We start from the raw sequence: 62,529 nt of genomic DNA on the forward strand, positions 1-62,529 counted from the left end.
CGCGTACAAACTTGAACATACATTAGATTTTCCACTTCTGAAATGTAGAAAATTTTATGCATTTTCGTAATTTCAAAATCATTATTAGGGCATTGATTGAAACTATTCTTACTCCTATTGATCTTGTGATATATGCAATCATTAACCAAAGCTATCTCGAACTCAAATAAGATAATCACTTGGTGACTATTGTGATACCACTGACAAGATGTCTGCTTAAGCCGATAAATGGATTTCTTTAATTTGCAAACCATTGACTTTGTATCACTGAACACATTTTTCTGGTTGCACCATATAAATTGTCTCATGAATGTTACCATTGAAAACATAGTCTTGACATCCATCTAATGTAGTTCAAGGTCAAAATATGCCACTAAAATCATTATAACTCTTTCTCTAGTGGACCTTCTTAATAGTATTAGTTCTTGAGGTTGTAAAAATTGCTACTTGATTGTGAGATTCTACGGCATTGTCTAGATCCAAAGTTGTTGTTTGAACAATATCAAGCATAATAAATTGTTCCTGGCCTTTATCAATAACAATTAAAAGAATGTGTTGAGGAATATCAACATATTCTTCTTCAAAAACGACGGCATTAGTTCTTTCTCCGCCCCGCTCCCAACAAACTCAACATCCTCAAAGAATTGACATCATCCATCTTAAAAATAGCTTTAGTAGTGAGATCATAAATTTTGTAATCTTTATATCTTTTAGGGTATCCGAAAAACCAAAAGAATTAGGAATATCGTCGGGCACAAATCTCTCAATTCTCCTTTTGAAAATATAACCTAATCTTTTGTATCACAACAAAGTCGAATTCTTAGTGGTAAATTTATATCTCTTACCTATTATGGTAGTATGTAAGGATTCATTAAATTAAGCAATAGTACCAAATAAATATATATTATCATAACCTATTAAAGAACTGACACCAACCAATTTTGGATTATGAAAAAGAGTAAATTTTCCATTTCCAAACGAACAAGAATAACCAACTTTGTCCAATGTTGAAATTGAAATCAAGTTCTGCCAAAAAGACAGTGCAACAAAAGTCTCATTCAAATCCAAAGAAAGTTTTGTTTTTAACAATAATAATCTAAAGTCCCTATTGCTTCAAGTTCTATCGAATTATTGTAGCCTACATAGATGTATCTTTCACCATTATTAGACTTTCGGTAGTTCTGACAACCTTGTATAAACACACTAATGTGAGTTATTGTACCAAAATCTATCCACCAAGTGTGTCTAGGTACTGAAATCAAATTAGCCTAAGAACAAGCAAAAATAATAAGTATACATGTTGCACCACAAAAGAAACAACCATCCTTAGTTAATTCATTTTATTGTTTATTTTATAATGTCGTATATGCAACTCTTCTTTTTTATTTTTCTTTATATACTTCATTGAAATTAGATTTGTTAAGAACATACTAATTTCAACATTTTCATTGTTGGTAAACCTTTTTGCAGTGTTGACTATTAGTTCCTTAATCGTGGCACATGGTGTCCATGAATGTTTCAAAACATGCAATGATGTTGGAAAATATTGTAGTAGCTAAATCAATCAAAACAAGCTCACATAATATTTCAAATCTAAACCAAAATAATTTGAACAAGAGTTAGATATAAAATTAGTACCCGAACTTGTTCACTTCTCCCAAATTAGTATTCGAACTTTTTTCCGTCCACTAATTTGGTACCTGAGACTAAATAATTAGCACGCGATTGGTCAGTGCTGCCATATCAGAAAAAAAGTAACGGCGTTAATTTTAGGAATCAAATTAGTTGACGGAAAAAAAAATTTAAGTACCAAACTAGGACAAAAAAAACTATAGGTACTAATCTAGGAAAAATGAATAAGTTCGGGTACTAATTTTATATTTAATCCTGTGAATAAAAGTAAATCACATCTCAAGATATCGAACATTCCATTAATATTTCATCTTTAGATAAAAATATTAACTTGTAAGCGATTTTTTGTTGTAGTAATCTAACACTGACAATAAGAACATGTTGAATAATTAATATTCTTTTAGATCAATTTATTACTCACACGTAAAATCAAATAACTGTCATATATTTATTACCATAAATGCACATTTAATTTTGTTAAATATTAACCTTCCTTTAGGCCGATCAATATTAACATGACTTAAGTTACATGTAAAAAAAATTTTATATTTTAAAAATAAAATAACTCCCACATAAATCACTTTGATAACTTATTGTTTCAATTAAGTTATTTTAAAATATGTTAATATTCAAATTTAAAATTTTCATAGCGTAAAATGTCAAAAAAAAATTATATTATGTTAAAATTTTTGAAATAACTTAAAATAAGATAATTTAAATGAAACATCAAAAATTAAAAATCTTAATATTTAATTAATTTTTATGTATATCATAAAAATAAAATTCTGTGCTGTTAAAATTCTTTTACCAAAAATTAAAATCATTAAACTAAAAATCACAAAAATAAAAAGTATGCATATTCCAAAATTCTACTATAAACATATCATATGCAAACTTAAGAAACAATAAATAAATACATATTACTTAATCAACCTAAAAAGTATCACTGAAACCAAATATATACTCATTACCTGCATTTTGGATACAAAATTTAATAACTTCAAAATTTTTTATGAAAAATATATCTTTTGCGTATACAGAATTATAACTGACCCCATAATCCTAATATATCTCTTTTATATATCCTAATATCTATCTTTTGTATATGCACGATTTGAAAAGCATATCTTTTAGGGTCTAGTTCACCAGGACCAGAAAAATTAAAGAACCTGATGATTACAATACATGGTCAAATCAGCTGGCTGAGAAAATTTTATACGATGATTGGCACCTACGGTACCAGTGGCAGCGGTTGTTTTGAAGGAAATGCCTAAGCTTTTAAAAAGAAAATAAAAACGAAAACGATAAGTCGGATGGTGGAGAGGAGAGCGCACCACCAACGGGGACGACAGCACTGTGCATCTGGCCAGAGAAGAACCGGTGACAATGCCGAATACGGGGATCCTACAGATAAGTTTGGGTTTTTTAAAAGAAAAATTGTTTAATTTATGTGGAAAATAGGTAAAAAAAGATGCCGACATGACATGTCTAATCAACAAATTTTTCTAAAAGCAAAGATTAATTTGACAAAAAGAAATTAGAATAACAAAATAAAAACAAACAATCTTATTTTAGGTGACTAATGGTGCAATTTATCCAAAATGTCTATATAAAAATGCATAAAATATGCCACTAGTGAAATGTAGGAATTGAATAGCAAAATCGAATTAAGGGCAATCATTTTATGGGCATAAATTAAATATTACCATTCACAAGTGAGGTTTATGAGCTGAGCTCAAATGAATTTAGGCCTATATTCTTTAAAGAAAATTTAAAAACATAAATTTTAATAATATTTATATATTTTATTTGATTAAAGTTCTTATTAATGTTTACATTCAACTACTATATATTATTATAATATTTTCATGTGAGATGAATTAGATAACGTAACATACAAAGTTGAAATAATATATTGAAATACTAAAAATGTGCTAAACTAAATTGAGCATGAACCTGATGCAGCCCAAACAATACTTTCAATATACCTGATTCTCTTATCCTAACTTATTTTTCAAGCTAAGTTTTATCTAACCTCTCAAATGTCACATCAGACTAAAGATCAATACCTCATGAATAGTCATTTCATATTTCAAAAATATTTCAAAAAAATAATCTCAAAATAGGTAATTTTGGGGGAAAATATTAAAAAAATGAAAAATGTCTAAATAAAATTATACACTGTTAAAGCCAATAGAAAAAAAAAATAATTCCAAGAAACATTTACCTACACAATTACAAACATTGAGTTTTTTGAATTGAAGTATATTATCTTTTAAATTTTAAAAAAATTTCATATTCCCTAACCAACCAACCTCTTATCAAATCAAAAACAAAGATAGTTAAAATCAAGGTCAGAGAAACAATATAAAAAACCTTTGATGGCAATGCTTCTAATTTTGTTTTCTGGTGTGTAACCCAAAAAACTATCTGGCTTCATCTGCATAAGAAATTAGAAGAGCTTTGTTGCAGATACATGCACCAACACAAGGTCGCAACGAAAATCCGATAGTTACTACTAGCGATTCGATACGATGCGAATTCAACATGTAACTCAAGCTTCTACAATATGCAGGGAGCGATGACTAAGTAGATCAACTGATTCAAGTGGTGCACTAAGATGCATTAAAATGGCCAAAGGATTGGATGCTCTGCCCTTACTTCCAAATCTCACACCTCAACACAAAACATATAAAATCCTTCAGATAAATAAACTTACAATAGCTAAGTAACTGAGCTAAATTTTAAACATAACAGTTAACAATATAATAAGTAGATAACCATATAAAGTAAGAAACAGGACCTCCGAGTTTTATACGCTGAGGACAGTAAGCAAGCTACCGCAGAAGGGGGTCCAAGGAACCCTAACACTTTGCAGAGTGGAAGCCGTGCAAAACCACAAGCTCTAACAACCTAACCGTCACAAACCGAACAAGTAACCTAAATCCTTTTTTGCTTACTGAACCTATTTGAAACTATAGTATTTGAATATTTGTTTGCCATAGATGCTGTCATTTCAGATTTTGCTTCAGTTCCCACTTTAATCTCTGCAAAGGAATTTAAGCAAAAGCATATCAGACTGGATAAACACTGAAAGTATCATAAATGAGATTCCTGACTGTTCAAGTAATTAAGTTCACATGACTTTACCCATTTGCATAAGGTGAATCACGACGAGAATAACGATATGGAGGCGACCTGCTGTAACTCCGACCACGACGAGGTGATATGCTGCGGCGCCGAGGAGATCTTCCTGGACTATAGCTCCTACCACAAGATTAAAAGAATTTATGTGACATAAAATAGCAAGTAATTTTTTCTGAGTAGCCTGCATATTCTTGTTGAGAGGACCAATCAGTAGAAGCCAAATCAAGTTTAATTAAAATAAAAAGCCTTCATCAAATCCATTCAAATAAAAAGATATATGCTTCTTGTAAGTATAATAAAAAACCAGTTGGACATATAGGTAAACACAGTCTTAAATTGACAGACATTGTTTTTGCATAAATATCAATTCTAGCCACTAAGTTTCAAAAAGGGGCAAAGGGATTTTTGAATAGCATAGGAAAAGGCATGATATATAATGTACCATCACTTTGTATAGGCTCCTTTACAAAAAAGATCACAGTAGGAGCTACCCTCCTCTACACACTCCAATAAAGAGAGAGAAAGAAAAGGAATCCTTAACCCCACCTGCGCCCATGCCCATAACTTGGACTCCTACGGCGACGAGGACTGGGGCTTCGACGCCGGCCACTTCCCAGGCCTCGTGATCCATAACGCGAGCGGCATTCGCGAGCAAAGTGACCAGGCTCACCACACTCATAACACTTTAAATCCTCACCCCCACCACGGCGCCCACCACGGCCTCCACCACCTTTTGAATTATGAGAAAGTTCCACACGCCAACCATTTTTTCCTTAAGTGAGAAAAAGGATATAGTTAGAAAATTCTAGAAATGGTCAATAAAGCAACATAGATCAGAAATGTCATTTGAATCTAAGGAACCAAAAGAACTAAGAGCCAAATGCACAAACTTAGAATTATTTTTTTGGAATAAACAATCAGATTACACCAAACCACTAAAGCAACTGGCTGCAGACAACCAGAAAACAATAGCAACTTCTTGAAATATAAAAGAAAATCATTAAAATACTTAAACCGGTTAGGAGATCTCTCTAGCATTCAAATGAAAGCTCAACACTCACCAAATTAGAAGCATATGCAGCATATAAGTGAGGGCAACATAAATAATCAAGCAAAAACTAATGAATAGGGCAACTTATATAAGGGTATTCGAGTAGAGAACCACCATAATTCAAGCATGTAAGAGTAATACAACAAATGAAAGAAATAAACACTAGAAAAAAGAGTATACACACCATCCAGTTCACGAATTGCATCAATAGCATCCCTGCGATCATCAAACTCAATAAACGCATACCCAGGAGGCCTTCGAGCTACCCATACACTGGATTCATTTCATCAAAACATAAATCAATCAATAGCACAAACAGCATTTTATTATTTTTTTTATTTTTATTTTAAAGCTTCTTTCAAATGCAGGAAAGCAAGTTCATCTTGTATGATATTGACGAACAAACTAAATAATCAATTAAAGCTAGCAAAACCTGACAATCTTCAGAGTGGCAAATAAATTTAACCCAAAGAAAAACACCCAGGTCCCTATCAAAATACACTTTATCCCCTTCATTCACAAAATAAAAATAAAAATACCTGCGGAGAACGCCAAAAATCCTAAACTCGTCTTCGAGATCCCTCTCAGTGACCCGAGGATCCAAATTCCCAACATAGACCCGAGACATTCTCGTAAAATCACTGCACACCTTAAACAATAACAAATTAATTAGGAAAAGTGAATAAAATCACAAAAACGGAAAATCTAATGGTTTTGAATAGCCATCAAAGCTCGTTATAGATACATCATAGATAAATTAGGGGTTTTGCAAATTATCGAAGGAATCGAAATTATAGACGGAGGAGGAGATAGAGAGTAGGGGTTAGGTTACCTTGAGGAAATTTCTATAGGGTTTGCAGGATAGAAGAAAGAGAGATGAAACTTCGATTGATCAATTTGGTTCTGCGGTAGCCAATCCTATAACCCTCGAAGAATAAACAACCCTATAAAATGAAAAGGTTCCGCTTTGCTAATTAATATTGTACAAGGCCTTGGCCTTTCTATAGTATTGGGCCTCTCAACAAATCCAATGGAAAAGTACAAATCTTCATTTACATCAAGTTTTAGATTCTAAGTCATAAAAGAAAAACTTAGCAAGATTTAATATATCAAGTTTGGTGAGTTTTGTTTTGACTAAAGTCGAGTGTCTAAGTAATTAATCACTGCACCAATTTACCCTACCTTTAATTGGTATAATAATAAAATTAACCTTCAACATTTATAAATTTTATCATTTCGGTCATAATTTTAAGAATCCAATAAATTTACTCTCACCAAATCAAAAAAAATAGAATGAAGATCAACTTTATAAAATGTGTTCATGTTGATAGCTATATTTGTTTAATTTTTTAGAATTAGAAATTTTTTTGACAAAATGTGTAAACATTGATGACTATTATACCAATCAAAAATTGAATAAATTGATAAAAATGTGAGAATCATGATTAATTATCTTTAATTGCTCGTTTTTTAAAACTAAAAAGAACTAATTTTTTTCTATATTTTAAAAAAACTCAATTTACTCAATATTGATATTACTATTCAACCCTAAATATTATCCTTCAAACCATTTTACAATAACCATTTAAATTTTGAAATAAGAAGAAATTATTATGAATATCTTATTAAGCGGGTGTCCATCAAGATCAAGATAAGCTTTGATATACTTTAAATTCTAATAGTGATTAGAAATAGATCTCTACTTCATTTATACTTCTTATGCCTATAAATAAAGACTTTGGAGAAGCTTTGTAAATACCTCGATTGATCAATAAAAATACGCTCTCTCTTTGCTCTTCTATTCTCTTTGTTCTTTATTCTCTGTCTTTTATTTTATAACATGTTATCAATACGATTCTCTTCTAAATATCTTAATTGTGGATTAAATCAACGGCAACTTTGCGAACCATTAAGCCTCATCCAAAATACCAAAATTCAACCTCTAACCACTAAAATTACTTTTATTTTTCTGTTTCGTTGGCTCCTTTGCTTCTTCAAATGTCTATTTATTGTTGCCGATTGCTATTCAAATTGAGCGCTTACTTCCCTCATTCTCCATTACTTGTTGTCTTTAGCCTGTTGTTGTTTGCAACTCTTTGCAGGAAGTTTTCATCTATTTAGTGTTTTATATCTAGATTAATTTTCAATTAAATTAAATTAATTTGAGATTTTTTTAATTAACTTGTTTTACTTCTTATTAAAGTTGGTAAAATAATATTACTCCGAATGGAAGGTTTGAGTATACACTAAGAGGCTCAACACCAAGATGGACACTTTAGTCCGTTGCTTTGGATGGTGAAAAAAATTTTGATCTCAGCATGAATTTTAGATTTATAAAGCACAATTTAAATTGGTAAGGAGCTTCATTTTTTTGTTTTTTGAGGTATGATTATTTTTTTATTTTTTTAAGTCTGATCAAATTATTAACTTATATTAATATTGATGGGTTCATAAGGGTTACTAATAAAACTTTATAATATATTGTTTTTAAATGATTGTTTAAATATACTTTAATTGTCGATACAAAATATAAGTTTTTGTGATATTGGTCCCCTTTAAAGAGAATTTTTTTTTTTTGTTATTGATGAATGATTGGATTATATATTTTAGATTGAATTATAAAATACAAATAATTTATTAGAGCATCATAAGATTCTATAAGTTATATGTAGTATATTCTTATGAAAGCATAGTCATTTTAGTACTTGTAATAGTGCACGTGATAATAGCCAAAGTGACGACGATGGTGTTAAAGATCTTCAGTTATATTTTACTATGATTTATTTATTATAATTGGAGACTAGTCATGACGAACATGAATAGATAGATTTTGATTTGAAATCCATGTAGGTTCGCGATGGTGATTATGAAATAAAGAATCAATGGAGGTATTTAGAAGTCTGTCCTACTAGATTTGTTATATTCCTCGAAGTGAATGCAAATATAAATAAAATAAAAGAAATAATCATGGACCACTAAAAGCAGGAACATAGTTATAAATAAGAGAACAATGAGAGTTTTCAAAATAACTCTTCAAAGGGCAAAGATAACTTATGTTATCAATGTGATATGAAATATTATTGGTCACATATGTGGCATATGCCCAAATATTTTGTTTCTGTTAATATTATTTGAGGAAGGATTTGAGAATGTAGTAATGAATTCTATCATTCCAGATAGAAAATATTTATCTTATTTGGTACTGAAACAAACAAATATTATTCCAACATTTGATAGTACAAAATTAGTTGAAAGCACCAGAAGAGCTAATATATCAATATCTAAAAAGCACAAAATTTGTGATGGTTAATACATTAGTTCTAAAAGATATTCATTATAATGGAAATCATATTGAGATTGTGAATGAAAAAAAGATTATATTTCATATGAATCATTATTGCTACAAATATCTATTTTGAAATGATGAAAAAAGGGAGGATCAAGTTATTGATTAATCTTGTTATTAAATTGAATTAATTGTGACTATCTTTGTGATCTTTTGTCATCATCCCCGTTAAAGAGTTGAAAGCAAAATATTTAACTGTGAAAGATCTACTTATGAGCAATAGAATATGCTAATTCTATCTAAAGCTCGTTATGGTTAGATGCACCTAAAGTTGAAAGTTTTTTTAAAAAAAATTGTTTGTATAAATCTACAGTATTCAGAATAAGTTCTCAATTAAAGTTACATGGAAAAATATTACTGATGAGAACTTGCAATACAGAAAACTTATGTATGAAAAGTCATTGGTTATGTACCTATTGTACACCTGGAAAAAAAGATTCACTCTCAAAGTTTGCTATTAATAGATTTTGACTGGATTCAAAGTCTACTACTGGAGTTTAATTTTTTTACTTCTTGATAAAATCGTCAAGACTCAACGTAGAAAAAAAAGGTACATCTTTAAATATTAAATCAGCTTGATATATGGTTTTAAATATTTGAGATGGTCATATTTTTAAGTTTTGATTACATAAGTTACATATTGTTTTAAGCAGCTCATTTGTTCATAAAAATGAATATTAACTGATTTATTTATGTCGCTATAGTAGTGTAAACACTAAATTTTGTCCAGCTTTAAAATTTTAAAAAAAATACAAAAAATAAAAAATTACATTTTAACCCATAAAATTTTTAAAAATTACATTTTGACCCCTAATTTTTTCTAAATTTACATCTCGGCCCCTAATATTTTCATAAATTACATTTGGGCCCCTAAACTTTCTCGAAATTATATTTTAGCCTCATATTTTCCTAAAATTGCATTTTTGCCCCAGAAACTTTACACCCGTTACAATTTGGTCCTTCTGGCATGACAAGACTGCCCCCAACCAGCATACGGGCGTGCACCGCACTGACACCGCCAATCAGCCATGCTCCACCACCTCCATTGCCACCTGAAAACAAAAAGAAAGAGGACAAAGTAGGAGGTTTTTAAAAGAAAAAATTGAAGAGAAAAAGGGGGTTCTAAAAATTTCAAAAACAAAAAAGAAAAAAGAGCAGAGAAAGTTCAAAAAAAAATAAAAATAGCAGCAAGCCAAGGGGCCCTCACCACCGCCACATCAGTGCCACCGTACCCTCCGCCGTAGCACCGTCGTCGTCAACATCTACAAAGCAAAGCAATGAAAAAATAACAGCAAGAAGTAAAAAAACAACAACCAATAACAAAAAGAAGCAGCAAAGAAGAAAAAAAGAGAGAAAGGAGGAGCGACCGCAGACCACCGCACCACTGAAGGGAGGAGGCGTCAACGGCGGCGTGGGGTTAGGGTTCGGCCCCGAAGAAGAAGAAGAAAAAGAAAGGAAAAAAAAAGAACAGAAAAAAGAGAGAAGAAAAAGAGAAAGAAAAAATATCTTACACTCGGGTCAAACCGACCCGACTGACCCGACCCGACCCGCAAAAGTGACCCAACCCAGCATCACCCAACAGGCCGTTCCAGACCCAAGCCCAAAGAGCAGCCCTAAAAAAAAGAAAAAAAAAACAAAGCAGCAAAAAGAGAGCAAAGCAGAAAAAAATAAAAGCAGGCCACAGCAGGCCTGTCCAGCAACCAGATCCAGCAGGCCCACTTTCTGCAGCCCAGTAGTGCAGCAGGCCACTGCCCAGCCCAACAGCAGCTGACCCAGCAGACCAGCAGCAGATTCGGCCCAGCTGACTGTCCAGCAAGCCTGGGCCCAACGACCAGCAGAAAAAAAAAAGAGAAAGGAAAAAAGGAAAAAAGAAAAGGGCCCACAAGTTTGGGCTTTTGGTAATTTCCTTAAATCTTTTTAATTTAGTCCATTTATTTAAATATTGTTTCATTTAAATTAAATTAGCATTTTTAAAATTGTTTTTTTAGAAATATTAGTATGATTTTATTTGCATGTTTAAAATAAAATAAAAACTATTTTAATGCATAAGGTAATGAACCGATTTAGCATCGAGCCGTTGATTTCATCGCTATGTTGGGTGAATATCGATGGCTCGTGTTAAATACGGGACGCCCTTCTAAAAATCGAAAATGTTCAAAATTTCTCGTGTTTTAATAAAAATTCTCGTGTTTGATTAAAATCCCGATTAAATATTAAATTGAATCGGTTTGACACTAATTCGTCGATTTCATCGCCATGTTGGGATGAACATCATCGATTCGTGTTAAATACGGTACGTCTTAAAAAGAAAAAAAAAGGAAAAATTTTGTGTTCCAAATTTTCGTATTTTCAAAAATTACTCGTATTTCAAAACTTTCGACTTTTCGCATTTTCAAAAGTTTTCATGTTCCAAAAAATAATAATAAAATTTCCTGTGTTTCAAAAAAAATATATTCGTGATTTAAAAATAATAATTTTCGTGTTTTCAAAAATTTCTCGTGTTTCAAAAAAATTTTGACTTTTCGCGTTTTAAAAAATTTCGTGTTTTCAAAAAATTCTCATGCTTCAAAAATCTTCGTGTTTTCAAAATTCTAGTGTTTCAAAAAATTTTCGTGTTTTCAAAATTTCTCGTGTTTTCTAAAATTCCCGTTTTTCGAAAATTTTCTTGTTTTCAAAAAATATTTCCGTGTTTCATAAATTTCCGTGTTTGAAAAAAAAATTCTCTTCTTTCAAAAAAATTTCTGTGTTTTCAAAAATTGACCGTGTTTCATAAATTTTCGTGTTTAAAAAAAAATCTTCGTGTTTCGTTTTTTATCAAAATGTTTATGTTTTCATAAACAAATTTTTTTAAAAAATTTTCGTGTTTCAAAAAGAAAATTCGTGTTTTCAAAAAAAATCTCGTGTTTTAGAATTTTTTGTGTTTTTTAAAAAAAATTCGTGTTTCTAAAATTCTTGTATTTTTAAAAAATTTCGTGTTTTCAAAAAAAGGAAAAGTTGTTGTGCTTTAAAATTCTCGTGTTTCAATCTGATCACGACTAATATTAAATTGAACTTGTATTTTTGAAAATGAAAACAACGCGTGTTTAACAAGATACCAATTTTGGGCGTCGCGAGGGTGCTAATACCTTCCTCGCGCGTAACCGACTCCCGAACCCTAATTTTCTCTGGATTTTGACGTGGACCTAAAATAGACTTTTTTAGAAAATTTGAAAAATAATTCTTCTTTTAAAAAAAGAGAATTTATTTGGTGTCCGATCACACCTAGAAAAAAGGATCGGTGGCGACTCCCTTTTCAAATAATTCGAGATTCTGTTTTCAAATTTTCAATAATTACTTCGACTAGCGCCCGTGCCCAAATTTTTAGGTCGCAACAGCTGGCGACTCCATTGGGGACATCCTTTGAGAGTCGAGTCTGATGTTAAACGCGTGTTGTCAAAAATTTTAAAATTTCTTGTTCAAATTAATTTTTAATTGTGATTTTTGAATTTTATTTTTTTAAAAAAGTCATGCATCTACATCCGGTTTTCAAATTAATATTTTTCTAACTCGTTTTATTTTTCTGTTTTTTTCTCAGCTTTAAGTTTTATAGTTTTATAGTTTGTTTTTTTAGTAAAAATAAAAAATAAAAGGTTTGTGAGTTTCTCCCCACACACCGTGCACTTGTATTCTTGCATAACATGAGCTCTCTGCCCGGGCCCCGTCCGTTTAAGTGAAAGTAAACGCTACGCCTTCGTGAGTTAACTCGTCCCTCCGCACAAGCTAGTGAATTACTTCCGGGTTACATATGACTTATGCTTTCGTGAGTTAACTTGTCCCTCCGCATAGGCATAAGTAAATGAAATCCCTTGAATTGAACTCACAAGCCCATGACGGGCGATAACCGAGGCTTCGTACTAGCCTTAGTAGGTGACAGTATGGACAATTCGTTAAATTTTCCATAGTCTTTATTTTTCTTCTTTCTTCTGTTTATATCTATTGTGATCTCTAACCAGGGTTATTTGTTCTTCATCTTATTTTTCATCATGCATCGTAGACATCTCATTAGGAAGGTGTTGATTAGAGATTGGTTGCCAAAAACGGGTTTCTGATGGAGGAGTCAATTACACAAGTTATCGAAAAGAATGCTGTAGTCCGAGATTGGTCTTTGAGGACTCAAAAAGTGAAAGGGGACAGTTTAAAGGAATGATACACCTCTAATCTTCCCAAGCGTGTGACTTCTAATGCTCGTCAGAACGATCTCGAAGACTTGAATAGGATTTGGAAACAGTGGGACTCAGATACTATAGGTAGTTTCACTGAAAAGTATGGGGATATAGCTCACTTGATAGTAATCAATGTGAACGAGCAGCTGATCCAAGCCATGGTTCGATTCTAGGACCCAGCCTATCAGTGTTTCACTTTCAATCAGGAAGATATGACTCCGACCATAGAAGAGTATGCCACCTTGCTTCGCATCGATAATGTGCAACTCAACAAGATATACGTGAAGGAGCCTAAACCAATGACCTTCAAGAAAAAGCTAATAAAGTTGACGGGGATGACTGATACATGAGCTGAAAAACACATAAAAAAGAAGAATGAAGGCAGTTGTGCTCCGTGGTTTTCTCTTCGGGAGTTAGTTCAGAATCATCCAGATGTTTTGAAAAGAGTAGATTTGTTTGCCTTGGCCGTTTACGGACTGGTCGTCTTCCCGAAGGTTCTTGGGCATATTGAAGTTGCGGTTGTGGATTTCTTCAAAAAGTTGAGGCAAAGAATCAACCCGGTCCCAACCATCTTGGCTGACTTTTAGATCTCTAAATGCTTGTAGGAGAAAAGGGGACGGACGTTTTATCGGATGCGCTCAGTTACTGAATGTTTGGATCTTTAACCATTTTTGGAAGGTGGAGCGCATGCTTTTCCACATGTTTTCAAAGACATTCGCCCCGTTGGAAGCATACCTTGAAAAAGATTGGCCGAAGGATGTCACTGAACAACACTGGGTCTCGGTTTTTCAGAACCTTCGTGCCGAAGATATAACTTGGAGAGCACCTTGGATTCGTCCCTCTGTCTTGTTATACAAGTGTGGAAACCAAGACTGGGTGCCTTTACTAGGATTATGGGGAGGAGTTGGATATGCTCCATTGTTGGTTCAAAGATAGTTCGCTTCGCGACAGTTTGTACCAATTACCGATGGATTGGCACAATCGGAGTTTGCCTTTATGGGTGAGGGTTACATGAGAAAGGTTCGAGATACTGCGAATCCTTAGAGGTAAATCTACCTAATGGAATTGGCTCTCTATGCTGATACTATCACTATAGACTATGACATATGGAGGCAACGACGAGTGAAGAGTCAAAAAACCCCACCGATTGATGAAGCTTGCCGGAATCCGTTCTCAGAGGAAATCCCATCCGAGATAGAAATTGCAAGACATGAATTTGAACGTGAAAAAGCCAAAATGTTACGATATATTAGTTCTCTCCAGGAGGAGAACTACCAGCTGAAGATTGATGTCGAAATTAAAAAATCCAGAACCGAAAAAGTCCAAAAAGAAGTTTAAGTTACGAGAAAGGATTTAAGGGACCTTCATTTGGAAAACAAAAAATTAAGAGGCACTATAAGAAATAGTGGATTGGGCAAAGCATCAGCAGAATGGAAGGAGGAACTAAGTAATATCAAAGGTGAATGGAATTTTAGAAAGCCAAAGCGAAGAAGGAAGAGGAAAGAGCTGCACGTGCTATGATAGAGTTGAGGAAGAAGAATGTTGAATACAGAACTGTGACTGCAGAACTAACAGCTAGTCAGTCTGAGCATCAAGAGCTAAAAGGAAAAATCCAAAATCTAGAAAGTTCACTGCAAGCTCATCAACAACATTTGGATGACCTCTTGAGAGCTTTAGAAGAGAAGAATGGTTAGCATGACAGAGACATTCGCACCTATGAAAGAGACATCCAAGAAAAGGATATGCATCTCGGCAGTTTGATCAATAAAATTTGTAAGGCGGCTGCGCATGTAATACAATTATCAGATGAAGCGGAAGTTCTCAGTTGCCAATACCCTCCTAGCCAAAGATCAAGCATATCGGAGTTCCTAAAACGTATAAAGAAACAAGGCGATATGGCTAAGAAGTTTGTGTAACTGTTAAAACTAATATGGCAAAACTTTTTCTAACGGACTCTTTTGATAAATGAAACGCCCAAGTATGGGGCCATTTTGGAATCAACACCTATTTTTGCATATTTACGCATGATTAACATTCAGTAGTTACTCATTCATTTATTCATTGCATGCTCATATCTCCCTAATCATTTGCTAAGGTTAAAACCATCTAATCCACAGTTACCACACTACGAGTCTGGAATCACGTCACTCTTATAGGACGCGCTCCTGCAACTAAACCTCTTGGCCAGTTACCATTCTATAAGAGTAAGGGCATTTGAGTTCGGCATTCTAAACCTCTTGGCCAGTTACCATTCTTGGCCAGTTGCTTCTGCAACTCTCTCTGGGTCCTTTCCATTCTTTCCATTCTAAACCTGAGGCCTTGCCATTCTATAGTAAGGGCATTTGATGGGACACGGCGAGATGTCATGGGAAAGATCGAAATTCCTTTAAAAGTGGGGCCTTGTGCATATGATATCGAGTTCCAGGTCATGGACATCACGCCTTCATACAATTGCCTCTTAGGAAGATCTTGGATCCATTCTGCTGGGGCAGTTCCTTCATCTCTCCATCAGAAAGTAAAATTCATCATGGATAGCCGCTTGATTGCTGTGGGTGGTGAGGAAGACATTGTCGCATCTATTTCTACTGATGCACCCTACATCGAAATAAGCGAAGATGCTGTAGAATATTCTTTCTGCTCCTTGGAATTTATCAATGCTGCATTTGTTGCTGAAGGGAATAAGATCCCCATTCCCAAACTGTCGAGGAATACCCAGATGGGAATTAAGCTGACTGTGGGAAAAGGAGCTCGAGCGAGGAAAGGCTTGGGAAAATATCAACAAGGGATGGTTAGAGCTTTGAAACCAATGCACCACAAGGGTCGATACGGTTTGGGGTTCAAGCCAGATATACATCAAAGAAGAAAACAATTGCAGAAAGATTGAGAAAGAAGAATCACGAGAGCTTCAGGCCAGGAATTAGAATGGGAGCCGTTGGCGTATCCCCCTTTGTCAAGAACATTTACATCAGCAGGAGTGATGTACTCAGGGCAGGAGAATTCGCAAGCCACATTATTGATTGAAAAGGGTCTTCAGAATGTCAACCTAAATGCTATTGACAATGAGAATGATGAAATCAAGAATGCTTCAATGATACGCCCTTGTCCTCCTGGATTTGCTTTGAACAACTGGACTGCTGTGGACCTCCTTGTAGTTTTTAAGTCCCCTTCAGAGTAATGCACAATGTTAACCCTTCATTTTGTGTGTCCTTAAACAGTAGGGTTCCTTTTGTAAGAGTTTATGTTTGCTCTTTATCATTTCAATGAACATTAATGAAGATGCATTTTGTTTTATACTGTCATGTTCCTTTCATTTCCATTAACTTCGTGACTACTCCTTCTATTCATTTCTTTTTTCGGCATATGTCTCATATTATCTCATATCATTGTGTGTTGATTCCAATACCTCAATGCCCTTCTATAGCTTTTTTCCATTCACCTTTCAGGTGCTCAGATATCAATGGCATGAATAATCCCGTTATGAATCCTGAAATCAATTTTGAGAAGGCTGTTTGTTTAGGAGAATTCGAAGCTGACGAAAATGCTGAAGATTGTGTCTCGTCTCCTAACTTACTGAGATTGGTAGAACAAGAAGAGAAACAGATCTTACCCCATCAAGAATCTGTTGAGGTAGTGAACTTGGGGAATGAAGAAAAGAAACAAGAAGTGAAGATTGAGACTTCCATTTCAGAAAACACAAGGCGGGATTTGATCGCCTTGCTCCATGAGTACTAGGATGTGTTTGACTGGTCTTATCAGGATATGCCAGGATTGAACACAGATATTGTGGTCCATAAGCTCCCACTAAAATCAGAATGCAAACCTGTTCAACAGAAGCTAAGAAGGATGAGACCCGAAATGTTGTTGAAGATAAAAGAAGAAGTTAAGAAACAATTTGACGCTGGCTTCCTACAAGTCTCCAAGTATCCAGAGTGGGTAGCTAACATAGTCCCGGTACCAAAGAAAGATGGCAAGGTGCAAATGTGTGTGGATTATCGTGATCTGAATCAAGCAAGCCATAAGGATAACTTTCCTTTACCACACATCGACACTTTGATGGATAATACGACAAAACATTCTTTATTTTCTTTCATGGATGGTTTCTCAGGATATAATCAGATAAAAATGGATCCCGAGGACATGGAAAAAACTACATTCATAACAATGTGGGGAACCTTTTGTTACAAGGTAATGCCGTTCGGATTAAAGAATGTTGGGGCAACATATTAGAGAGCCATGGTGACGTTATTTCATGATATGATGCACAAAGAAATAGAAGTTTATGTCGATGATATGATTGCCAAATCTCGGGAAGAAAGAGAGCATGTTGGGAGTCTCAGGAAGCTATTTGAAAGATTAAGAAAGTTCCAGTTGAAGCTTAACCCGGCCAAATGTACGTTTGGGGCTACCTCGGGAAAATTGCTAGGGTTCATTGTCAGTGAGAGAGGTATTGAGGTGAATCCAGATAAGATAAAAGCTATACAAGAACTGCCTCCCCCGCGCACACAAAAGAAAGTCAGAGGATTTTTAGGAAGGTTGAATTACATTTCTCGATTCATTGCCCAACTTACCAATCAGTGTGATCCAATTTTTTGACTTCTTCGAAAACATAATCCGAGAGAATGGAATGAGGAGTGCCAAATGGCCTTCAACAAGATAAAACAGTATCTGTCTAATCCTCCGATGCGGGTACCACCGACCCTGAAAAACCATTAATATTGTACCTGGTCGTGTTGGAGAACTCAATGGGTTGCGTATTGGGACAACATGATGAGTCAAGGAAAAGAGAAAAGGTAATTTACTACCTCAGCAAGAAGTTCACAGAGTATGAGGCAAAGTACCCTTCAATTGAAAAATTTTGTTGTGCGTTGATTTGGACGGTTCGAAGGCTCAAACAATACATGTTGTATCATACGACATGGTTAATTTCAAAACTAGACCCAATAAAGTACATGATGGAGTCACCTGCACTCTCAAGGAGAATGGCACGATGGCAGATCCTATTTACTGAGTATGACATTGTAAATGTGACCCAAAAGTCGATAAAGGGAAGCGCAATAGCTGACTTCTTGGCAAATCGAACAACAGAGGAATACGAGCCTTTGAGATTTGACTTCCCAAATGAAGATTAGATGTGCATTTCAGAAAAACATGGCGAGTTGTCAAAAGAAAAGTCATGGAAGATGAGCTTTGATGGTGTATCAAATGCATTGGGGCATGGGATAGAAGCAGTCTTAGTATCACTTGAAGGGGACCATTACCCACTCACTGCCAGATTGAATTTCTTCTATACCAATAATATAGCGGAGTACGAAGCTTGAATCATGGGACTTCGTGCAGCTATCAAGAGGAAAATCAAAATTTTAGAGGTACACGGGGACTCAGCATTAGTCATTTATCAAATTCGTGGAGATTAGGAAGTGAGAGATCCAAAATTAGTCAAATACTATGATCTCGTTGTGAAATTGGTCAAAGAATTCAAAGAAGTGACTTTTAACTACTTTTCATGAGATGAGAACCAACTGGCTGATGCCCTAGCCACCTTGGCTTCGATGTTCAAGGCAAACAGAGAAACTGAGATAATGCCCATCCAAATGAATATTTATGAGACCCCCGCACACTGTTTTAGTATTGAGGAGGAGTCAAATGGACGACAATGGTTCCATGATATCTTGGAGTATATCAAGAATCAAAGGTACCCCGAGCAAGCAAATGAGAATGACAAAAGAACAATCAGGAAATTGGCGATTGGATTTGTTCTTGACGGGGATATTCTATACAAAAGGGGAAAAGATCAAGTGCTCCTGAGGTGCGTGGACGCTGTTGAAGCTAGAAAGATACTTGAGGAGGTTCATGAAGGAATTTTTGGAATGCATGCTAGTGGTTTCACCATGGCCAGGCAGATTATGAGACTTGGTTATTATTGGCTAACGATGGAAAGGGATTGCATTGGCTACACACGAAAGTGCCACAAATGTCAAATTTATGGCGATAAAATTCATACAGCTCCATCGCCCCTTCATGTCATGACTTCTCCGTGGCCTTTTTCTATGTGGAGCATGGATGTTATAGGGCCAATTTCCCCGAAAGCTTCCAATGGACATCGATTCATCTTTGTGGTTATAGACTACTTCACAAAATGGGTAGAAGCCTCTTCGTTTGCTAATGTGACGAAGGCTGCAGTCTGTAGGTTCTTAAAAAAGGAGATCATATGTCGATACGGTCTGCCTGAAAGAATCATTTCAGATAATGCTTTAAATTTGAACAACAAGATGATGAAAGAAGTATGTGAGCAATTTCAGATAAAACATCATAATTCTTCACCCTATCGCCCAAAGATGAACGGAGCAGTAGAAGCGGCAATAAGAACATTAAGAGGATTATCGGGAAGATGATTGAGACATATAAAGACTGGCACGAGAAGCTACCATTTGCTTTGTATGCGTATCGCACCTCTGTGCGAACATCTATGGGGGCAACTCATTTTTCTCTAGTCTACGGAACGGAAGCTGTTCTGCCCATCGAAGTGGAGATCTCATCCCTACATGTCTTGATGGAATCAAGACTAGAAGAATCAAAATGGGTCCGAGCTAGATATGATCAGCTAAATCTTATCGAGGGAAAACGCTTGAAGGCAATTTGTCATTGACAGATGTATCAGAAAAGAATGATCACGGCCCATGATAAAAAAGGTGTGACCAAGAGAATTTCACGAAGGAGAGCTAGTACTAAGAAAGATCCTCCCGATACAAAAGGACTTTCGAGAGAAATGGTCGCCAAATTGGGAAGGGCCATACGTTGTAAAAAAGACATTCACAGGAGGGGCTATGGTTCTCACTGAGATGGATAGGAAAGAATTACATAATCCAGTGAACTCAGATGCTGTGAAGAAATATTATGCCTAAAAAAACAAAAAAATAGAAAAAAATAGAAAGAAACAAAAAAAACAAAAAAAAACAAAAAACAAACAAAAAAACAAAAATGGAAAAATCAAGATGAAAACCCGAAAATGGCGTTTTGATAAACAAAAAGAGATTAGGATGAAAACCCAAAAGGGCGTCCTAATGAAACGAGCTCGAACTTAAAGGAGAAGGACGACTTGAACGGGGAGTTGAATGACGAAGTCGCAATATTTGAAGCATTCTTAGAAGCTTGAAATCTTCTACACAAGAAGCCGTACTCGAAAGGATCCAAGACGAAGAAATGTGGAGAAGTTCATACATTGGATATCTAGAGCATTTCTGGCCATTGAATTCGCTTTTTTTTCTTTATGTCGATTTATTTGTTAAACTTTCCTTGTCAATTTCCTTTGTTTGTTTCTTTTTTTTTTAAATGAAATGAATGTGAGGTATTTCTTTCATGCCTACTTTGTCCTTTTTATGCATCCCGTGTTTGATTCATTTAAATTATAAATAGTAAGATGACATACTCTAAACAAAAGGAATGTTGAGCATTACCTAGATGAGAATTTAATAAGTATGAGGGCCCCAAAGCAAGAAAAAAGTTCAACAGAGGGGGCAAGAGAGTGATATATGAAGAAATGTGGATTATTCGCGAAATTGAAGATGAATACAAAACATGAGAAAAAAGTCAAGGATTGAAGCAATGAATGCAGTCCCTCACGAAAAGGGGGGCATGTGATAAACAACCCAGGTGCATGGCATGATCATGTAGACATAAAAGCATTTAGGGCAAACACGTGCATATCATGATAACATTGTACATGACATATGCAGGTATTTCAGTAGAGCAAGGAATATTGGGAGAAAGCTGCACAGAATTAATGAAGTAGAAGACTTTTAGTTTCACCTGTTGTTTTCTGAAACCCTGTTTTTCTCAAGAAATATTTTTTAATTTTTTTTTTTCAAAAATCAACTCATAATGCGAAAGATGAGTTGAGCCTCGGGTCACATGCCGAGGTATTTCTTTTAAATTTATTTTTTCAAAAATCAACTCATAATGCGAGAGGTGAGTTGAGCCTCGGGTCACATGCCGAGGTATTTCTTTTAAATTTCTTTTTTCAAAAAATCAACTCATAATGCGAGAGGTGAGTTGAGCCTCGGGTCACATGCCGAGGTATTTCTTTTAAATTTCTTTTTTCAAAAAAATCAACTCATAATGCGAGAGGTGGGTTGAGCCTCGGGTCACGCTGAGGTATTTTCAATTTCTATTTTTTCAAAAAAATCAAATCAACTCATAATACGAGAGGTGAGTTGACCCTCTGGTAACATGCCGAGGTATTTCTTTTAAATTTCTACTTTTCAAAAATCAACTCATATTGCGAAAAGTGAGTTGAGCCTCAGGTCACACACCGAGGTATCTTTAATTTATGTTTTTCAAAAATCAACTCATAATGCGAGAAGTGTGTTGAACCTTGGGCCGCACATTGAGGTATTTTTCAAATTTTGTTTTTTTCAAAGATCAACTCATAATGCGAGAGGTGAGTTGAGCCTCGGGTCACATGCCGAGGTATTTCTTTTAAATTTCTTTTTTCAAAAAAATCAACTCATAATGCGAGAGGTGGGTTGAGCCTCGGGTCACGCTGAGGTATTTTCAATTTCTATTTTTTCAAAAAAATCAAATCAACTCATAATACGAGAGGTGAGTTGACCCTCCGGTAACATGCCGAGGTATTTCTTTTAAATTTCTACTTTTCAAAAATCAACTCATATTGCGAAAAGTGAGTTGAGCCTCAGGTCACACACCGAGGTATCTTTAATTTATGTTTTTCAAAAATCAACTCATAATGCGAGAAGTGTGTTGAACCTTGGGCCGCACATTGAGGTATTTTTCAAATTTTGTTTTTTTCAAAGATCAACTCATAATCCGAGAGGTGAGTTGAGCCTCAGGCCACATGCCGAGCTATTTTTTATTTTTGTTTTTTTAATAAAAAATAAAGAATAAAAATAAGACAATCAAACAAAATTTAGTGTTTTTAAGTCTTTGCTCTATCCCTGTTTCACAACGATGAGCAAAGAGGGGCAGCTGTAAACATTAAATTTTGTCCAGCTTTAAACTTTTTTTAAAAAAATACAAAAAATAAAAAATTACATTTTAGTCCCTAAACTTTTTAAAAATTATATTTTGACCCTTAATTTTTTTTCTAAATTTACATCTTGGCCCATAATATTTTCATAAATTACATTTGGGCCCCTGAACTTTCTCGAAATTATATTTTAGCCTCATATTTTCCTAAAATTGCATTTTTGCCCCAGAAACTTTACACCCGTTACAATTTGGTCCTTCTGGGCATGACAAGACTGCCCCCAACCAGCATACGGGCGTGCACCGCACTCCACGCCTGACACCGCCAATCAGCCATGCTCCACCACCTCTATTGCCACCTGAAAACAAAAAGAAAGAGGACAAAGTAGGAGGTTTTTAAAAGAAAAAATTGAAGAGAAAAAGGGGGTTTTAAAAATTTCAAAAACAAAAAAGAAAAAAGAGCAGAGAAAGTTAAAAAAAATAAAAACAACAGCAAGCCAAGGGGCCCTCACCATCGCCACATCAGTGCCACCGTACCCTCCGCCGTAGCAACACCGTCGTCAGCACCTACAAAGCAAAGCAATGAAAAAATAACAGCAAGAAGTAAAAAAACAACAACCAAGAACAAAAAGAAGCAGCAAAGGAGAAAAAAAGGAGAGAAAGGAGGAGCGACCACCGAAGGGAGGAGGCGTCAACGGCGGCGTGGGGTTAGGGTTCGGCCCCGAAGAAGAAGAAAAAAAGGAAAAAAAAGAAAAGAAAAAAGAGAGAAGAAAAAGAGAAAGAAAAAGAAAGAAAAAATATCTTACACTCGGGTCAAACCGACCCGACTGACCCAACCCGACCCGCAAAAGTGACCCAACCCAGCATCACCCAACAGGCCGTTCCAGACCCAAGCCCAAAGAGCAGCCCCCAAAAAAAGAAAAAAAACAAAGCAGCAAAAATGGAGCAAAACAGAAAAAAATAGAAGCAGGCCACAGCAGGCCTGTCCAGCAACCAGATCTAGCAGGCCCACTTTCTGCAGCCCAGTAGTGCAGCAGGCCACTGCCCAGCCCAACAGCAGCTGACCCAGCAGACCAGAAGCAGATTCGGCCTAGCTGACTGTCCAGCAAGCCTGGGCCCAACGCCCAGCAGAAAAAAAAAAGAGAAAGGAAAAAGGAAAAATGAAAAGGGCCCACAAGTTTGGGCTTTTGGTAATTTCCTTAAATCTTTTTAATTTAGTCCATTTATTTAATTATTGTTTGATTTAAATTAAATTAGCATTTTTAAAATTGTTTTTTTAGAAATATTAGTATGATTTTATTTGCATGTTTAAAATAAAATAAAAACTATTTTAATGCATAAGGCAACGAACCGATTTAGCATCGTGCTGTTGATTTCATCGCTATGTCGGGTGAATATCGATGGCTCGTGTTAAATACGGGACGTCCTTCTAAAAATCGAAAATGTTCAAAATTCCTCGTGTTTTAATAAAAATTCTCGTGTTTTATTAAAATCCCGGTTAAATATTAAATTGAATCGGTTTGACACTAATTCGTCGATTTAATCGCCATGTTGGGATGAATATCATCGATTCGTGTTAAATACGGTACGTCTTAAAAAGAAAAAAAAAGGAAAAATTTTGTGTTTCAAATTTTTGTATTTTCAAAAATTACTCGTATTTCAAAACTTTCGACTTTTCGCATTTTCAAAAGTTTTCATGTTCCAAAAAATAATAATAAAATTTCCTGTGTTTCAAAAATTTATATTCGTGATTTAAAAAATAATAATTTTCGTGTTTCAAATTTTCGTGTTTTCAAAAATTTCTCGTGTTTCAAAAAAATATGTTCGAATTTTTGCGTTTTCAAAAAATTTCGTGTTTTCAAAAATTTCTCGTGTTTCAAAAAAATTTTGACTTTTCGTGTTTTCAAAAATTCTCATGCTTCAAAAATCTTCGTGTTTTCAAAATTCTAGTATTTCAAAAAATTTTCGTGTTTTCGAAAATTCCCGTTTTTCGAAAATTTTCTTGTTTTCAAAAAATATTTCCGTGTTTCATAAATTTCCGTGTTTGAAAAAAAAATTCTCGTCTTTCAAAAAAATTTTCGTGTTTTCAAAAATTGACAGTGTTTCATAAATTTTCGTGTTTCAAAAAAAAAATCTTCGTGTTTCGTTTTTTATCAAATTTTTTATATTTTCAAAAACAAATTTTTTTAAAAAATTTTCATGTTTCAAAAAGAAAATTTGTGTTTTCAAAAAAAATCTCGTGTTTCAGAATTTTCGTGTTTTTTTTTTAAAATTCGTGTTTCTAAAATTCTTGTATTTTTAAAAAAATTTCGTGTTTTCAAAAAAAGGAAAAGTTGTTGCGCTTTAAAATTCTCGTGTTTCAATCTGATCATGACTAATATTAAATTGAACTTGTATTTTTCAAAATGAAGACAACGCGCGTTTAACGAGATAACAATTTTGGGCGTCGCGAGGGTGCTAATACCTTCCTCGCGCGTAACCGACTCCCGAACCCTAATTTTCTCTGGATTTTGACGTGGACCTAAAATCGAATCTTTTTTAGAAAATTTGAAAAATAATTCTTCTTTTAAAAAAAGAGAATTTATTTGGTGTCCGATCACACCTAGAAAAAAGGATCGGTGGCGACTCCCTTTTCAAATAAATCGAGATTCTGTTTTCAAATTTTCAATAATTACTTCGACTAGCGCCCGTGCCTAAATTTTTAGGTCGCAACAAGTAGGTTTATAATTAAATAATATATTTGATTAAAATATATCTAGTATGCAAATTTGTGTTAATAAATGAATGAATTTTATGGTTATTCGAATTTGATTTAGTTCAAAGAATTGTTAAAAGTAGTAGTTCATACGTTTTATATTATTCCATTTGTTAATTATTTAGAGAAATGACATGAGCAATTGTAAATGAAAATTTATATAAGTATGAATGGTAGGGTTATGAATTAAATTTCATGCATGTTTATGATGATGGTTATGAAAAAAATTTGCTAGTTTTTCATTATGTCATATTTTTATGTTTGAGATGTGACTTTTATTAATATATTTAATATAGGCTTGTTTCTATACATGACCTAGGCAATTATTCTTGATAGTTAACTGGTTATGCAAAACTCTTACTAAAAGGGTTTTAAAAGTATTTTGAATCGAACTCGGGACCTCTCGCACCCGAAGTGAGAATCATACCACCAGACCAAATGCTTTGCATTAGAAGATTTTTATAACACCCCTAACCCGTATTTGTCGTTAGAACAGGGTTACAGAACATTATTGGAATTTAAAAATCAAATAAACAGATAAATTCATGCCTTATAGAATTCATATTAGAAATCAATCGTAATGTCCCTTATATGAGCCCTCGAGGCCCAAAATACACATTTGAATTAGATCGGAACTAAACTGGGTACTTAGAAAATTTTTCGAAATATATCAAAATTTTGCCTAGGTGCAAGGGACACACGCCGGTGTGGTTAGGCTGTGTGGCTCACACGGCCAAGGGACACGCCTGTATATCAAGCCATGTAACTCTCTGACTTGGGTACACGGCCAAATCACACGCCCGTGTGCTAGGCCGTGTATAGGTGTAGAGTTCACACGGCTAAGTCATATGCCCATGTGTCAGGCCGTGTGATCAATGTTGAGCATTTTGTTTCTCAATTTTTAAGATGCAGGGGACACACGACTAAATTACTCGCCCATATGCTAAGTCGTGTGTCACACACGGCTGTGACACATGCCCGTGTCTTTGCCCGTGTGGACGAAAATAGGCTATTTTCCAAGCCACATTTCTAACCCTATTTGTCTCTCACCTACACCAACATTTTTACATATTCACAATGCAATACAAACATTCAACCAATGTGCCTTTAGGCACCTCAAACGATAATTTATTATCATGTCAATCTTATATTCATACTTACCTAGATATCAAATTTACCTTTATGCATATTTTATCAAATATACTAGCTTAAATGAATCATTCCAAACACATACCAAACATAACATAATTTCTTATATAAATCAAAACATGTTCATCACAAGCCATACCAATGGCTAAATATAACCAAAATATATACATGTCATTATTGACCAATTAACCTATACATGCCATTATAACCATAATTGATTCACCATATATACCAAAATGGGCCGATGGATAGTGTGAGTGATCTCCACCAAACTTCCAATCCAACGAGCTTCTGAATTACTATAGGACAGGGGAAAATAAAACAGAATAAGCATGAAATGCTTAGTAAGTTCGTATAACATGGTAATTAACTTACCATTCATTCATGTTCAAGATAAACATGCAAGACACAATCAACCAATTTGGTCACAAGCCCTAACACATATCCTCATCATCCTTGTTAGTCATATATTTCATTTAAATATCAAGAAACATGTATGGGCTCAACAATAACCAAATTTTCATATACATATACTTTCCACATCATGAATTCATATAACATATACAAATCATATCCATGTATTTCAAGTACAATTTCATAATAATTCGTCTCAAGTTTAGATTATTTAATATCAGGTTTTTTCCCATTAAATCAATTGAAATATCGATGGAAACACGAGAAGTACACTCGAGGTGTACAAATCTATAATCATAGATGAACTATAACACCCCAAACCCGGTCTAAACAATATGACCGAATCTGGCGATGTCACATTGTAACACCCATTACCCGTATTCGACACCGGAATAGGGTACGAGGCATTATTAGAAGACATACATTTGCATACCTATTAAACCGAGTTAAAAAATTTCATCCGAATTAAAAATTTTAAATTATTAACGTTTTTTTATAATTCTTTACAACATATCCTCGAAATATTATGTTCATAACAAATAGGGCCTACGAGACCCGATATTTACATATGTAATTCAAAGCTTCATTTCCATTTCATTCAATTCACAATTTCTCATGTTCACAATTCAAATCAATTTCTCAATCCAATATATATATTTCAATCATCTAAGAATATAATTCAAGTTACACGAACTTACCAGGCTAAATTGTAGAAATACCAAAATTTAAGGATATTTTGGTAATTTTCTATTTTCCTCGAATTTCCACTCAAACTTGAAATAAATTAATATTTCATTCAATTTATTAATTTAAATAATAAAAAAATTCATTTCATACAATTTGGTCACTTTTTGACATTTTTACAAATGTACCCTTAAATTATTACTTTTATTCAATTTAGTCCCTGAACCTAAAACATGCAAATTAGCCATTTTTAATGAAAACTCATGCTAGTTGAATAATCATATATTTTCCTCCTCCTCCTTTCCATTCCACATCCCTAATGTATATAACATGCTTATATGTAACATTATCTATAATTTCACTATTTATTTATTTGTTCATTCAAACTTGTCCACTTGAGTTATTGTCACAAAATTATTTATATCTTGAGCTACAGAACTCCGAATTAAGATCCAAAAATTTTATCTGAAATTAGACTCACCTATCTTCTTACCGTAAAATTTTTAGAATTTTTGGTTTAGCCAATAAGTACAGTGTATTCTTTAAATTCATCCATATTCTGCTGTCTGACAGTTTTGACCCTTCTTCACTAAAAATTAATTATCTCCTCGTACAAGATTCGGATAATGTTCTTGTCTGTTTCTATTGAAGATAGACTCATTCAATATTTTAAACATATAAATTTAAGCCCCTAATCATTTTTCTCCAATGTTTTATGATTTTTCAAACTCAGAATAGGGGAACCCAAAATCATTCTGACCTTATCTCACAAAATTTATTATAACTCATGATTTACAATTCCATTGCTTACACCGTTTCTTCTATGAGAAACTAGTCTCAATAAGATTTAATTCCATATTTTTTTCATCCTCTAAATAAATTTTCACGATTTATGGTGATTTTTCAAATTTAGACTACTGATGTTGTCCAAAACTGTTATAGTGCAAAATGTTGATTACTAGGTGTATAACTCCCTTATTCCCTTTCTCTATAATATTTCCCATCACTTTCACTTATTTTTCTTCACTAATATATCAAGAACATAAGACCTTATATAATAAAACTCTGCTATAACATTATTTCCATGCTTTTTCAATAATATCAAACTTAAAAATATATTGAAATCTTGATGTTCTTACCTTGTGCTATTGATTTCAATCTTTAACTTGATTTTCTCTCTCCTCTGGCTTCTATTTCTTGAATCTAACTTGATATTCTGGCTCCCCATTATCTCCTTGTTATTTTTCTCTCTCGGAAGCTATGGAAATTCTTTTGATTAATTTCTAAGTGGAAATGGTAAATTTTTGGTGGAAGGACCAAATTGTAAAGAAAGCAAAACTTTCTTTCTTTTCCTCTCTTCTCACCTTGGTTGGATGGAAGAAGATGAAGATTCTTCATCTTTCCTTCCATATATATACTAAATAGAATAATAATAAAATAATAAAATATCATTTAAAAATCAAATTAAAATATTAATAAACTAATAATTAATTAATTAATTAATCTAAAATATCACCAACATCATCATTGCCTTCTAGATTTCTCTCTCTTCTAATTGACCATTTTGCCCTTCATAATCTTTAAAAATTCCATCCTTGAGTCATCACTTAATTTGGTAAAATTATGATTTAGTCCCTCAAAATTCTTCACATTTTCAATTTGGTCCTAATTCATCCATTTTACTTAGTTTCTAGATTATTCCACCCTTAAAATATTTACACTATTGGTCCTTCAAATTTTTCGTATTTACACTTTAACCCCTCAAATTTTGAGTATTTACTCTTGGGCAACAAAACTTTTCTCACTTTTGTGATTTAATCCTTTTTTGAATTAATATGTCATAATATAATTCTCAATGTTGCCATAACTCAAAATTTCCCTTTTTTTCACTTTATTTCCTTATTTTACTATCAAGGATACCTACTTTCTTACTGTAGTAATTTTCGGGGTATTACAGTAGTGATTTTCGGGATATTACATGAACATATTCATCAAATTCTATGTTCATATATCATCATCTCATACTTCCATATATCATTTATCATCATTTTCACGTATTTCAGGCAGATACGTGTAATAATTGATTTCGTACTCATATTTTCTCATGTCAGGATTTTTCTCGTTAAATTTATTTGAAATATTGATAGATACACATGTAGTACACTCGAGGTGTACAATTATAATCCGTCAATTCATATTCAGGAGTACTCATTAGAGCACATAATCAGAAAGCACTCTCTCGAGCCATATAATGGAAAGCTCATGTAAGCCATGTAACAGGAAGCATATACAGGCTATATAACGGGAAGCTCATAAGAGCCTAAATCAGGAAGCTTACAAAGAGCCTTTAACGAGAAGCTCTGAAGAGTCATTAATCAGAAGCTTCGGATAGCCATATATTGGGAAGTTCAAGCGAGCCATATCGGGAAGCTCCGGAGAGCCATAAAATAGGACGCTCACAAAGACTTGTGGTATGTCCACAACACATGTAGGATCACTATCGATCATATAACAAGATGCTCACAAAGAGCTACGATATGTCCGTAACACATGCAAGATCACTACCGATCGGGATGCTCACAGGAACCATATAACGAGAAGCTCAAGAGGGCTTACAACGGAATGCTCGTAAGAGCTATGGTGTGTCCGCAACATATGCAGGACTACAACCAAATAGGGAATCCTGTATCCATCGAATTTTCATTTATTCAAACAGGATTTAGCATTTATCAGGCACTGTCGGATATGTGATCAATTTCATGTATTCATAGCATTTATACAATTAAAAAATACACATTTAATTCAAATATATAAATATACACAATTTAGTTACATGAACTTACCTCGACAAATGTTCATGTACGTAAAATCTACAAATTTGATATTTTCTCTTTTCCTCGTTCTAACTCCAAATTTGGCCTATCTGGATCTATACGAGTGAATTTAACATCAATTTAATACAATTTATACTCAATTTAGTCCAATTCTCATCTTAGGAAAAATTATTGTTTTGCCCCTTTACTTTTAATTAATGACAATTTCGTCCCTAAGCTTAGAAAATGAAATTCATGCAATTTAATCCTTATTCTAAGCCTAGCCGAATTTTACATATAACGTTTACAACTCATTTATTTCATAAAATTCAGAATTTTTCCATAGATTTCACATCTTTTCAAATTAGTCCCTAAATCTTTATTTTTATAAAAATTCATTTTACAAAAGTTGTTTATCTATCAACAACCTTTCATTTTCTACCATAAAACTTCATAATTCATCTATGTTCATCCATGGCAAAACCTTAGCACCTTGATAACTTTGCAAATTAATCTCTGATATAGCTAGATTAAGCTATTACGATCTTGGAAATATAAAAATCATTAAAAACGAGGCAAGAATACTTACCTAATCAAGCAAAATAAGTTGGCTTGAGCTTAGATTTCCATGGCTAGGGTTTCCATGCTTTTAATTTGGGAAAGATGATATAAATGATTATATTTTCATTATTTTATCATTTATCATCTTTTATTATTTTACTTTCCAATTTAGTCATTTTCTTTATTTTATTTTCCATGGATGAATCATCATCCTTAATCACTAAGCATTTTTAATGGTCTATTTACCATATAAGGACCTCCAATTTACAGTTCTATAGCTATTTAATCTCGTTTAGCTTTTAGAACTCAACTTTTGCACTTTTTGCAATTTGGTACTTTATCAAATTAAACATGTAATCGGTAAAATTTTTTTACAAAATTTTCATATGGCATCATTATCATACTGTAGACCATAAAATAATATTAAAAAAATCTTTTTAGACTCAAATTTGTGGTCCCAAAATCACTATTCTGATTTTACCGAAAACGGGCTGTTACAATTTTGACATATTCCCTGAAGCAAATATTGCATATAATTATATGAAAATTATATTTATTGACTTAGTGGCATTATAGACTTCACATTGATTTAGACATTTCCAGTAGTAAATGTCACAATAGTACTTATATGTGAATACCAAGTAAAAGGAATGGTAGTAAAATTATCAATTTGTTACAAAATAGTACAATTGAAATGCATATTAAAGTAAATCAAAAGTTTACTGATAGAAATATATTTACTACTTGGCATGACCAATTAGACCATTTTGGATCATATATGATGCGGAAATTAACTGAGAATTCATATGGACATTCATTAAAGAACTAGAAGATTCTTTAATTTAAAGAATTCTCATTTGTTGCTTGTTCTTAATGAAAATTGGTTGTTAGAAACTCACTAGCTAAAGTTGAGATCTAATCTATTGCATTTCTGAAATGAATATCGGCTCATTCATCCACCATGTGGATGGTTTTGATATTATATGATTTTGGTAGATGCATCTACAAAATAATCACATATGTGTTATCAACTTCTAACCTGTCGTTTGTAAGATTACTTGTTTAAATAATTAATTTTAGATCATGCAATTAAGACAATTCATCTTGCTAATACTAGTGAGTTTATATCTCAGTCTTTTATTGATTGAGTTTGAACTTTTTTTTGTAAAAGTTTGTTATTTATGCGCATAATGGTTTAGAGAAATTATTGATTGAACGCCTCTTGTTAATGTCTAAACATTTACTTATGAGAACTAAACTTCTTATTTTAACATGATATTATGTTTATTTACGTGTTGTACGCATCAACCCAATAAGTTATAAATATTCCCCATCACAATTGATTTTGGTCAAGAGCTAAATATTTCTCATCTTTGAATTTTTATATGTGCGTATATGTTCCAATTGCTCCACCACAACAAAGATGAGTGAATACTCAAAGAAAGTTGGGAATATATATTAATTACGAGTCTCCTTGTATTATTATATGTTTTAAATGTATTGGAGATTCAATTATGATATGATTTGTGATTACTATTTTGATTTGATAGTTTTCTCGACATTAAGGGGAGAGAAATAATAACTTGTAATGAGTTAGGGGGTGAGTAACTTGAACTAGAAGTTCAACAACGATAACTCATTACAAGTTCCAAATATGAAAATTCTTATAAAAGAAAATAATAAATCTAGATGGTCATATAGTGAAGGCAGGACTGAAGATTAAAATAGTGAAAATAAGAGATCTCGATACATTATGTCAATTTAAGAAAATGCCGAGCCAATAATAAAAGTGGTCGACAATGGTTTTGCATGCAATATTATTGTTGAAATAATGAAATAAAAGGAGGATATTGAATAAATCTATTGAGAAATATAGATATGGAATAAATTGATCAAAATAAAAAGACGCAGCTCAAGTACAATTAAATTTGTGGAGTTTTTGGACCAGTAGTCCAAATATCTAAAAGTATAAAGCCAGTAAGGGTACAAATGAAATAGTTTTGCGAAATGAAATAAAATATGAAGTTTTTGATAAGTCTTGACATTGATTATGAAAAGACATAATATTATTTTGTGGTAGATGTAATAACATTTAGATATTTTATTAAACTAACATTTCATAACAGATTTAACTTACATTTAATGATTGTTGTTACAACCTTTTATGAATCACTATATAGTAAAGTTTATATTAAAATCATTGAAGGATTTAAAATGCCAGAAGCATATTGAAATTTTTGAGAAATTGTTCATTTATATAAATTGAAATAATTGAACATATGTGGTAAATTTGACTTAGTCAATAGTAGTTGAAAGAGGATTATAAAATGATCCAAAATACCTATTTGTATTTTTGTAGAGGGATCATGATTAAAGTTTGTTATGATTATCGTTGAAACTCTTGAAGAGATTAAAATATATTTCCTCAAAATTTTCCCTCACTCATGACTTTCAAAAGAAGGTATATATGCTTAGCAAATACATTAAAATGGTAATTTGAAAAGCTAGTATTCAAGATTCAATACATAGAATATTAGATATTTTTCAAAAGAATGTATATATGCTTAGCAAATACAATCAAATGGTCATTTGAAAAGCTAGTATTCAAGATTCAATACATAGAATATTAGATATTATGTGATGTTTTCATGAAAATGAGTAAATACGCGTTGTACTCTTTTTCCCTTAACCGAGGTTTTGTCCCATTGGATTTTCTTGGTAAGGTTTTTAATGAGGTAGCATATTATGCGTATTATAGATATGTGAACTCTTTTTCCTTTATTAGGAATTTTTTTCCCACAGAGTTTTTATCTTAGTAAGATTTTAACGAGACAAGTTATCTATCAATGGACATCAAAGGAGAGTGTTATGAATATCTTATTAAGTGGATGTCCATCAAGATCAATATAAATTTTGATCTACTTTAAATTTTAATAATCATTAGAAGTAGATCTTTACTTCATTTATACTTCTAATGCCTATAAATAGAGACTTTGGAAAAACTTTGTAAATATCATGATTGATCAATAAAAATACGCTCTGTCTTTGCTCTCCCATTCTCTTTATTCTTTATCTCTGTCTTTTATTTTATAACATGAATTTTTTATTACTTAATTTATAGGAAAATTTTTGAGGAAAAATGATAATCATGTTAAATAATTTTGTGACCGAATCCTAATGTTTATCTAATGGTCAGAAGATCAAAGACCTTACCAGCCTAGAGATTTCGGTCCTCCAGTCCAAAATTGATAAAATCAACCCCTACCAAGCATCAAGACACCCAACTTATACAACAAAACGCTTGCTAAAGAAAATTGCTCCCCAAACAAATCAAAGCATCTGTATATCTATTCTTTTCTTTGAATACGTACTTCATCACTTTCTGTCTACTAATTTGACTGATGAAATTTCTAGTTTTCCAGCATTGATGCTCTAAACTCATTGGCTGAGGTATGTGTCAATTAGAACTAATCATAGTTGGGTCAGGTCGATGCAAAATATTAAAGTTTTTTTTAGGTTCAGGTTTAGCTCGACTCAGAGAAATAAGCTTAAAATTCTGTTCAAGTTTGATTTTAAATTAAAAATGCTAAATTTCAATCTGACTCGATTTGTCCGTATTAAATTTTTTAGATTATTTTTATAAAAAAATAAATTAAAAAAAGTAATTCTACCTGAGCAACAAAACAACAGTAAAATAGTTGATTTGGGCTGGCTGGGTCGACTCAAGCTAAAAAATTCTACTCAAGTCCCAGCTCATTTAGAAAGAAGGTCTTATTATTTGTCCAATCCCATTTTTTGGACATATATTTTTGTTCAAACCCTTTCACTTTCCGAACAGACCTTTTAGCTTGGACGAATAGTCTAGTCCATTATAACTCTACTTTCAATGAACCGATGATCCATTCCCTTCTAGATTTCCGGTGAGACTTCCAGCTCCTATCTTGCTCATGTTGCTTATGGAAGATTCTTCCCAATTCAATTTTAACCAATCAAATGCAGGTGTTGTCCATGTAACTCCCACTATTGAAGGTGTTGGCACACTCATCAGCTTTTTCCATTGTTGTTTGGATTTCCTTAAATACCAGAGGATTTATTGTCAACCAAAATTCACGAAGCATGAAGGAGAAAACAAAGTTCCAAGGAGTGATGTGCTGCCGGAACCATATTTTCGAGTTGGCCTTCACGTCGAGCCATTCTTTCCGGTCCTGATTTGAATGAATAGCAATTTAATTGCATCCTTAACTTTTCCATGTCAGCAAGTTAATGATATTGTTAAACTTTCTTTTTTTGTCCATGACCAATTTGACGAACAACAATAATTCGAGAGCTTAATAAAGTGCAAAAGAAAAAAAAAAGGAAAAAGCTAAAAAAAAAGTTCAAGACCATATTTTCAACGTTTAAACTTAGCTCTATCTAAAATTTTACTTATTTACTTCAAAATAAATTTAATTTTACAGTAGAAAAACTAGTTTCCGCTTTAGCTTATACTATATAGATTCACAATTTAAAAAAAAATTATAGCATTTATAAGTAAATGTGTAATTTTAAATCAAAATAAATTATAGCATGAGTGAAATTTTTGAAAATTTATTTTTAAATCAAATTTAACGTGTAATTTTAAGATTTATCTTTAATTTATATTTTTTATTTTATAATTATTTTTAGGATAAATTATTTAATTAATCATTCAATTTTTTAGAATATTTTCATTTTAATTATTTAAATAAAAAAATTACAATTGAATACCGCAGTTGGTTGCGTATGCCACGTGATTTTTTTTTTTACCATTTTTGGCCCAGTTCATCATCTTTTTCTTCCTTAATCCAATTTTTTTCCACTAGATTGACAATGCCAAGAGTGACGCCATATCCAGAGTGACATCCCTTTCTCTTACCTTCCTCATGCAGCGCGCACGAGACCGAGAGTGAATCTCGATTGGTTTCCTGATGATAAAACCATTTTAACCAGCTTCCTTATATTATGGCCTGCAATTGCCAATCCAAATATCAACATGACAATAACTAAAAAAAGAACAATTTTTTGTGCTAAGCTACAAACAAACTAACGAATCTATAGACTATTAATAGATTACATCAACTTGAACCTGTTACTAATTGTCCAGATAGGAAAAGATGAAAAAGAAATTTATGAAGAGAAAACAATGATTTAACCTTTTGCAGCACTATTACTAATCTGAAATTTTGATTTTCTCATGCAGGAAATCCCAAGTCAATTGATGTAGCATTCACTAGATGCTTTACTTGAAATCGTTTTCTTTCTCAGAAGAAGTAAACAAATAAATAACAGCATAACCAGAAATCGAATTGTATATATGCAAAAGCTTATCTGAGTAAACTATATAACACTCTACTGTTATAGATCACTAAGAAAAAAAAGCTTGTAAGTAAACTACATCAGTTATCACATATTAAATTCCTAAAAATTTAAAGCATTTCGCTTCATTTTCACAATTTGGCAACAAACGATGCGAAATCAAGTCCGAATCATACCTCGACTTAAAAGTTATTATTACAAAACGATCAAAGTTGATTGACAATGGAGATCTCGTTGACTTCAATTGCATCGAGCCAAACCTTTCATTTTCCACACTATAGAATGCTCTCTGAGAGTTGTTTTTGAAGCTTAAGCGAACTCATCTCTCCCTCCCTCCCTTTGGTGTGCACCTACCTGCTGTTAGCAAAGAAAGTAAGAAAGAAATGGCTTGGAGAGAAAAATTGATTCAGGAGGAAGACGATGAACAGTGCTGGGTCAAAAAAAAATGATGACTAATCAGCTGTCCTTGGAGATTTAAGGTCTGGAGGACCAAAATGAAAGTCTTCTAATGGAGGTGAGTAAATTACAAAAGGAAAATTATTTGGATGATCAAAATAAATACACCCTAAAAATTAGGTGACCAAATAAATAATTTACCTTTATTTTTATCATTAAAATTGTATATCGGCTCGAGCCAGGATTTGAATGGATCAACTCTACTTTTAGAGAGACCTAATCTATTACCTTTTTCTTTTTTCTTTTTTTGCTGGGCTTGCCGGTTTGGGCTTCTTTATGGGCATGTAACCCTCATTCTTCAATGCTTAGAAAGGACCTCATGTTGGCTTTACAGAGTTAAAAAAGTTGTGATTGATTTATATGATACAAAGGATTCGGAAGAATTTTAAGCATCCACACGTCATGATTATGATAATCTAAAGGTCAAATTTTGAAGCACGCTGCTGGTCCTTATGCTTACTACTAATAATTCTATTCAAAAAATAAATGATATTTGTAGTCAGATTTTGATGTTACAAATCAACAATAATACTTATAAATTAATTTCATCACATACATCATCATACATGGTAACTCGGCTCTGTCCATGGAATTAAATCATAGGTAGAAAATAAAAGAAAATGGATGCGTGAAAGATACGATATGGAACATTCTTAGCTAAAATGGGACCCATCGTATGGGCTTTGGATAGGGACGAATTGGGGCCCGCCTTTTACATTGATAAGCCAATCCGCGTAATGCGGCGACCAGATAATATTGGGCCCCACGCATTCGGTTCGAAAATTTTAGGAGTGAGTTAGGCCGCCCCAAGCCAGCACTTCTCCCTTTTTATTCTCACGTGGTTACCACGTGTCGCGGGGGGATAACTAAGATAAACCCACGATCTTCCCCTATTGAGGAGAACGTGGACGGATGATGAGTATGGGCCCCACTTCGTGTTTAGGTCGTTTGCGAGGATACGATGGCGGGAGTGTTACACGTGTCTCCATGTCCGTACTGGGTGGTGGGTGGAAGTTGGGACGGGTCGACGGAACGCTGTGGAATTTATATATTTTTTCCTTTTCTCTTAAGGAATAAAATAAGAAGTTGTTATTATTTCTTTTAATTTAAAACAAGGCTCTCTGTTTAAATAAATTACGGTAATGCTACTTCCCTTTTTTTTCCCATATACCTCATATTAATCCAAAACATAATTGGAGTGGCAAATTTTAATATACAATAATAATTAAATTACAGATTCAATCCTAATTTAATTGATATAGTTGTTATCCTAATATTAACCCCCTATTTTCTCTAAGTTATGAGTTTGAGGATTTATTAGTAAAAGTAACTATTATATAAAAAATTATTTAAATTGAACGGGTTGGATTTCATACATTGTAGTTTTGATTAATATCGGTTTATATCGTTGTATATCAATCCTTACTAATTGATACGGTATTTTAATATTTGAAATCAATTTTTATATTTTTATAATTACATAAAAATTTATATATAACCATTTAATTAATTTCTTGAAATTAATTAATAATTTTAAATTTATATAATTGTTAAGTAATTTTTTGTGTATCTCATTAAAGGGAACATTCTGGTATTTATACATATTATCACTGTTCGTGATTTGACTCCACTTTTCATGGGCTTGACCCCACTATTCATAGGACTGACATTCTGAGCAGGCATCGGGCATGTTGAACACATGTACCGTTCTGGGTCGCCTCTTAGGCCTCACGGTCCCCTATGTGCAAACTCTTTGGGTATATTCGAGCTGGGGCTGCGAACCCCTCTTAGCCCATGCGAGTTGATACTGCGAGCTCCCCTAGATGTCCCTTTGCTGTACACCTCGCAGAAATCCATTTGATAGGACTTGGGCGGGACGCGGGTGCACGACCCAGATCTTACCTAGGTTTTGTATTGATGATCATTGGTGTATAGCAATAATATATAAAAAATACCTATAAATTTAAAATAATACACCGAAAGATATCGATGACAGGCATCACTATCTAAATAAAAACAATACATCTACTTACATAATACTTATTATCTTAATTTCCCATAAATAAAATCTCCTAACAAAGTTTTATAGAATTACTCTTGTAAAATTGGCAAAAGAAGAATTTTAAATTTTGGCATACTTTTGAAAATATTTGTTTAAAAGAAAAAACAGCACATGATGTTCATTAATGAATAAAATCAAGATGTAATAACCCAACTTGCTGTTGTGAACCATATTTATATTTAGAAGTTAGGTTGGTATACCCAACCAAAAACTTCGAGAGCTAAAAAGTAAGATTTTAAAATTATAAATCCACGTGTGTATTAGTACAACTGAGTATTGGATGAGATTGAAAATATTATATTTTAAAAAAATGTACTTAAAAGTCTATTCAATTTGTCCATTTAAGCTCGTTTTCAAATTATTATTAAAGCGTTTATTGTTTACTTAATTATTTATTGCTTTAACACGAGGAAACGTTCAATTTTTGTAAATATTTAAATAATTTCAAAATTAAAACAAAGTTAAACATTTATATTTTATTTAATTATTTAGTGCTTTAACACATGTAGACGTTAAATTATTATAAATATTAAAATAAGTTGATAACATAAAAACAAGGTCTATTAGAAGTCCCTCTACTATTCATTTTAATCCCTTTACTAAAATTACTTTAGATTAATTAACATTTTATTCAAACCATGACATCATTACAATTTCTCATTAAACTACAAATAATTAGGACAAAATATATAATGCCCAACTAATTTATACATAACTCAACTCGACCTATAAAAAAACTTGTCCACCCCTCAAAATTTACATGTATTTTTTGAACTATCGTGTTGCTGAAAATTTCGTTAAGCATGTATTTTTTTTAGCCACACGATAGTTAAAAAACACATTGATTTATTGGAGGGAGATGATTAATTTTTTTGTGTGTGCCTCTTTGTTGGGAACAACATATATGAATGGTTAAAAATTATTGAGTGAAATTAATTTATTATTTGTATCAAGATGTATTAAAAAATAATATTATTATCAAATATGGCATTAAAATATAATTAAAATTGAAATAAACGAAATACTCGTTGGTGAAATTTTTGAAATTTTTTTATATACATATGAAGAACCTTAATCATGTGAAATGAAATTATTATTATAATTATTGCATAAATATTGATGTTTTGGGGGATAGGGTAGGGGCCAACTATTATTTAGGTAAAGAAGCAAGGAACACGAGGGGTGAGCGAAGACAAGAACGTTTTTTTTTTTTTTTTGGTTAGAGATATTAATAAAGTGGATAAGGTTAAGGTACTACTAAATGCTAATGCTTATCCAAATTTGCCAGCTACCATAACTCAATCGGCGTGCTGTCTGGGGTCATATTCGTGCCCAAGTCAATTTAACTCTGCCCCCTTTTTTTTTTTTAAGGTTTTGAAAAAAAAGGAAAACAAATAAAATATTTACTAAAATTGAAGCCAGCCAAACGCGTAGCAAGGACAGGAGTTAACTGGCTGCTTGCCTGTAATTTATTAGCTCACAGCTCATCTCATCCATTTCCAACTTCCAACTTCTATAACCGATTATTTATTTGTAATTAATTAATGGCCTTTGTTTTACTTTAGTAAATTAACCCTTTGCAATCCCACGTATTTACAATAATATCCTTCTCCAGTTTTTTTTTTGTACTGTTCCTGGAATATTCCATTCTTCTCTCAAGTCAAATTCCAATTATATTATTCTCCTTTTTTCTGTTATAAAATAAATCCAACGACTAGATGCAATTTACTTAAAAATAAAATTAATAATTAGGGGGAAAAAAAGGTGATTGGAAGACTATGTTATGAAGGTTGTTTTTTGACCTGTCGGCCGGTGCATGCACGCCTCCCATTTTTGCTTTAAAAAAGTGCGATTTTTTCGAAGTATTAGAAAGTATGTACCTACAATTTATTTAGCTAAATTAAAGTATCTAGAATATTCTCTTAGTATGATCGGAAATCTATATAAATTTTTTTAGTGTTTTTAAAATGAATTTTTTTATTTAGACCTGATTTATAAAATTTTAAATTAGTAATAATAAATTTTTATTTTTATTTTTTAAAAATAATAAAAAATTAATTTAATCCTTTAAAATTATAAAGATATAGACTATTAAAATGATGAAATTATATTTTTATTATTGTAAAAATATACAATTTAATTCCGGTCTCCAAAAATATTTTCTAGCTTTGCCATTGAATATTTTGTGTATTATATAGAAAAAGAAAATAAATTAGTCGTGATAATTTATTTCTTAAATAAATAAATTTAAATTTAAATATTATAATAAATTATACAATGAAAGACCTTCTATACAAAATATTTGCATATTTAACGCATAAAAAGATGTAATATATTAGCGTGTCTATAAAGTTGGCAAAAGCTTAATATAATATATAGTACAAGACATTTAAATGTGATTTATGCAATACATAGAATCCAAGTATCATAGATTTATATTTATATTTATATTTATATTTTTAACGTAAAAAAGGTTCCTACAATATGTGTACATAAATCATTATACGTAGTCGAACCATAGGTATAGTAAATTTGTGTGAAAAATAAGAAATTGCAATAAGTGATAAAAATACCAAATTTGAAACTCCAATGATTTGTATTAAGTAAGATGATGGAAGCAAATCCTAATTAGCAATGCGCATAGCATAGGATAATCTAAATTATTTTACCTCATCACTAGGGCTTTGTTGGACAATTTGGACTAAGAGTTTAAGACAAACATAAAATAAAGGATTAGATGCTATCTTTGATTTGCCCATTAATTTATTAAATACAAAACAAAGCCAAAGAAAACGTGTATTGGAGGATAATTTTGTTTATTCAATACCCAAATTTATAGTTTGTTTTGGTTAAGCACCTACCCCCTACTCATCCAAGAGGATAATCATGTTTATTTTCTTATAATTATCACTTCTCTAAAAGTAAAAATGGAAACAAAAAAAGCCCTATTTTTTTAAAATTTACCGAAATAGACCCGGTATTTTATTATTTACCGGAATGAGTCATTTTCCCCAAAATCGCGTCCACGTCAGCGCGATGTCAGGGGACGTGTCAGCAAATCGCGTCCACGTCAGCGCGCTTTGCTGACGTGGACACAAATTGCGCCTACGAGGATGCGATTTTCTGACACATCAGCAAAACTCGCTGACGTGGACGCGATTTGCTGACATGTCCCCTGACATCGCGCTGACGTGGACGCGATTTTGGGGCAAATGGCCCATTCCGGTAAATAATAAAATACCGGGCCTATTTTGGTAAATTTAAAAAAAATAGGGCTTTTATGTGTAATTTGCCTATTTTTTTGGTATTTTACCCCTAATAATACATATTAATGTATTACTGTAATATGTAGCTCAAATTATGTATTGTAGTTAATATTCATAATATTGTAGCTCAAATTGTCAATCCGTCTATACTATTGTACTAATAATATATATTAATGTAATATTGAAGAGTTAATTGATTAAAAAAATAAATGCAACAAGTACAAAAAAGATTCAAAATTATTATCAGCAAGATTTGAACCAAGGTACTAAGGGAAAAGAGTAAGTATCTTAACCAACTAAACTAAACTAATTAATTGACATATTATAAAAATACTGTTATTATCTTAATTATATTACTTACGTTCTAATGATTTATCGGACCTATTCCATACACGTGTCAAATCAGAAAAAATAATACAAAAATTCTGTAAAAAAAATCCGGTGTTTACTTCAAATAAATAAGGAAAATAATGATTTGAATGTTTCAAAATTCAAATTTAAACCGAAAAAATCAAAATTTAGAGGAAAAAAAGGATCTTTTTTGATGAAAACAGCGGCAAACCGCCTTCGGCTGTTTGTCAGCGCGTAGATCTCAAAAAGTTATTCGAAATAAAAAAAATCGCCTCAATCAGACAACTGAGCCAAAAGTTATGGCCTTTCAAAGTTTTCCAAGCTAAAAAACATAAACTGTTCATGAATTATTGCTTCCACGTCAGCAAATCGCGCTTATGTGACGCGATTTGTTGCCACGTAAGTAATCGCACTGACGTGGACGCGATTTTCTGACACATCCCCTGACATCGCGCTGACGTGGACGCGATTTCGGGAAAAATGGTCCATTCCAGTAAATAATAAAATATCGGGCCCATTTCGGTAAACTTTTAAAAAATAAGGCTTTTATGTGTATTTGCCCTGGAAACAATATTATGTGGCAAGCTTTTTTGTTGACAAGTGGCATTATATTTATATGCCACATGTACATTTAATGTGTAGATATTTTTTATGAGAAAAAATTGTTTAAATATATTATACTCATTATAAAATTTAGTGGAAAAATAATGAAGTACTAAATTATTTATTATTTTTCTTAGTGACACTAAACTAAAATTCTTGGAACTTTTGTATTAATTGAAAATATATTCAATACTATAAGTACGTGTGTTGACTTGATAGTTAGGATATTCACCACCCCAAGTGTGGCCTAGGCCCGAATCGCACTAGTCGCATTACTGTTAAGTCTTTACCCTCCTTTATATTGTCATTGACATGACATAAGAGATGTCGGTTCTAGTCTATCTTTTTCTATTTCTATATATGTATATGGAAAGTTCAAAAATCGTCCTAAAATAATCCAGAAATAGAAAAGAAAAAAGGGAGGTTAATGATTATTTTAAAATCTTTTATACCAGGGAATCTAATATCCTTATACATGACGATAATCAATTCGGTCGTTATGGTCGGATAAAATATTTTATATAAATATTAAATTTTATTATTATTTGAATTATATAATAATTTTTTAATATTCTAAAAAAATGAAAATTTATAAATATAATATTAATATATAAATTGCATAAAATTAAAATAAAATAAAGTAATAAATTACTAAAAAAATTAATACATAAAATAAATACAATAATAGATAAAACGAGATGCGACTTCTCCCTAGATATTTTACACTTTCTCCCACAAAAAAACTTGTAATGCCTACTTCGTTTGTAATTCCATCGATTACTCGCTTATCAAAAAAATAAGTTAGTTCTGCCAATCCTCTTATATGTTAAGGATATTGAATAAAACATATCTATGTAACCACAATTATATGACCAATCATATATAAAATATATCATTTTATCCAATAAAATTCTTTTAGGACCCCTTTTCACAAATGAATTTAGAAATTTTAAATTTTGTAAAGATGAATAAAAAGGTTTATATAAAAGGAATGTTGTAAATATTCCGAAACAAGGTATACTCACTGAAAAAGTTGCATTTTTAAAAAATTGATACGAATCCTCAAAATCATTTGAATTTTGATGCAAAAGATTTATAGATGGAGTTAATAATTTTGATAATATATCCAAATGCATTCCTTCTTGATTAAAAGGAATTGCTATAGCTCCAACAAATAAAGTAAATAGAAGCAATATAAGCATAGGAAGTAGCATAGTATTATCTGATTCATGAGGATAAGAAAAAGACTTCTTGTAGCCAAAATTCGTAATAGTAATAAGAGCTTCTTCTTTTTCCACCAATTGTATATGGCTACTCGTTCTTATTCATTGTTAATGGTAATAAAGGAAATAAACGAAAATTGCTGTTAATTATTTTTTTTCTCTTCTTTACCCCATAGTTTTATTGAATAGAAAGAGCTACATTTTTTGCCACTATATTTTTAAAAATGAACGTTTAAATGTCCTTCAAAAGTAAGTAAATAAATCCGATATATATAAAATGTTGTTAATCCGGCGGTGGATCAAGCTATTATTGCAAAAATCGGTGAACACAACCAACTGTCACTAAGAATTTCATCTTTGGACCAAAAACAAGCAAGGGGTGGAATACCACAAAGAGAAAGTGTACCTACTAAAAAAGCCATTTTGGTAATGGGCACATGCTTTCTTAAACTGCTCATAAAAACGATATTCTGGCTTTTCTCTGGAGAATATCCAACAATAGCTTCCATGGAATGAATAATCGATTCGAATGCTAAAAAAAACAATGCTTTCTAATAAGCATGAGTAATCAAATGAAATAAAGTAGCGCGATAAGACCCCATACCTAGAGCTAACATCATATAACCCAGTTGGGACATTATAGAATAGGCTAAACCCCTCTTAATATCTTTTTGAGCAAGGGATAAAGTAGCCCTTAATAATACCGTTATTGTACCTATCAAAGATATTAGATTCATTATGTAAGGTATAACTATAAAAAGAGGAAGCAGGCGGGCTACAAGAAAAATTCCCGCAGCTACCATAGTGACAGCATGTATAAGAGCCGAAATAGGAGTAGGCCCCTCCATGGCATCACCCTTCGCCTCCAAAGGGCGATTTTAGTAAATAACCAAATATAACACTTGGGCTAAGAGTCAAGTTGGTAATTTTTCTTACATCTCCCCCTCCCGGAGCCCAGGTATTGTATACGCCCCCAAAATAAAGAGCCTTGAATACTAGAAGAAAAGCACCTATACCTAGCAAAATTAAGTGAATGCCCAAAATTGTGGTCATTTTATTTCTATCTTTCCATACATAACCGAAAAATAAAAAAAGATTCTTCAAGAGTTTCAGGTCTATCCTATAGATTTGAATGGAGATATAAAAAAGAAAGGTACCAATAAATTAAATACAAATTCTTTTTTTTTTCTGGGTAGTGTATGGAATATAAATAAAAAATGGTTATATCATATTGTTTTTTGTTCTAAAATAGAAGCATTTTATACGATTTTCCCATCTCTATTAATTTTTTATGCAATTTGTATTGTAGTATATATATAATTATAATTTATAAAATCTATAGGAATAGATAAATAATGACATCAAAAGACCGATCGTTTTGTTTTAAAAATAGATGTCCTTAACATCCAACTATAGCACTGAATAACTTTTTTTTAAGTGGCAGTTCCAAAAAAACGTACTTATACATCAAAAAAGCATATTCAAAAAATTGTTTGGAAAAAGAAAGGATATTGGGTGGCCTTGAAAGCTTTTTCATTAGCCAAATCTCTTTCTACGGGGAATTCAAAAAGTTTTTTTGTACGCCAAATAAATTTAGAGTAATCTGAATTGGTTTAACTCGAATAAGATACAAATGTTTTACTTTTTTGAATTTTTAAATATCTTTTTTTTTCATTTCCGGGGGGATTCTTATTTTCCCCATTGCCCATTTGTATTTGTTATGTTAGTGTTATAATCATTTGTTATTTTTATAATATTCAATTTATAATAATAAATAATTAAATAATAGAATAATAAGTTTTTTTGCTATATATACTATAGCGGATCGCGGAGCATATGTATATAAGAGCTTTAACTGGATTGTCGAAACTAACCCATTAAGTTTCAAATTTGTAACTTTATGAATAATTATTTCTCTGAATTACTATATCTCTTTCCTCTGTTTTCAATCCAATGGAGAAAACTTCTTTCCTAATTTAGTGGATATATAAATAATGATGCGAGATCATGATATTTCATTTTGTGCTTGTAGTGTCTTTCAATTTTCAATATGCTTATAAATTTTAGTCAATTGTTTACCAATAGCATAGGTTCTTTTAACAAATCCTATGCTTTGATTATGGCAGGTACAAAAATTGATGCAAGCGCTCTTCGCCCACCTGGAAGAGGAAGGGGAAGAAAGAGCTTGAATTGCCTTTTTTTCGTCTCGTAATATTCAATTGCCTTTCTTAATCATAAAAATCAATACAAATTTACTTATTGGTGGGCTAAGACCCTTTTAATAAAACAAATAATATAATAAAAATTATATTATTATTTATAATCTGTAATTTATCTATAATATATAAAAAATATGAACAAGATAAATCTCTTGAGCTAATGTAATGGTAAGTATAACTCATCATGTTGTTTCAATTATTATTATAAGTATTTTTGTTAATAAATAAAAAATATAAATTTATAATAATATTTAGTTGCATTAACATTAAAATAATAATTTTATAGTAATTTGAATGAAACAATCTTTACATAGTAATACAAATATTACTTTTATTTTAGTTATTCAAAATAAATAATAACAAATACTAATAAATCTTATAATCAAATAAAATTTCATAATTTAGAGTTAAAATTTCCTATTTTAGGCTTAAAGATACATTATATATAGAAACATTTAAGAAAAAAAATTCTAGCTTACAATGATTGATACCAGTTATACGTTGGAATTGTACTTTCTAATAATTTATTATAGTTATAACTACAATTTTTTATCTTGTTTGGCGCACGGATTTAATTATTTCTATATTATGATTATTTTGTATTGATTTTAGTTTACTTTAAAAGAAATTTTGTAGGGTAAAAAAAGAAATAAATTAATATAAATGTGCTAGGCTGAAGAATGTGAAGTTATTTAAATTTCCTGAAATTATTTTTATTCAAATTTCTCTTAATTTGTTTTTTATTTTTAAATTATTGAGTATGTGAAGTTATATTTGATATTATTGAAATTTTTTTTTATGAATTAGAATAAATCCAACTAGTGACTAATAATCCTGTTATATACAAAAAAAGGTGATTATCATGCTCTTTTCTAATGAATCATATAGTCCTGCGACTTCATCTACTAATAAGAATAAGGTTAAAAAATGAATTGTAATTACAATTGAAACAACTGAAAAAGATATATAAGTTAATATATGCTCTAAAGTTGAAAAAATCATAAAAATTACGAAAAAAGCCTGGGTTTCTCGATTTTATGGAATGGAAATCAGGAATGAAATTTATTTTCATTATAGGACTTATTCTATCTCTTTTAGAAGATACTATGCCGCCACTTGTACTCGAACCGAGATGCTCTAGCACTGCTTCCTAAGAGCAGCGTGTCTACCGATTTCATTATAGCGGCTTGCTCGAAATCATAATAACCCATTTTTTAGTCAATCGTCGAGATTGAAGGTGAAGGGGTCAATTCAATGTAAAATGTCAAATTTGTTAGGAAGCATTTAATTTTTATTGATAAATAACAACTCGTTGAAATAGCAATTTGAAGGTTCAAAAGGAATCTTTAGTATTTATTGTATCATTTTATTTATTTAATTATCCTTTCTATTTAATTAGGTCGTCAATAGAGATTTTTTAATTTGTGTTTTCCTAAAAGAGAACTCCTTTATTGTAACTAAACTAACTAGTTGTAACTTCAATTCATAGATAAAATTCAACAAAACAAAAAAGGGTTCTTTATCATTTTCATTTTTTAATGATTCATTTCTCATTCTTTTGTATGATTTTTATGAATCTATAAAAAAATACTTATTAATTGATTGAATAAATGAATGAAAAAAAACATGATTTTTAGAGATCACAATTTCAGCACCACCCCCAACAATTTCAAAAGATTTAGGTAATTTCTGTATTAATCGTTAGCATTTTGCGTTTGTTTTAAGGATTTATCAAACCAACTAGATATTGGGTTGTACCCGTTACGTTATATAAAAAGCGTTTCGATTCCTGTCATAATTGTACCATACTTCAAAAAGTATTTCGAATTTTGAATTCTAAAAATATGTCTTGATTTATTTTCTCTAAAAATATGTCTTGATTTATTTTCTTATATTTTTTATACAAACATAGAATTTTTTTAGATCACTTCAAATTGATACAAATGCTCAACATGCAAATGCTCACGCATATACCAAAACACAAAGTCAACAGACTCGCTCTTCATGGGGTCACATCGAGTGAGACGATGAAGAATCAATGCTAGGAATGTTAATAACTTCAACAATCTCTTCCAAGGTTGCCCCACTAGGTTTCATTGAAACAAGATCATTAGAAGTTGTTCGAAGTCCAAATTAACATCAACAAATGTATCCTCCTTGATCTTAAGCGAAGGATTCATTAAATGGAGGAACAATAGTCCTCGTCAACTCATGAATGATCTACCTTAAATGGAAGGAAAGCCCTCTTACTCGTTCGTTATTAGAATGTATTTTGGGGACAAAAGGTTATGTTTTAAAAAAATTGATACACTTTGGACATTTTTTCATTCCATAGTTGAAACTAGCCTACTCTAGGGGTACCTCCAAATGAAAGTGTGAACAAGTTTCTGAAGCTAGCAGTAGAAGGAGTTCCCGATGTTTTCTACAATCTAAGAATACCACACCAAAAAATGCCAAGATGTCACTCATAATTTCCCAAGGGCAACATGATATAATCAGAGGATCTTTATAAGCCCAAGCTGAAAGGTAGACGAAAGCCTGCTTCGGGCAAATGCAAGGGGAGGAAAATGGTCTTCCCAACAGTTGTGATTTCACTCATTAAATGAAAGCCTCATCGAAATAAAAAATTCATCCCTATATGAATAGGCTTCAAACACTATAATTGCAGCATGGCTACAATTTTCTTTGCAGTAGTGGTGTATAACAATTCTTTACCATTCATCGAAAATTCGACTATTAAGGGTTTGGTGACCATTTTAGAAAAAGAAACAACAAATGGAGAAGACATTGAGAAGGATGAGATGACCTTGTGGCAAAAAGAAAAAACAAGAAAAAAATTAAAAGTAGAAAGAAAGTGAAAAGGCACTGATCTCAAAATCCAAAAACTGACCTATTTATAGGTTTTTGGGCGGGAAAATGAAGTTGTAATCCAAACGAAGACGACGAAAAGAAACGTTGCATTCTTAAAACCTCCAATAAAAGGCAACTATGCATCTGAAAGCAATTAATATAAAGACACAACAATCTCATCAATAATGATGATGCTTCAAAATCCTACAAAAGCTTCACCAAGTAACTTTCATAAGTCTCACCTACAAAATTAACTCAACCAAACCACTTTATAACCTGGCTTTTTTTTAGGGGTAATTGTTATATCCTCACCTTAAATCTCGTCACCATATTATTTTATTATAGAAACCTTTCGACAGATGACCTCATGCATGGAGAAGCTTGACTCCATGGCCTCGCTAGAAGAGCAACCTAGTTTCACATGAATATCATGTAACACTAAGTAGACCCACACAATCTGCAAAAGATATATCGAGAAGGGTTTTTAATGACATTCTGAGCTTGGCAAACACCTCGTCTAAGTCCCTCTGATTCAACCTAATAGTACCATAGTTTGACATTCGTCGCCTTATCATGATACTTGTGGAGTAAGGAATTCATTGGCTGAAACCCACATTTAGCCATCTTCCCTCTATAGATACCCCTTCAACACCAAGGTAAAAAAAGGCCAACCATACAACATATGCTCTGTAAGAGCTAACCCTAAACTATTTCAAATCACCAATCTTAACATCTTTCTACACCATTCATCGTATGAACTGTCTTTACCCTAATGACTCTCTACTCTCCCTCACAATATGAATTGCCCTTGGTGTATCATCAAACATCTTGTATAACTTTAGTATTATAATTATTTATAATCACTAATTTTTTATGATTTAACTGATTCACGAATATTATAATAAATATCAAAATTTATCTTAAATATTGATTCTTTAAAATTGTTTTTAACTTTATATTGTAATAAACATAATTTTAGCTATACAATTTTTAATATTAGCTTCTAATGGATGTTACATTCTTTTAATACGTTTTATACATTCTTTTAATTGATTAAGTAATATATTTTTATAATATTAAAAATATATATTTGTGCTGCTTAAATGATTCTAACTTATTTTTGCTTAGAATCTCTATTTTTCTTACATGCTACTTGATTGAATATATCTAATGTACTGAATGTTATTTATAAAGTTATAGTTAAATTTTAATTGGTATATAAATCTAATACTAATTAAGTGATAATTAAAATGTTTAGAGTTATATTAAATTAATAACTTTATTTTACATAAATAAAATTATCACAACTTTTTAAAAATTAAAAAAGTTATTTTATAATAATGTATATTTATTTTTAACTAATAATTGTAAATTAAAATAATTATAATTATCACAAATTTTAACTAATAATTGTAAATTAAAATAATTAAAATAACTATATTTTTAACTTAAAGACGTAATTACTTCAATCCTAACCTTCCGCTAAAAATCGAAGAGTGCAATTGAGGAGCTTCAACTACTGATGTGCTAATTATTGTTTTACCTAAACATGCCATGGATGTTTAACCACTAGATTGTTTTGCCAAATATAAGTAGTATATTAGAAAAGAGAAGAAATGCAAGATTAAAGAAATGTGAAATGATAAATTAATCTCAAAATTCGTTTCCCAAGAGCTTAGCTATCAACATTTATAATATTTGCTTTTCGGTGCATTCAATATCTATGTTGATATATTAAAAGGAATCAATTCAGTTGTAGTAATTGTAAATTTATTTCATAAAGTTTAGGAATTCCTTAAGAAAAGTAATGGATAAAGGGCATTTATGTAAAAACGCAGGAGCAGTGAAAACCATGGTTAAAAAAGTAACCCAGGTAGAGACGGCAACTTCGATATTATCCTATTCGCAAATGGCAATAAATAAATAAATAACAAAACTGTATATATTTTCTTTTTCTCCAAATTTTTATTATTCACGCTTTGATTCATTCATTCATTCATTCCAGCACATCTTCCATTTTCTTATTCTTCCTTCTTTCCTCAAGCCTTCCCCTTCTCTTTCTACTTTATCTTCTTCAACTTTAACGAACTTTCCCATTTCCCTTCGAAACCCACAAATCCGCCTCTCCTCCGACGTAGATTTTTTTCAACCGCCGTGACCTGCAAGTAAGTATCTCCTTCTCGAATTCTATTGTTTTTGCTCCGTCTTTTTGTTTTACGCCTTCTATTGTTGTTTGATCTACTGTTAAGTTGACTCACAATTAGTTTCTTCGGCTTTTGTTTATCTCTTGTTTGGTCGCATAGAAAATGCGGGAGAAATAAACCAAATCAATGTTTCTTCTTCTTCTTCTTCTTCTTCTTCTTTAAATCGTTTATTTTGGTTATGTTGAACTGAGGAATCGGATAGCCTTGATTTTTTTCGATACTTAAAAAATTTCAATTCATAATAAGATAAAATGAAATTATATGAGTTATTAAAAAACAATTGTCCTGCTGAGATTCTTGGCGTGTAACTTTTTCCATGAACTTTGTTTTTACTTTTTTGGATATATTGTTTTACTATATTAATTTTCTTTTAGTGCGGGTTGTGACTCCAGATTTTCTTTTTTGTTGTTTGATTTCGTTTTTTTTAAAGAATAATATATATTTTTTGCGGCAAAAATTACCTGTGATAAAAGCAAGGTTTCGGATCTTGTTTTTGCTAAGAATAAGAAAGGCTACAAAATAATTATTCTTTTTTTTTTCCTGAGAGTACAAATTAAATATTCTTGAGGCTTCTTTTGTACTAATTGTTACATTATTTTTATTATTACTATTTTTTGCTATATTCGTCAACACTGAATAATAGTTCTAGATGATAATGCAAACCAGTGAGAGAACGTTTGAAAAATATTTGACAAGTGAAAACTATAGAAAAAATAATAATTACTCTTATTTGAGGTCCAAATAGTTGCAAGAATCTTGGTGTTTAATCCTCTCTACATTTTTTCATTGATAAATTTGGTTGATTAATGTGAACGAGCTCAACTGATTTATAAATATCGCTATGTCTGCAGATCTGTGAACATTTTAAGCGAAACAATTTCTTGTAGTGAGGGTTTTGTTTGTATGCTTTCATGGCATCAAGATCATGTGCAAATTTTTTACACTTAGCCTCTGGGAATCTACTTGATATTCCTCAAACTCCGAGAGGTCTTCCTCGGGTAATGACTGTTCCTGGGATTATCTCTGACATGGACTCTTGTAGCAGTAATGACGGGGATTCAGATGTTGCTTCATCTGGGTGTAGAGAACGCAAAATTATAGTGGCAAATATGTTACCTTTGCATGCTAAAAGAGATGGTGAAACTTCGAAATGGCACTTCAGCTGGGATGAGGATTCCCTTTTACTACATCTAAAGGATGGGTTTTCTCCTGAAACGGAGGTTGTATTCGTAGGATCTCTCAAGGTTGATATAGATGTGAATGAACAGGAAGAAGTTGCCCAAAAGCTGTTAGAAGATTTCAATTGCGTCCCTACATTTTTACCTCATGATTTGCAGAAGAAGTTTTATCTTGGCTTCTGCAAACAGCATTTGTGGCCTCTTTTTCACTACATGCTGCCCATGTGTCCTGACCATGGCGATCGGTTTGACCGTATTTTATGGCAGGCATATGTTTCTGCTAATAAAATATTTGCCGACAAGGTTATGGAAGTAATTAATCCAGATGATGATTATGTCTGGATTCATGATTATCATTTGATGGTTCTTCCCACATTTTTGAGGAAGCACCTGAATAGAATCAAGCTTGGTTTTTTCCTCCACAGCCCGTTCCCTTCATCAGAAATATATCGAACATTGCCTGTTCGGGATGAAATTCTGAGGGACTACTGAATTGCGATCTAATTGGTTTTCATACGTTCGATTATGCACGACATTTCTTGTCTTGCTGCAGTAGAATGCTGGGTCTTGATTATGAATCTAAAAGAGGGCATATTGGTCTTGATTACTTTGGTCGCACGGTTTTTATTAAGATTCTACCTGTAGGAGTTCATATGGGTAGACTTGAATCAGTCTTGAATCTTTCCTCTACTGCTGCCAGGGTCAAAGAGATTCAGAAACAGTTTGAAGGGAAAAAATTGATTCTTGGCATAGATGATATGGATATTTTCAAAGGCATCAGTCTTAAATTACTGGCTGTGGAACAGCTCTTACAGCAGCACCCAGACCTGCAGGGTAAAATAGTCCTGGTTCAGATTGTGAATCCTGCAAGGGGCTTTGGAAAGGATGTCCAGGAGGCTAAGAAGGAGACTTATATGACTGCTAAAAAGATCAATGAGGTTTATGGTTCCCCCAATTATCAGCCAGTGATTTTGATTGATCGCCCTGTTCCCTGTTATGAGAAATCGGCCTATTATGCGCTAGCAGAATGTTGCATAGTAAATGCTGTGAGGGATGGGATGAACCTGGTTCCTTACAAGTATATTGTTTGTCGGCAGGGAACTCCTGGCATGGACGAGGCACTGGGTGTAAAGCCAGAATATCCACGAACAAGCATGCTTGTTGTTTCTGAGTTCATCGGTTGCTCACCGTCTTTAAGTGGAGCAATTAGGGTAAATCCATGGGATATCGATGCTGTGGCTGAGGCTTTAAATACAGCTATTACCATGCCCGAGTCAGAGAAGCAATTGCGACATGAGAAACACTACCGGTATGTCAGTACTCATGATGTGGCATATTGGGCTCGCAGCTTTGTGATGGACTTGGATAGAGCATGCCAGGATCACTATAGTAAACGTTGCTGGGGCATTGGTTTGGGCCTCAGTTTCAGAGTTGTGTCTCTTTCACCTAGTTTTAGGAGGCTAGCTATCGATCACATTTGTTCGGCATATAGACGAACAAATAGAAGAGCAATATTCCTGGACTATGATGGCACTCTTGTTCCTGAAGCTTCCATTATCAAAACTCCTAGCCCTGAGGTTATCTGTATCATTAAGACCCTCTGTGATGATCCTAAGAACACAGTGTTTATTGTTAGTGGGAGAGGAAGAGCTTCGCTTAGTGATTGGCTTGCTCCATGTGAGAAGCTGGGGATAGCCGCTGAACACGGGTACTTCATAAGGTAGGTGTAATCTAATGTGTTTGATATATGGTTAGTAGTGATTCTAAATATTATAAAATAAGCTGAGGTCATTTTCCTTTCTCCTTCTGCAGATGGAGTAAAGACTCTGAATGGGAAACCAGCCCTGTTGGTGCTGACCTTGAATGGAAAAAGATTGTGGAACCTGTTATGAGCTTGTATAGAGAGGCAACTGATGGCTCCAGCATAGAGACCAAGGAGGGTGGTTTGGTGTGGCACCATCTAGATGCAGACCCTGACTTCGGATCATGCCAAGCCAAGGAATTGTTGGATCATTTGGAAAGTGTTCTCGCAAATGAACCAGCGGTTGTCCATAGAGGCCAGCATATTGTTGAAGTTAAGCCGCAGGTATGACAAAAGTGATTCCTCCGTTCTCATAGTAAATATGTGTAATATAGTTGAACCAAGTTTTCTCATCATTCTTTATGGTTCAGGGAGTAAGCAAAGGGCTAGTAGCAGAAAAAGTTTTGTCGAGAATGGTCAATGGTGGGAAGCCACCTGATTTCGTGATGTGTGTTGGTGATGATAAATCCGATGAAGATATGTTTCAGAGCATATTAACTTCAGTTTCTAATCCATCCTTGCCTGTGGCTCCGGAAATCTTTGCATGCACAGTGGGGCGAAAGCCTAGCAAAGCTAGGTATTACCTCGATGACACTGCAGATGTTTTAAAGTTACTTAAAGGCCTTGCAACTGCTACAATTTCAAAGCCTAGGTGCCTGCCTGAGATTAAGGTATCTTTCGAGAGTAATGCTTGACAAAAACAGGGTAGCCGGCGTAAATTTACCAGTTCTATACGTTGGGAGTGTCTGATTTGCTTCAAGGGATTCCCTTGAATGAGAAAAACTTTGATCATAACTCATCCGAATCGTGATTGGCACTTGCTAGCATAGAGATGGTGGGCAGGAGCCGAAATGCTAAGATTAACTGCGAGAGAGAGGAATTGATATTATTATTGTAAATGACGATAGGGGAATTATGCATTTTTCTGGTGCTGGCAAAAACTAAATGGGGGGATGAGTTCGTAGTTCTCACTTTGTTTATAACGGTATTACTGATTAGAGGCACCTTTGACTTGTATAGATACATTGCTTTCTAATACAAATCGCCAATTTGACTTTCAAGAAAATTTCGCTATTATTTTTGGTTCAGTGGTTCATTGTTTGGAGATAGGCAAAAGAAAAAAGGCACTTGACAGTTGGTATAACCGTTTTATAACGGAGGTGGAGTGGACTTGGTCAAATTTTGGTGCAAGGCAAGGAAGAATAAATGGGCTGTTTGGGTCTACTGAACGAAGAAAAGATCTTACATTTTGGTGCGGCATTACTTGGGCCTTAGTATTATTATAAATGGTTTTAAGTAATGAAAAAAATGAATTAATAATTATAAAAATAAAAGTAATGAAAAGAAATAGGCGAAGATAAATAATGGATATAAATTTACAAGTATATCCTTATAAATGTATATTATTTATCTTATAATTTGACAAAAACAAAAACCTAAACTATACTACTTCATATGAATAAGCACTTATACTTCTTTTACACCTAAAACGGTTAATTTTTACCCTTAATATTTTTCAGCTGCCTCGTGCTACAGCCATGGACAAATAAAATGATAAAAAATAAAAATAAGTGAAAGTTATAAAAATTATTAAATTTTATTAAAAATAAAAAAAAATTATAAAAATGGTAAAATTTTATAAAATTCTAAAAAATTATAAAATTTTATAAAGAAAATTATAAAAAATATAAAGAAATATAAAATTCATAAAAGAATTATCATATAAAAAGAATCATTTTATAATTTTTCTATAATTTTTATTTTTTTATCATTTTGCACCGCATGTCACGCTTGTTGCGACATGTGATAGCTTTAACTGAAAAAAATTGGGGGTCGTTAACTTGAACGGTCAACGATTAAAATTAATGGTTAAATGCCTTTTTGATGCATTTTATAATTATTTATGATTTTTATAAAATTTTACAATTTTTTTATAATTTTTTATAAACTTTATAATTTTTTCATAATTTTTATTATTTTTATTAAAATTTAATAATTTTTATAATTTTTATAATTTTTTTGCTACACGTAACGCCGTGGTTGTGACACTAGGTGACTTTAACTAAAAAAATTAAGGAAGTTAACTTTAATGATCAACTATTAAAATTAACGGTTAAAAAGTCTTTTTGATGCATTAGTTCAATTACCTAAATGCAGACACACACAAAAAAAGAGTAGGGGCTTAATTGTTTTCTTTTTAAAGTTTGAGGGCCTTTTTGATGTATTTTGAAAGTTTAAGTACCCAATTGAGTGAAAAAAAAACAAGGGTTTTATTTTTTATTTTTAAAAAGTTTGAGGGCTTTTTTGATGCATTTTGAAAGTTTAAGTATCTAATTGAGTGCAAAAAAAAAAAAAGAAAAGAAAAGTAAGAGCTTAATTTTTTTTTGAAAAAAGTTTGAGGGTGTCACATCCCAAAATTGAGTTTAGAAGTTTTGATGGTAATTTTAGAATTATGGCACGAAATGAGTTCAGAAATTCAGAATGTGGTAACCCAAAAATATCTTCGTTTATGGCTTTAGAAAATTTTAAGTAATTTATGAAAATGGTGTGAAATAGGCTTTAAATTTTAAAAAGAAGACTATTTTGTAAACCAGTTTAATTTAGGAGTAGCTGTAAAACAATTCTACCAAGTTTTAAAATCACCCTATATTTTCTGCCTTTCACCCTATTTTTTCGCCTGAATGAAAAAGAGAAACATCCCTTCACCCTTTTCTTTGTGTCGCCCATTAGAGAGAAAAATCCTTAAACACCATTCTTCAACCTTCGGTCTTCACCATTCCAAACCTTTGTTTTCTATCATCCTCCAAACATCAAACCTCTTTTAAATACAAGAAAAACACCAAAAACACCATCAATTGCATTGATATTCTCCAAGTGGGTTTTCTTGAATTTCAATCAATCATTCGTCGTTTTCTTCAATCAGGATAAGATTTTGTATTTTTAATAGTTTTTAATGTAGTCTAGCCATTTAAATCAAGTTTTAATAAATTAAATCAAAGATTTTCTATGTTAGTTGAAATTGGGGTTGTTAATGGTATATTTTATATTTAACTATTTCTATGTAATTTTCAACTTGTTTTGATGTGATTAGAAGGTTTTTAAACTTGTTTTAAAGTTTCGTTAAAAGATTTGAAGGTTTTGTTGAGTTTTTGTTAAGAAAAGTCATGAATGTCGAAATTTTCGAAACCATGAATCTGAGCAGTTTTGGGTGTTTTAAAGGTTGAGAATTGTTCTTAGATGAATAATTAATGTGTGTATTTGCGAATACTTTGGCCTTGTGATCTCGTGAAATTGTTGGATATAGTTGGCATGCCATAGGACTATGAGTACTCACCCTTATGTTTTGTGATTTGGGCATGGAGGCCCCGAGACAGATTGGAGGGATAAGGGAATGTCGAGCTAAGCTCTATTCACTGGGATATGTTGGTGTGTTGGAGAGTGATTAGCTTTATGCTACACTTATTAGATATGTTAGGCTCTTTGAGTCATTGGTGCGATGGAGATCCGTGTATCCAATGTGTGGTGATAGAGTCCACTTTTATGTTTCATGTTTCAAAGTTGCCAAATTATCATAAGTTGATTAAAATATGAATATGTTGTGTGTAAATGCATGTGAATATATAAGCTAGACTTGTGAGTTATTAAAGCATGAATACATTGTTTTGTCTTGATGAATTATCATTAATGAATTATATATATACGAGTTAAGTGTAATTGCGTATGAGAGTATGTGATAGTTTTATGATTTAATGAAGCGTGAATAAGTTATTTTGACTTATTGAAAATGTAGTTATGAGTGAGTCGTAGTATGCTATTGCTTAACATGTGATATTGTGTATATTTGAGTTATTTCCGAATATTTAAGCTTATTTAAGTTCACACTGTACATTAACATCTTGTAGATAAGTAGTGTTTTCGATGTAAGTGATGCGACCAAGGAAGAGATCTGTGAACGGGAATAAACTTTTGAGTAGGTGGTTTTATAATTATTTTTGAACTCTTTCAATAAAGGCAATGTAGGTTTAAAAATTTTTGTTGGTTATTATTACTATCGTTATTGTTATTACTTCTAATTGTTTTAAAATGGATTTGGACCGATAAGGTATTAATGTTATGTTAGACTATGTTTTGGGCAAATTTGATGTTTAATGCTGTGGTGGATATTGCATGTTGGAAAGGGAATATGTTGAGCATGAAATATACCTTATTTTACAATATTTTTGTCAAATTGTACAGAGGTATCGATATTTGGGGCATAAGTATCGATACCTCAGTGTAGGAACGAGTAAGTAGGAAAGCAATAGCTTAATTTAGTATCAATACCCTTTCACGAGTATCAATCTCGGGGTAAAAATACCGATACCTTTGATTATGTATCGATAAAATATTTTTGGTTAAAAAATGAGCCTGAAAAACAGAATGCTAGAAGGGTATCGATTTTCTTATTAGTATTGATAACTGTCATACTAAAATATAAATACCTACTGTTGTGTATCGATACCTACGTGGTTTTATTGAGAAATTTATTAAATAGTCCTTAAGCATATTTTTAAATTGTTTCTAATGTTTATTAATGATTTTTTGGTCGTGAACTTCTCTGTAATTGATCAAGTTATTAAAATTTGACATTGTTTATATGTTATGTGTGTACGTGTAAGTTACGGTGGTTGATGTGGCATCCTGTTACTTGAGTTCGACGACTGGGCCGAGTGTGTGGTGTTACATTTAGTGGTATCAGAGCCTAGATTCTCTAATGCTCTGACCTAAGTTATCGATGTATGGATTAGGGTTACCTAACCCATGTATCCAGAACCCAAGTGTCTAAATTTTCCTAATATTTGAACTGTTTGATTGAGATCTCTGTTTGAAATAGCATGAATTTGTTTGATTTTGAGGTAGGATCGGGATCGCATTGCCTTTATTTAAATGTATTCTTGCAGGAACATGCCTTGGGATCATTTTCCCGCCACTCACATTATTAGATTGTTTGTATGTGTTAGATTAGATACGATATTCCTCGTAGACGTGTTAATGTGAATGCGAATGCTCAAAAGGATGATACATTCTCTACACCTCCTATTTCGCCTCGTAGAGAAAATATACCGGATGAGAGTGTTAGCCTTCTAATACAAGCCATGATTGTGGCATTTTAGAGGATTGTTGGTACCAACCCAGCCCTTACCAATCGGGGATTGCCACTTGAACGCTTGCGGGTGTTGGGCGGTAAAGAGTTTACTAGAGTAAAAGGAGTTGATTCGACTGTAGCAGAATACTTGCTTGAAAGTGTTGAGAGTATCTTGGATCAAATATCCTGTATTGATGAGGAGAAGTTAGGTTGTACCAGGTCCTTACTCAACAGAGAAGCCCATCGTTGGTGGAATACTGTGAAGAGAGGTGCTATTGTAGACCGTTTGACTTGGGAATATTTTCTAGAAGTGTTTAAAAGGAAGTTTATGGGTGAGCAGTACATAGAAGCCTGCAAACGAGAGTTTCTGGACCTAGTTCAAGGTAGTTTGTCTGTAGCTGATTATGAGTCGAAGTTTGTACAACTTAGTTAGTATGCCCCTGAGATGGTTCTTACTGAGAAGGATCGTTGTAAGAGGTTCCGATTTGGTGAGTTGTTTGATGAGTTGGTTGAGAAAGCCAAAGCTGTTGAGGAAACTTGGGCTAACTCGCAGCGCTCTGTGGTGACTAAATCGGGAAAGAGAACTTCTGATAGTTTTGGTGTATCTAAACGACTGTCTAAGAGAGGGTGTGATACTCAAGGTTCTGATAGGAGTGCACGACACGAGTTTCAAGCAAGTCAGTCTAGCTAGTAGAACAGTGTTGTAGTTAGTACTGGTGGATCGTCGGGAGGTTTTGGACAGTCGCTTTGTGTGTATTGTGAGCGTAAGCATCTTAGAGAGTGCCATAAACTGACGGGTGGATGTTTCAAGTGTGGCTCTAAAGAACACTTGTTGAGGAACTGTTCGAATAGAATTGAGGTTTCACAGGCTCAGAGTTCTGCACCTGGGCCTGTGCCTGCTAGAGGTTGTGGCCAAGGTAGAGGTGGTAATGAGAGACAGATTGGGCAGCGGGTTGTTGCTCATATCGTTGCTACTCAGGTTGAGACTGGTGGAGCAGCTCGCGTATGTGCTGTTAAGGAGCCATAGAATCAAGATTTGATCGTTGAGATTGCGAAGATTTTTTCCTTGTAATCTATTCTTTTATTCTAGTTGGTAGATTTAGGTTCTACCCCTTTGTAAGTTTTGGATGACTTAGCTAGTAAGTTGATAATTCCGATAGGGACTATTAAAATAGAAACAATGGTTAAGAGTTCTTCAGACGAGAGTGTTGTAGGGAATGGAGAAAATTGTTAGTGAATTTATCGAAGGACAGTCTGTGATAGTGAATAGGATCTTCAAGAAGAGTTATAGGAAGTTAAAGAGAATAGGAATCAGAGTTGCGCAACAAAAGTGTGGTGGTTGGTTTAAAACAAGAAATAACAAATTTTGTGATTAAACAGATGATGTGTCAGCAGGAAAATTTCGAGAACGAAATTTTTTTTAGAGGGGGAGAATTGTCACATCCTGAAATTGGGTCTAGAAGTTTCGAGGGTAATTTTGGAATCATGGACGAAATGAGTTTGAAAATTTGGAATGGTTTAACCTAAAAATATCTTCGTTTATGGCTTTAGAAAATTTAAATTAATTTATGAAAATAGTGTGAAATATGATTTAAATTTTAAAAATAGGTTTGTTTTGTAAAATGGTTTAATTTAGGAGTAGCTTTAAAGCAATTATATCAATTTTTAAAATGAGCTAATATTTTCCCCCTTTTCACCCTATTTTTTTGATGTGAAAGAAAAGAAAAAGAGAAACACCCCTTCACCCTTTTCTTTGTGGCATCCATTAGAGAGAAATCCCTAAACACCATTCTTCAATATTTGGTCTTCACCACTCCAAACCCTTGTTTTCTATCATCCTCCAAACATCAAACATCTTTTAAATACAAGAAAAACACCAAAAATACCATCAATTGCATTGATATTCTCCAAGATGGTTTTCTCAAATTTTAATCAACCATTCGTCGTTTTCTTCAATCAGGGTAAGGTTTTGTATTTTTAATAGTTTTTAATGCACTTTAGCCATTTAAATTAAGTTTTAATCATTTAAATCAAATACTTTCCATGTTAGCCAAAATTGGGGTTGTAATGGAATATTTTATATTTATAAACAAAACTACTGTTTCTATGTAATTTTCAAATTGTTTTGATGTGATTAGAAGGTTTTTAAACTTGTTTTAAAGTTTCGTTAAAAGATTTGAAGGTTTTGTTGAGTTTTTGTTAAGAAAGGCCATGAATGTTGAAATTTTTGGAACCATGGATCTGAGTAGTTTTGGGTGTTTTAAAAGTTGAGAATTGTTCTTAGATGAATAATTAATGTGTGTATTTGCGGATACTTTGGCCTTGTGATCTCGTGAAACCGTTGGATATAGTTGTCATGCAAAGGATTGTGAGTACTCACCCTTGTGTTTTGTGATTTAGGCAAGGAGGCCTCGGGACAGATTGGAGGGATAATGGAATGTCGAGCTAAGCTCCATTCACCGGGATATGTTGATGTGATGGAGAGTGTTTAGCTTTATGCTACACTTATGAGATATGTTAGACTCTTTGAGTCATTGGTGCGATCGAGATCCGTGTATCCAAAGTGTAGTGATAGAATCCACTTTTATGTTTCAGGTTTCCAAGTTGCCGAATTATCATAAATTGATTAAAATATGAATATGTCGTGTATAAATGCATGTGAATATATGATCTAGACTTGTTAGTCATTAAAGCATGATATATTGTTTTGTGTTGATGAATTATCGTTAAATGAATTATATATATACGAGTTAAGTGTAATTGCATATGAGAGTATGTTATAGTTTTATGATTTAATGAAGCATGAATATGTTATTTTGACTTATTGAAAATGTAGTTATGAGTGAGCCGTAGTATGCTATTGCTTAACATGTGATATTATGTATATTTGCGTTAATTTCGAACATTCACTGAACTTATTTAAGCTCACACTCCACATTAACCTCTTGCAGATAAGTAGTGTTTTCGGTGTGAGTGATGTGACTAAGGAAGTGATCGTGAAAGGCAACAAACTTTTAAGTAGGTGGTTTTATAATTATTTTTGAACTCTTTGAACAAAGACAATATGGGTTTAGAATTTTTTTTTGGTTATTATTACTATCGTTATTGTTATTTCTCCTAA

General features: G+C 32.6%; 2 protein-coding genes and 1 long non-coding RNA gene across 6 annotated transcripts; 1 reads left to right on the plus strand and 2 right to left on the minus strand.

Moving 5' to 3' along the window:
- Positions 1-3,828: 3,828 nt before the first annotated feature.
- Positions 3,829-6,802, minus strand: LOC107909637 (serine/arginine-rich splicing factor RSZ21). 4 transcript variants are annotated; one of them, XM_016837249.2, is made up of 6 exons: positions 6,663-6,802; positions 6,370-6,471; positions 6,015-6,103; positions 5,326-5,551; positions 4,783-4,899; positions 3,829-4,679 (listed from the first exon to the last, which is right to left on the minus strand). In XM_016837249.2, the coding sequence occupies exons 2-6, from the start codon at positions 6,456-6,458 to the stop codon at positions 4,673-4,675; spliced, it is 528 nt and encodes a 175-aa protein (XP_016692738.2). In that variant the 5' UTR covers positions 6,459-6,471; positions 6,663-6,802; the 3' UTR covers positions 3,829-4,672. The 4 variants fall into 4 exon arrangements, with proteins under 4 accessions (XP_016692738.2, XP_016692739.2, XP_016692736.2 ...); XM_016837250.2 differs by having other exon boundaries at positions 4,783-4,890; positions 6,370-6,479; XM_016837247.2 differs by having other exon boundaries at positions 6,370-6,479; positions 6,663-6,801.
- Positions 6,803-34,370: 27,568 nt separating this feature from the next.
- Positions 34,371-36,595, minus strand: LOC107908254 (uncharacterized). Its single transcript, XR_001686942.2, has 3 exons — positions 36,247-36,595; positions 35,631-35,721; positions 34,371-34,941 (listed from the first exon to the last, which is right to left on the minus strand). It is a non-coding gene; the product is annotated as an uncharacterized lncRNA (long non-coding RNA).
- A 14,449-nt stretch (positions 36,596-51,044) lies between these two features.
- Positions 51,045-55,345, plus strand: LOC107886610 (probable alpha,alpha-trehalose-phosphate synthase [UDP-forming] 9). Its single transcript, NM_001398407.1, is given in 5 exon segments — positions 51,045-51,265; positions 52,156-52,964; positions 52,967-54,202; positions 54,295-54,568; positions 54,655-55,345. Coding segments are annotated over 4 exon segments (2,583 nt in total). The 5' UTR covers positions 51,045-51,265; positions 52,156-52,215; the 3' UTR covers positions 54,979-55,345.
- The last annotated feature ends 7,184 nt before the right edge of the window (positions 55,346-62,529 follow it).

The sequence above is a fragment of the Gossypium hirsutum genome, chromosome D02 (genome assembly GCF_007990345.1).
Source record: "Gossypium hirsutum isolate 1008001.06 chromosome D02, Gossypium_hirsutum_v2.1, whole genome shotgun sequence".
Taxonomy (NCBI): Eukaryota; Viridiplantae; Streptophyta; class Magnoliopsida; order Malvales; family Malvaceae; genus Gossypium; species Gossypium hirsutum.

Excerpts from the sequence above, each read along its gene's own strand:
- LOC107909637 (XM_016837249.2), bottom strand. The coding sequence starts at position 6,458 with ATGTCTCGGGTCTATGTTGGGAATTTGGATCCTCGGGTCACTGAGAGG. Across the intron at positions 5,552-6,014 it reads TGCAATTCGTGAACTGGATG|GAAAAAATGGTTGGCGTGTG; the intron begins GTGTGTATACTC and ends TTCTCACTTAAG. Across the intron at positions 4,900-5,325 it reads AGTTATGGGCATGGGCGCAG|GAGCTATAGTCCAGGAAGAT; the intron begins GTGGGGTTAAGG and ends ATCTTGTGGTAG.